The sequence below is a fragment of the Gorilla gorilla genome, chromosome 20 (assembly GCF_029281585.2).
Source record: "Gorilla gorilla gorilla isolate KB3781 chromosome 20, NHGRI_mGorGor1-v2.1_pri, whole genome shotgun sequence".
Lineage (NCBI taxonomy): Eukaryota > Metazoa > Chordata > Mammalia > Primates > Hominidae > Gorilla > Gorilla gorilla.
Window position 1 is genome coordinate 23,845,057 of NC_073244.2, and position 60,948 is coordinate 23,906,004.

At 51.1% G+C, this 60,948-nt stretch overlaps 4 protein-coding genes across 7 annotated transcripts; 1 reads left to right on the top strand and 3 right to left on the bottom strand.

Moving 5' to 3' along the window:
* Window positions 1-935: 935 nt before the first annotated feature.
* On the bottom strand, window positions 936-3,767 carry BST2 (bone marrow stromal cell antigen 2). 2 transcript variants are annotated; one of them, XM_019014326.3, is made up of 5 exons: window positions 3,307-3,767; window positions 2,387-2,453; window positions 2,146-2,206; window positions 1,693-1,837; window positions 936-1,323 (listed from the first exon to the last, which is right to left on the bottom strand). In XM_019014326.3, the coding sequence occupies exons 1-4, from the start codon at window positions 3,604-3,606 to the stop codon at window positions 1,708-1,710; spliced, it is 558 nt and encodes a 185-aa protein (XP_018869871.2). In that variant the 5' UTR covers window positions 3,607-3,767; the 3' UTR covers window positions 936-1,323; window positions 1,693-1,707.
* A 14,989-nt stretch (window positions 3,768-18,756) lies between these two features.
* On the top strand, window positions 18,757-33,380 carry MVB12A (multivesicular body subunit 12A). Of its 2 annotated transcripts, XM_019015088.4 has the most exons (9): window positions 18,757-19,038; window positions 19,126-19,224; window positions 19,352-19,448; window positions 21,156-21,282; window positions 22,317-22,436; window positions 22,512-22,618; window positions 22,825-22,886; window positions 23,443-23,499; window positions 23,730-24,104. In XM_019015088.4, exons 1-9 carry the CDS (start codon window positions 18,949-18,951, stop codon window positions 23,790-23,792), a joined length of 822 nt encoding a protein of 273 aa, XP_018870633.2. In that variant the 5' UTR covers window positions 18,757-18,948; the 3' UTR covers window positions 23,793-24,104. The 2 variants fall into 2 exon arrangements, with proteins under 2 accessions (XP_018870633.2, XP_055228075.1); XM_055372100.2 differs by lacking the exons at window positions 23,443-23,499; window positions 23,730-24,104 and adding an exon at window positions 33,246-33,380 and having other exon boundaries at window positions 18,837-19,038.
* Window positions 33,381-35,347: 1,967 nt separating this feature from the next.
* TMEM221 (transmembrane protein 221) lies at window positions 35,348-48,079 on the bottom strand. Of its 2 annotated transcripts, XM_055372101.2 has the most exons (4): window positions 47,526-48,079; window positions 44,627-44,712; window positions 36,535-36,765; window positions 35,378-35,880 (listed from the first exon to the last, which is right to left on the bottom strand). In XM_055372101.2, exons 1-4 carry the CDS (start codon window positions 47,843-47,845, stop codon window positions 35,819-35,821), a joined length of 699 nt encoding a protein of 232 aa, XP_055228076.1. In that variant the 5' UTR covers window positions 47,846-48,079; the 3' UTR covers window positions 35,378-35,818. The 2 variants fall into 2 exon arrangements, with proteins under 2 accessions (XP_030860173.1, XP_055228076.1); XM_031004313.3 differs by having other exon boundaries at window positions 35,348-36,765.
* A 6,744-nt stretch (window positions 48,080-54,823) lies between these two features.
* NXNL1 (nucleoredoxin like 1) lies at window positions 54,824-60,446 on the bottom strand. Its single transcript, XM_031004314.3, has 2 exons — window positions 59,935-60,446; window positions 54,824-55,358 (listed from the first exon to the last, which is right to left on the bottom strand). The coding sequence occupies exons 1-2, from the start codon at window positions 60,258-60,260 to the stop codon at window positions 55,046-55,048; spliced, it is 639 nt and encodes a 212-aa protein (XP_030860174.1). The 5' UTR covers window positions 60,261-60,446; the 3' UTR covers window positions 54,824-55,045.
* Between the last annotated feature and the right edge of the window lie 502 nt (window positions 60,447-60,948).

Sequence of the window (60,948 nt, forward strand, 5' to 3'; positions counted from 1 at the left end):
AAAAATACAAAAATTAGCCAGGTGTGGTGGTGTAGTACTGTAATCTCAGCTACTCGGGAGGCTGAGGCAGGAGAATCACTTGAACCTAGAAGGCAGAAGTTGCAGCGAGCCAAGATCGTGCCACTCTACTCCAGCCTGGGCGACAGAGCAAAACTCTGTCTCAAAAAAAAAAAAAAAAAAAAAAAAGAGCCGGGGGTGGTGGCTCATGCCTGTAATCCCAGCACTTTGGGAGGCCGAGGCAGGCAGATCACCTGGGGTCCGGAGTTCGAGACTAGCCTGACCAACATGGAGAAACCCCGTCTCTACCAACAATACAAAATTAGCCGGGCGTGGTGGCGCATGCCTGTAGTCCCAGCTGCTTGGGAGGCTGAGGCAGGAGAATCGCTTGAACCCGGGAGGCGGAGGTTGCGGTGAGCCGAGACTGCGCCATCGCACTCCAGCCTGGGAAACAAGAGCAAAACTCCGTCTCAAAAACAAAAAAAAAAAAAAAAAAAAAAGAGAGAGAGAGTCTGGGTGATGAAGGAGGGGGAAACATTCTGACAATGCATGGCCTGTGTGTGTGTACAGATCCCAGTTTAAATCCCAGCCCAGCATTTGCTGCAGGCGGGAAGGGAAGCAAGACAAGGTTACTCTCAGTTACAGCCTCAGTTTCCTCACTGGATCCCCAGGAATCAGGAGAGGCTCTAGGGAGGAGATGAGAATACAACACCTGGGAAACGGTGAGCCCTGATGAGGGTGCACGGTTCTTATGTTGATCCCAGCAGAGACAAGGGCTGGGAGGAACTGGGATGGTGCCTCCCCGAACTCCGTGGGCTCCTGAAAACGTCCTGGAGCAGGGAAGGGAGGTGTCATCGTCAACGGGGTGTCCACTCTCACCTGCAGGGGCGGCCCCAACGCTTGGGGACTAAAACAATGATACTCCAGGAACTCGAGAGTAAGGTGTGCTCTCCCTCAAAGGAAGTGTTTATTTTTTGGAGCTCAAAGACCCCAGAAAAAAGCACCCCCCCCGCAAAAAAAACCCCATAACAACAGGCAGCACATGCCCCACCCACCGCACCCCATGCCCAATCTCAGGGTGGGAGACAAGAAGGGGGACTCATTGTCTGGAGGGAGGCTCTGGAGGGAGACAGCCCTGGGTCAACCCGACTGTGTCCCCACACCCAGGACTGCCCCATGGCGCCTCCAGACATGCTCCAGAGGCCCTTCTCCGGCTATCCCGTGCTCTCCCCGCTAACCGTGTTGCCCCATGACCCGCTCAGAACTGATGAGATCAAGGGAATGTTCAAGCGAAAAGCTGAGCACGACGGACCTTCCAAGATGTGCCTAAAGGACCAGAAGAGGGACTCAGGGCAGACTGGAGGCAGCAGACACTGGCCCCGCTCCAAGCCCGGCCCCAAGCCCCGCCCCCATCGCTAGACCCGCCCCACCCATCCATAAGCCCCTCCCCTCCATCGATAGACCCGCCCCCAATGATAGCCCCGCCCCATACAGCTATCAGTCCGCCCCCGATCCGGGGCATCCTTCTCACTGGATTCTCCCTCCTTCCCCAAGGCCCCTCACCTCTGCGCCCAGTCCCTTCCCCTGCAGCCTCTCTCTCTAGACTTCGGAGCCGCTGCTTCCCCGCCTGCCTTCCCCAGCTTTCTTCTCCCTCCCGGGGCCGCCCCCTCCTGGGGCCGCCCCCTCCTCACTGACCAGCTTCCTGGGATCTCACTGCAGCAGAGCGCTGAGGCCCAGCAGCACAAACAGGAGCTGGGGCGCCGCAGCGGAGCTGGAGTCCTGGGAGCTGGGGTAGTACTTCGTGTCTGCGATTCTCACGCTTAAGACCTGGTTTTCTCTTCTGCAGTACAGATGGGGGCAAATCAGGCATCTGCTCGTCCTGCCTCCTGCCGCCCTCCCTGTAAGCCCATCGCCCCCGGGAGTTCCCCCCCGCACCGCCCCAATCCAAGTCACTGGGGAGGGAATGGACAGCGGCCACCCATGGCTCTGTGACCCTAGGGGCTAAGTTATCCTTTTGTGGGACTCAAACTTTATCCCTTGGGGCAATGGGGATTTTGGGAGCAAAGGAGATCCTGGGTCTTGGGCTAGGGATGTGGGGGTGAGAGGAGTGTGGCAGGTGGAGGGTAGCGGGGGAAGGCTATCTCTGACCTCAGTCGCTCCACCTCCGCAGACGCGTCCTGAAGCTTATGGTTTAATGTAGTGATCTCTCCTGGTGGGGTGGGAGGACAGAATCAGGGGCGGGTCAGCATGTGGCCATGCTGGGGCCCTGCTCCACTCTGGGACAGAACCTCCCCCTTACCCCAACCTCCAGCCCTGGTCTCCCTGCCCCCACCCCCTCTTCCATACCTGACTCACCCCTCCCCGGCCCTCTCCCTTCTCCCTTTCTCACCCTCAAGCTCCTCCACTTTCTTTTGTCCTTGGGCCTTCTCTGCATCCAGGGAAGCCATTAGGGCCATCTAAGAAGAGTTAGAATCTGGGGTTTTGGCCTGGGGAGTTTGGCTGCTGCCCCTGGGACCTGGGCCTCCTCCCTAGGTCCTGGGGACAGAGGGGCTTAAATGCAAACCCCTTTCAGGTTTTCTTCCAACCCTCTCTGCACCATGGTCTCCGACCTTAAAGAACAGCCACAACCACACACTCTCCCAGGGCCACCCATAAGCATGTGGGTCCTCAGAATGGGAGTTTTGAGGCCACCCCGCGTGGAAACTTGGAGGCTATCGATAACCAAAGTTTAGTAGACATTTCCAGACTGCCTGAGCAATGGCCCAAGAGAAGTTAGAGGGCCTTACCAAATCCAGAATGCAGTGGGATTTCCCCGCCCAAGTGACATGCCCAGTGAGAGTTTCAAGGTCCCCCATATCAGGACCCAGGTGAATATTTCAGTTTCTTAGGGATGAAGTGAAAATCTCAAAAGCCCCCTTTTTCAGGGTCTGGTGAGGTCCCCCTTCAACCCTGAATAGGGATTTCTACTCCCCCAGGACTGGTGCCCACGAGGAGTTTCAAGGCCCCCGACACCAGTGCCCTGGAAAGAATTTATAAATTCACCTAAGTCCCAGGGGGATACTGAGGTCCCCGATTTGGGGGATCTGGAGAGTTTTAACACCCTGCCCCTACACCAGTGCCCTGGACTGGGTTAGGGGCCCACAAACCCTGGTAGGGGAACCTAGGTCCCTTGATGTGGGGGCCCAGGAGCAGTTTCAGGCCCTCCCCTGCATCCCCCTGGAGACCCACCCTGGGTCAGATTTCTGGGGAGAGATTCTTGTCCCTCCCACCCGCTAGTACTAGGCCATCCAAAGGAGTTGAGGAGCTTACCACAGTGTGGTTGCAGGTGGCGGCCTGGGCCTCCACATCCTGAAAGCCCTTCTGGGCCTCGGTCAGCTCTTGTTGCAGGAGATGGGTGACATTGCGACACTCCATCACTGCCCGGAGGCCGTCCTGGCAGGCCTCGCTGTTGGCCTTGATGGTGAAGATAATCAAGGGCACCCCCAGAATCACGATGATCAGGAGCACCAGAATTCCTATCCCCAGCAGAAGCTTACAGCGCTTATCCCCGTCTTTCTTCAAAATGGCATCCATGGGCACTCTGCAATAGTCATACAAAGTAGATGCCATCCAGATCTCCCCTTTAGCTGAAAGGAGTCTGGCCTGGAGTTAGAGGAGGGTGCTGGAATCTTCTACGGGCCACCCCTTTATTAGCATAGGAAACGTCCTGACCAATAGCAAGTTCCAGGAAGTGCTCTGACCAGCAGCTCTTGCATGAGGCACCTACAGGCAGAGGATTAATTAGGCTTTCAGTTTCAGTTTCCCAGAAAGGAGGTGGGCTTTTTTTTTCACCCTGCTTTAAAAGCCCTTGGGCCCTTCCCAACTGGGTGCCAGCCAACTGTGGCTGCCTGGGACACTCCATCTTAAGTCCCTGTGCCTCTGCTGTGTGTTACTGAGTGCCTAGGCCGTGCCAGCCTGTATTCATCTATACTATGACCTGAAGAGGCAGAGGCCATCATTGTTGGTCCGGTCTCCACCTGGGGAAACTGAGGTTGCACAGTTGCGTGGTGGAGTGAGGGCAGGGCCTGGGTCTGGGTCTGGGTCTGGGGGCAGGGCCTGGGTCTGACCCCAGGGACTGGTTTTTGTGTTCAGGTGTCTCTGTGGTGACGAGCAGGGCTTCATCCAGTGCCTGTGTCCCCACCGAGGGGACTATGGGAGCCATGGAGGGTGTGTGAGCAACAGGTGAGACTGGAGCCAGCTGAAAACTGGGAGACCGACCCAGCCAACAAACAATGTCGGTCTCTGTCTTGGCACCTGCAGGAAACAAGCTCCTACTTCCAGAAAAAGTGCTCCTGGGACTCCAGGATACCAAGTAAACTCTCTGAGCCTGTTTCTTCATCTGCAAAGGGGAATAACAGGGCCAGCCTCTCCAGGAGAGGCCAGGGAGGAGATGCCAGTGAAGTGCTTTGGTATCCAGTAGGTGCTCAATGGATGCGCATGCCACCTGCCAGGCCTGTGGCTCAGGGCAGATGGATGGGAAGATAATGCTTGAACATGGACATACAGCGAGGATCTTTCTTTCTTTTTTTTCTTTTTCTTTTCTTTTCTTTTCTTTTTTTTTTTTGAGACAGGGTCTTGCTCTGTCGCCCAGGCTGGAGTGCAAAGTGCAGTAGCGCGATCTTGGCTCATTGCAGCCTCTACTTCCCAGATTCAACTGATTCGCCCACCTCAGCCTTGCCAGTAGCTGGGACTACAGGTGTGGGCCACCACGCCAGGCTAATTTTTTTTTTTTTTTTTTTGAGACCGAGTTTTGCTCTTGTTGCCCAGGCTGGAGTGCAGTGGCTCGATCTTGGCTCACCGCAACCTTTGCCTCCCGAGTTCAAGCGATTCTCCTGCCTCAGCCTTCCTGAATAGCTGGGATTACAGGCATGTGCCACCATGCCTAGCTAATTTTGTATTTTTAATAGAGAGGTTTAGGTTTCTCCATGTTGGTCAGGCTGGTCTCGGACTCCCGACCTCAGATGATCCACCCGCCTCGGCCTCCCAAAGTGCTGGGATTACAGGCGTGAGCCACCGCGCCCGGCCACGCGTGGCTGATTTTTTTGTATTTTTAGTAGAGACGGGGTTTTGCCATGTTAACCAGGCTAGTCTCGAACTCCTGACTTCAAGTGATCTGCCCGCCTCTTGCCTCCCAAAGTGCTGGGATTACAGGCGTGAGCCACCGTGCCTGGCCTAGCGGGGATTTTTCTTTGAAGAAAGGTAGTTGGCTCCCTTTGGGATGTGCTAAACCCCACAGTCCTGGGAGACATCCCTGGAAGAAGCCTGGGATGGGGTGGGTGCGGGGGATATTGGACACTGGGGTAGGGGGAGCACTTAGGCTGCACCCACCTGCTGTCCATGTGGCCAAGAGAGCCAGGGCTTCCTACAGGAAATCAGGCCCATTATCGGCACCCAACTGCTGGGCATGACCGCTGAAAGGGGACTGCGTGTTTTTCTTGTGGCTTCTTCAGCCACATCCTGACCACAGCCCAGATTCTGTTAGGTCTGCCATTTCCATGTTTTTTTTTCTTTTCAGCAGGGCCAGACAGTAGGCGAGGTCAAGTCCAGAGCCCAGGCCTCCCAGAAGGCCTGGGGAACTCCCCCCAGGCCCTGACTCCAACATTCCTCAGAAGGACCCCATTAAAGCCACTTAGAGCCAGGCATGGTGGTACATGCCTGTGGTCCCGGGCTGAGGCTGGGAGGCTGAGGCAGGAGGATCACTCGAGCCCAGGAGTTTGAGGCTGCAGCGAGCTACGATTGTGCCACTGCACTCAAGCCTGGGTGATAGAGTGGGATCCCATCTCTTAAACCAATAAACAAAAAAATCACTTAGAACCGAGAACCAATTAACAAACTGTGGGAGATGATCTTGCTGAAAATTCTGAGGGTGAACTTGTCCCAGGAGGAGGGACCTGCCAGCCTGGCCAGGACTCCAGGTGCAAAGACACGACCTTTGCTTGACTTATTTGACTAAGCTGACTTATTTGAGCAGCACTGTTCTGGCCTGCTAACTTTAGGGTTAGTTTGGGACCAGGTCGGAAATCACAGTTGCATGAATTGCACATTGGAGGCCAGGGTGGTGCGCCTCTGGGCAAATGAATTTCCTCTCTTAGCATTGATTTCCCCAGCTGTAAAATGTGGATAATAATAGATTGATGTCCTCTGTAAATTTTGCAGCTGTAAACAGTCCCAGCCCTGCAAACTGAAAGTTTGTTGCTCTTCCCTTTAAAATTACTGTAGGCACCAGCCCCACAGGGTCAGTGGGTCTCTCCCTGTGTGCCGCGACGAGAGAGTGTAGAAATAAAGACACAAGACAAAGAGATAAAAGAGAGCTGGGCCCGGGGGACCACTACCAGCAATGCGCGGAGACCGGTAGTGGCCCCGAATGTCTGGCTGTGCTGTTATTTATTGGATACAAAGCAAAAGGGGCAGGGTAAAGAGTGTGAGTCATCTCCAATGATAGGTAAGGTCATGTGGGTCACGTGTCCACTGGACAGGGGGCCCTTCCCTGCCTGGCAGCCGAGGCAGAGAGAGAGAGGGGACAAACAGAAAGACAGCTTATGCCATTATTTCTGCATATCAGAGACTTTTAGTACTTTCACTAACTGACTACTGCTATCTAGAAGGCAGAGCCAGGTGTACAGGATGGAACATGAAGGCGGACTAGGAGCGTGACCACTGAAGCACAGCATCACAGGGAGACGGTTAGGCCTCCGGATAACTGCGGGCCAGCCTAACTGATGTCAGGCCCTCCACAAGAGGTGGAGGAGCAGAGTCTTCTCTAAACTCCCCCAGGGAAAAGGAGACTCTCTTTCCCGGTCTGCTAAGTAGCGGCTGTTTTTCCTTGACACTTTTCGCTACCGCTAGACCACCGTCCGCTCGGCAACGGGCGTCTTCCCAGACGCTGGCGTCACCGCTAGACCAAGGAGCCCTTCTGCTGGCCCTGTCCGGGCATAACAGAACGCTCGCACTCTTGTCTTCTGGTCACGCCTCACTATGTCCCCTCAGCTCCTATCTCTGTATGGCCTGGTTTTTCCTAGGTTATGATTGTAGAGCGAGGATTATTATAATATTGGAATAAAGAGTAACTGCTACCAACTAATCATTAATGATATTCATATATAATCATATCTAAGATCTATATCTGGTATAACTATTCTTGTTTTATATTTTATTATACTGGAACAGCTCGTGTCCTCGGTCTCTTGCCTTGGCGCCTGGGTGGCTTGTCGCCCACAATTACAAATGGTGGGATGGGTGCAGTGGCTCATGCCTGCAATCCTAGTACTTTGGGAGGCTGAGATGGGAAGATTGCTTGAGGCCAGTAGTTCGAGACCAGCCTGGTCAACATAGCGAGATCCTATCTCTATTTAAAAAAAAAAAAAAAAAAAAATATATATATATATATACTTTAAGTACATATATTTATTTTATTTTGTTTTAATTAATTAATTAATTAATTTTTTTTTTTTTGAGATGGAGTCTCGCTCTTGTTGCCCAGGCTGGAGTGCAGTGGCACGATCTTGGCTCACTGCAACCTCTGCCTCCCGAGTTCAAGCGATTCCCCTGCCTCAGCCTCCTGAGTAGCTGGGATTACAGGCGCCCACCGCCATGCCTGGCTTATTTTTGTACTTTTAGTAGAGACAGCGTTTTGCCATGTTGGCCAGGCTGGTCTTGAACTCCTGACCTCAGGTGATCTGTCTGACTCGGCCTCCCAAAGTGCTGGGATTACAGGCGTGAGCCACTGCACCCGGCCTATATTTTATTTTATATTTTTAAATATATAATGTATTTTTATATATCGGTTGGTGCAAAAGTAATTGCGGTTTCTGCCATTACTTTTTTTTTTTTTTTTTTGAGAGGGAATCTCTCTCTGTCGCCCAGGCTAGAGTGCAGTGGTACGATCTCGATCACTACAACCTCTGCCTCCTGGGTTGAAGCGATTCTCCTGCCTCAGCCTCCTGAGTAGCTGGGACTACAGATGCCTGCCACCATGCCCGGCTACTTTTTGCATTTTTAGTAGAGATGGGGTTTCGCCATGTTGGCCAGGCTGGTCTCAAACTTCTGACCTCAGGTGATCCACCCAACTTGGACTCCCCAAGTACTGGGATTACAAGCGTGAGCCACCGTGCCCGGCCTATATTTTATTTTATATTTTTAAGTATATTCTCCCTTTGTCACCCAGGCTGGAGTGCAGTGGTGTAATCTCAGCTCACTGCAACCTCTGCCTCCTGGGTTGAAGTGATTCTCCTGCCTCAGCCTCCTGAGTAGCTGGGACTACAGATGCCTGCCACCATGCCCAGCTACTTTTTGTATTTTTAGGAGAGACGGGGTTTCAACATGTTGGCCAGGCTGGTCTCGAACTCCCGACCTCAAGGGATCCACCCGACTTGGCCTCCCAAAGTGCTGGGATTACAGGCATGAGCCACCACTCCCAGCCTCTGCCATTACTTTTTTTTTTTTTTTTTTGAGATGGAATTTCACTCTTGTTACCCAGGCTGGAGTGCAATGATGCAATCTTAGCTCACCACAACCTCCGCCTCCTGGGTTCAAACAATTCTCCTGCCTCAGCCTCCCCAGTAGCTGGGAGTACAGGCATGCGCCACCATGCCCGGCTAATTTTGTGTTTTTAGTAGAGAGGTTTAGGTTTCTCCGTGTCGGCCAGGCTGGTCTCAAACTCCCGACCTCGGGTGATCTGCCCGCCTCGGCCTCCCAAATTGCTGGGGTTACAGGCTTGAGCCACCGCACCCAGCCTTTTTTTGTTTTTTTCTTTGAGATGGAGTCTCGGTCTGTCTCTCAGGCTGGGGTGCATTGGCACGATCTCGTCTCACTGCAACCTCTGACCTCCGCCTCCTGGGTTCAAGCAATCCTGCTGCCTCAGTCTCCTGAGTAGCTGGGATTACAGGTACCCGCCACCACGCCCAGCTAATTTTTGTATTTTTAGTAGAGACAGGGTTTCACCATGTTAGCCAGGCTGGTCTTGAACTCCTGACCTCATGATCCGTCCATCTCGGCCTCCCAAAGTGCTGCGATTACAGCCATGAGCCACCACTCCCGGCCTTCCATTACTTTTAATGGCATTAATTAATTATGTTTACTAAAAGTAATGGCAGAAACCACAATTACTTTCGCAATAAAATTAGAAATGGAAACTGTTATGCTACCATTCTTTTTCTTTTTTTATTTTCTTTTGAGACAGAATCTTGTCCTGTTGCCCAGGCTGGAGCGCAGTGGTGCAATCATAGCTCACTGCAGCCTTGACCTCCTGGGCTCAAGCAATCCTCTCACCTCAGCCTCCGGCGTAGCTGGGACTATAGGTGTGCACCACCACGCCCAGCTAATTTTTTATTTTTTGTAGAGATGCGGGTCTCAGTATGTTTCCCAGGCTGGTCTCAAACTCCTAGGCTCCAAAGATCCTTCTGCCTCAGCCCCCGCAAAGCGTTGGAATTACAGGAGTAAGTCACTGCACCCAGCCGCTGGCATTCTTTTGGTTTTAGCTTTATATATATATATATATTTATTATTATTATTATTTTAGAGAAACATTTCAGTTGGGCGCAGTGGTTCATGCCTGTAATCCCAGCACTTTGGAGGCTGAGGCGGGTGGATGACCTGACGTCAGGAGTTCGAGACCAGCCTGGCCAACATGGTGAAACCCTGTCTCTACTAAAAATACAAAAACTAGCCAGGCGTAGTGGCAGGTGCCTGTAATCCCAGCTACTTGGAAGGCTGAGGCAGAAGAATCGCTTGAACCCAGAGGCAGAGGTTGCAGTGCACTGAGATCGCGCCACTGCACTTCAGCCTGGGCGACAGAGTGAGACTCTGTCTCAAAAAAAAAAAAAAAAGAAAAGAAACATTTTATTTTATTTTATTTTATTTATTTTTGAGACAGAGTCTCACTCTGTCACCTAGGCTGGAGTGCAGTGGTGCGATCTCCACTCACTGCAACCTCCAACTCCCTGATTCAAGCAATTCTCCTGCCTCAGCCTCCCAAGTAGCTGGGATTACAGGCATGCGCCACTACGCCCAGCTAATTTTTGTATTTTAGTAGAGACAGGGTTTCACCATGTTGGCCAGGATGGTCTCGATCTCCTGACCTCGTGATCTGCCCACCTCAGCCTCCCAAGTGCTGGGATTACAGGCGTGAGCCACCGTGCCCGGCCAACATTTTATTTTAGAATAGTTTTAGATTTGAAGAAAAAAAAAGTGAGGATAATAGAATTTCCCACATTCCCTACACCCAATTTCCCCTCTTCTATTTATTTATTAAAGACAGGTTCTTGTTCTGTCGCCCAGGCTGGAGTGCAGTGGTGTGATCATAGCTCACTGCAGCCTTGACCTCCTGGGCTCGAGCGATCCTCCCACCTGAGCCTCCCGAGTAGCTGGGACCACACACGCTCAGTACCACACCTGGCTAATTTTTTTATTTTTTTTTTGTAGAGATGGGGTCTCACTATGTTGACCAGGCTTGTCTCAAACTCCTGGGCTCAAGCGATCCTCCTGCCTCAGCCTCCTGAGTAGCTGGGACTACAGCCACTCACCACCATCACGCCCAGCTAAATTTTGTATTGTTTGTAGAGACGGGATCTCTGTATGTTGCCCAGGCTGGTCTCAAACTCCTGGGCTCATGTCATCCTCCTTCCTCAGCCTCCCAAGGTGCTGGGATTATAGGTGTGAACCACTGCACCTGGCTAAGAAAAAAAAAAATAGGAGCAAAGATCATCTGCAACCATCCCTCAGCTGTTTCATTTCTGTTTATTACACTACATGTATATTTCACTTACTTTGGGATACTGAGATGTGGCCCCAGATGGGCTTCTGAGGACAACACCATGCCTGTAGGAAGTCGCTGGCCCCAGGGCGCTCAGCTGGTGGGGGCGATTCTGCTCCAGGGGACATTTTTATTGTCACCGCAGGGACTGGGAGTGCCCCTGCCATCTAGGGATGTAGGCCAGGGACGCTGCTCAACACTACAGTATACAGGACGGCCCCCCACAGTAAATGATCAAGCCCCAAGTGTCAGAGGTGCCACCAGACGTGACAAGCCCTGCCCTGGGGAGAACTGAGTGCAGGTTTGGAGTCAGTCTTGGGCTCAAATTCCATCATGGCGAACCAGCTCCTTTCCCTCGGGCCTCTGCTTTTCTTTCTCTCTCTTTCGCTCTTTCTCTCTCTCTTTTTTGAGATGGAGTCTCACTCTGTTGCCCAGGCTGGAGTGCAGTAATGCAATCTTGGCTCTCTGCAACCTCTGCCTCCCTGGTTCAAGTGACTGTCCTCCTCAGCCTCCCGAGTAGGTGGGATGAAAGGTGTGTGCCACCATGCCCGGCTAATTTTTGTATTTTTAGTAGAGACGGGGTTTCACCATGTTGGCCAGGCTGGTCTCAAACTCCTGGCCTCAAGTGTTCCACCCGCCTCAGCCTCCCAAAGTGCTGGGATTACAGGTGTGCCACTGCCCCCAGCCAACCTCTGCTTTCTTATAGCAGGGGTGTGATAACAGCTGCTTCCCAGTCGATTGGAATGTCCACACAAATTAGAAACTGAAACAGTATCTCCATCAACTCAGAGAAAACAGTAAAAAGAAAATAGGCGGTGAGATTTCTCATCAGTTACATTATTCTGACTTTAATTAGTGCCCAGGGAAACTGAAACTATGACTACCTAAGATAAACATTTGAAGAAGGAGTAAAGGAAAGATTAATTTTGCAGCTGTCTCAGGGTGGTGGAGGGCTGATGGATGACATCCTGTCTTTGTTTTGCACCGGGGAAAGTAAGCTTGTAATCAGTGCTGTCAGGATGAAATTCAGCAGACTGGTTCCGTGGACAAGGGGTCACACAGAGCTTGCAAACCTAAGGTTACGTATCTTTGTTTATGGGAGGCTGGACATCTTGGAAAGATTTAGGAGTAAGCAAAGAATTTACGTATGAACAATTTGTGAGGGTGATCATCTGGAGATGTGTGAGGGCTTTTTTTTTTTTTCTTTTTGTAGGCATCTGGGTAAGGTACAATGCTTAACCACTTAACACAATCAGGAAGCAACAGCCATGCATTCGGGAAAGGAACTTCAGTGTTGTGTGGCTCAGTCTCCAGACCTAACTTCCCCTTTGGTACAGACGTGGTGGTACATGCCTGTAATCCCAACACTTAGGCAGGAGGATCACTCGAGCCCAGAAGATCAAGACTAGTGTGAGCAACAAAGTGAATTTCCCCCCACCCCCCACCTCAACAAAACATTTAAAAATTAGCTGGACATGGTGGCTGCGCCTGTGGTGGCTGGAGTGCAGTGGAGTGATCTCGGCTCACTGCAGCCTCTGCATTCAAACAATTCTCCTGCCTCAGCCTCCTGAGTAGCTGGGATTACAGGCACCTGCCACCACGCCTGGCTAATTTTTGTATTTTTAGTAGAGACCGGGTTTCACCATGTTGGCCAGGCTGGTCTCCAACTCCTGACCTCAGGTGATCTGCCACTCAGGAGGCTGGATAGGAGGGTCCCTTGAGCCCAAGAGATCGAGGATGCAGTGAGCCATGTTCGCATGACTGCACACCTGCCCGGACAACAGAATGAGACCATGTCTCAAAAACAAACAGACCAATACAAACAACAACAACAACTTTTCCTTTGGCAAACTGCCTTTGGAAGGTCCTCATATTTTTATTTTCTTTGACAGGAAAAAGCAATATATAGAAAGTGCTTAGCTTAGCACTTTGTACATTACAGTTCCCCATCATAGTTTGCCCTTGTCATTTGATAAGTTTTGGACTTGACTGCAGGCTTTCCTTAAACTGAACTCCCAGAAGTGGGGTTACTGGGTCCAAGGGGATGCCTATGTCCCAAGCTCTCACTTCCCATAAAGAAGAATTCAGAATTCGGCCAGGAGTGGTGGCTCACACCTGTAATCCCAGCACTTTGGGAGGCTGAGGTGGGTGGATCACCTGAGGTCAGGACTTCGAGACCAGCCTGGTCAAAATGGTGAAACCCTGTCTCTACTAAAAATACAAAAATTAGATGGGCATGGTGGTGGGCACCTGTAATCTCAGCTACTTGTAAGGCTGAGGCAGAATTGCTTGAACCCGGGAGGCAGAGGTCGCAGTGAGCCGAGATCGCACCATTGCACTCCAGTGTGGGCTACAGAACACGACTCTGTCTCAAAAGGAAAAAAAAAAGAATTCAGAATTCACCTGTCGCCTGCTGCTGCAGTGAACAGTGAGTGGCACTTCTCTCTCACACCTATCACAGGTATTCTTCTTTTCCTTCCAGATCCTTCCCTGGCACCGGTTCCAGGAGGACCTGGTTCTTAGGCAGCATCTGTGTCTCTGTTTTGTAAGACACACAGAGTATCCTTAACCCACTGCAGATATTTCCCTGGGTCCATGGTCAATCAACACCACCTTTCAGTCTCCAGCCTCTTAACCAGCCCAGGCCTGAGTGTTGTTCATAGTATTAATATGTTTCTGGCTGGGCTCAGTGGCTCATGCCTGTAATCCCGGCACTATGGGAGGCTGAGGCAGGCGGATCACTTGAGGTCAGGAGTTCAAGACCAGCCTGGCCAACATAGTAAAACCCCGTCTCTACTAAGAATACAAAAATGAGCCGGGTGTGGTGGCGCGTGTCTATAATCCCAGCTACTTGGGAGGCTGAGGCAGGAGAATTGCTTGAACCTGGGAGGTGGAGGCTACAGTGAGCTGAGATCATGCCACTGCACTCCAGCCTGGGCAAGAAAGTGAGACTCCATCTCAAAACAAAGAAACAAACAAAGTATTAATATGTTCCCCTTGATCAGTGGGGTGGTTCACCCTTGTAATCCCAGCACTTTGGGAGGCAGAGGCTGGCGGATCGCTTGAGTCCAGGAGTTCGAGACCAGCCTGGGTGAACTAGCAAAACCCTGCCTGTACTAAAAATACAAAAATTAACTGGGCATGGTGGTGCGAGCCTGTAATCCCAGTGGAGGCTGAGACAGGAGAATCCTTTTGTAATGCCTAACCTTGTTTTTTTACTAACCCTATTTTAACCTTGTTTTTACTAACCCTATTTTTAAATTTTCCCTTTTTGTCTCCTTAATTACCTAGCCTTGTTTCCCATATGAGTAGACTCTCCCTTAGCTGGGAAAGCCTGACGAACGCCATCTGGCCCCTTGATTTACAAGACATTAAGGGCTACTTACCCAACCCCCTTCCTCAAAGAGTTAACCTGTGTAAGCAGATCCTCAGCATTTCAAAGGAGCCCAGTTAGCTGATAAGGTACTGGAACAAACAATGTATGAAGTTCCCAGGATTTTGCTCAAAAACATAACAACATAAAGCCTTGAGTCTGTGTCTGGCATAGCATCCATATCTAACTCTTATGAAGGATTTAGAGCCCGGCACCTGGTTCCGTTGCTTTTTTTGTAACCATTTGTCTTTTAAATTGTTTATTTTTCTGTAACCATTTGTTTTTTCATTCTTGCATGTTTTTACTTCTGTAGAATTATTGCATTTGAGCTCTGCTCCCCTTCCGAACCAAGGTATAAAAGTAAATCAAGCCCCTTCCTCGGGGCCGAGAGAATTTTGGAGCATCAAGCCCTCTCTTGGCTGCCGGCTTAAATAAAGGACTCTTAATTCGTCTCGAAGTGTGGCGTTTTCTCTAACTTGCTTGGGTATAACACTTTGAGCCTGCGAGGCAGAGTTTGCAGTGAGCCGAGATCACGCCACTGCACTCCAGCCTCGGCAACAAGAGTGAAACTCCGTTTCAAAAAACAAAAACAAAACAAAACAAAAGAACCCTCACAATCTTGCTGCACCCAACTGATGAAATCACCATTGCAAAAGTTATATCAGTGAAAACATTAGAACAGTAAGCTAAGCTAACCCAAACCCCACCTTACTTTTCCCTTAATTATTCCTGGGCTACTGGGTCAAGCTAACTTTGGAAGACATTTAGGCTATGGTTTAAATCATAGGTCTTGCCAAAAACTCAACCACTTATTTTTTTGAGACGGAGTCTTGCTCTGTCGCCCAGGCCGGAGTGCAGTGGTGTGATCTGGGCTCACTGCAATCTCTGCCTCTGGGTTCAAGCAATTCTCCTGCCTCAACTTCCTGAGTAGCTGGGATTACAGGCGCATACCACCAAGCCTGGCTAATTTTTGTATTTTTAGTGGAGACAGGGTTTCACCATGTTGGCCAGGCTGGTCTTAAACTCCTGACCTTGTGATCCACCCACCTCAGCCTCCCAAAGTGCTGGGATTACAGGCTTGAGCCACCGTGCCCAGCCTGCTTTTTTTTTTTTTTTTTCTTGAGACAGAGTCTCATTCTGTCACCCAGGCTGGAGTGCAGAGGCACCACTTCTGCTCACTGAAACCTCCACTTCTGGGGCTCAAGCAATTCTCCTCTCTCAGCCTCAGGAGTAGCTGGGATTACAGGCACCTGCCACCAAGCCCGGCTAATTGTCTTGTATTTTTAGTAGAGATGGGGTTTCACCCATGTTGGCCAGGCTGGTCTCCAACTCCTGACCTCAAGTCATCTGTCCACCTTGGCCTCCCAAAGTGCCGGGGTGACACTGTGCCTGGTCTCAACCACCTTTTTTTTTTTTTCCTCTGTCACCCAGGCTGGAGTGCAGTGGCATGATCTTGGCTCACTGCAACCTCCGCCTCCTGAGTTCAAGCAATTCTCCTGCCTCAGTGTCCGGAGTAGCTGAGACGACAGGTGTGCACCACCACCCCCTGCTAATGTTTTGTATTTTTAGTAGAGATGGGGTTTCACCATGTTGGCCAGGCTGGTTTTGAACTCCTGACCTCCACCCGCCTTGGCCTCCCAAAGTGCTGGGATTACAGGAGTGAGCCATCACTCCTGGCATAGAAACGGTTTTTCTCATCCATTGTCCTCCTCCTCTTCTTTCTTCATCTTCCTCTTCCACTTTTTTCCAGGCAACTTTAGCAGGACCCTTTGCACCGTCAAACTTTCCTTTCAACTTACAGTCAGCAACCTCTTTCTCATATTTCTTCTTCAGCTTTGCCGCCTTAGTGACGTCAGCCTGCTTTTCACTGTCACTTCAGCTATTCCACATCTCACCCAGAGCTTTTTTTTTTTTTTTTTTTTTTTTTGCCACATCTCCAATAGAGATGCCAGGGTTTGCAGATTTGATCTTGGGGTGGAATTCTGAACAGAACATGAAGAATCCAGACAGTTGGTTGGGTGTGATGGCTCATGCTTGTAATCCCAGCACTTTGGGAAGCCAAGGCAGGTGGATCACCTGAGGTCAGGAGTTTGAGGCCAGCTTGGCCAACATGGTGAAACCCCATCTCTACTAAAAATACAAAAATTAGCCAGACGTGGTGGTACGCGCCTGTGGTCCCAGCTAATCTGGAGGCTGAGGCAGGAGAATCGCTTGAACCTGGGAGGCAGAGCTTGCAGTGAGCCGAGATTGCGCCACTGCACACCAATGGGCAACAGAGCGAGACTCCGTCTCAAAAAAATAAATAAATAAATTTTTAAAAATAAAATAAATAAATAAAATAAAACAAAAAATAAAAGAGTCCAGACGGTGGCCTTTTGGGGACATTAGGCTCTTTCTTCTTGCTTCCTCTTTAGCTGGTCTATAATCCTTCATTTCCCGATCCTAGTGTACTTTATCCGCCTTTGCCATTTCATCAAATTTGGACTTCTCTTTCACTGACACTGTCTTCCAACTCTCAGAATATTTCTTGGAAAATTCTGCAAAATTGACAGGGACCTCTGGGTTTTTTTTCTTCTTCTTCCTTTTTTTTTTTTGAGATGGAGTTTCACTCTGTCGCCCAGGCTGGAGTGCAGTGGCACGATCTCCGCTCACTGCAACTTCCTCCTCCCAGGTTCAAGCGATTCTCCTGCCTTAGGCTCCCGAGTAGCTGGGACTATTAGGCGCCTGCCACCATGCCCAGATAATTTTTGTATTTTTAGTAGAGACGGGGCCAGGATGGTCTCGATCTATTGACCTCATGATCCGCCTGCCTTGGCCTCCCAAAGTGCTGGGATTACAGGCGTGAGTCACTGTGCCAGGCCGGTTTTTCTTCTTATGTTCTTCTCTGTACATCTGCACAAAAAAACTGTAAGCAGACATTTTGCCCTTTGGTTTCTTGGGGTCACCATTAGCCATCCTGACTGTATTGTTTGCTAGTCTGGGCAGCGCAGGGCACTTGTTCGCTATTTTTCTAAACTTTTCCCCCAATGGGTGTAAAAAAGCATATTATTATTATTATTATTATTGAGATGAGTTTCGCTCTTGTTGCCTAAGCTGGAGCACAATGGCGCGATCTCAGCTCATTGCAACCTCCACCTCCCGGGTTCCAGTGATTCTCCTGCCTCAGCCTCCTTAGTAGCTGGGATTCCAGACGCGCACCACCACGCCTGGATAGTTTTTTGTACTTTTAGTAGAAACGGGGTTTCACCATGTTAGGCTGGTCTCAAACTCCTGACCTCAGATGATCTGCCCGCCTTGGCCTCCCAAAGTGCTCGGATTACAGGTGTGAACCACCGTGCCCGGCTTAAAAGCATATTATTATAGTAAATACTTTTTTTCCCTTTCTTTCTTTCATTTTAAATACTGGGGTCTCCTTATGTTGTCCAGGCTAGATTCAAACTCCTGGACTCAAGCGATCCTCCCACCTCAGCCTCCCTGTTACCCTGTTGCCATGACAGCCCTGATAAAATAACTGGGAAAGTTCTCTTATTGTTTTTTAAGTCCAAAAAAAAAAAAAAAAAAAAAAAGGCACAGCTGCTTAAAGATTGCAGACAGCCAGGGATGTCCCCAGAGCTTTTTGACCCCTGACCAGATACCAGAGGAAGATAAGATCCCTAAATCAGCACAAACTGGAACAGACGACCTCTAGTCGACTTTAGATCATCAATATATAATTATAATGCTAAAATTCCTTCTCTTAAAAGAAAATATCCATTTTGTGTAGATGGGTTTTATGAAGACAACCCATGAATTGAGGCTCATGAATTGAAACTGCGTGTCTGGAGTCCCACTCTGCACATGCTAGCATTCCTCTCCCTTCCTGTACCCAGGGGAAGAAACAATACAACGTTACGCTTTTTACTGTTGAGGGAGAAGGGGCAGTTAGAGTGAGAGCCTCTCCTTCTCCATTCCTGGCCAGTGAATAAAACCTGATTGCCTTTTCCGATTGGATGTTCCTTCTTTGCCACCTACATAAAGTGGGGAGGTAACTCGGTTTGCTGGTGGCATCCTCAGTAGCTGGGACTACAGGCAATAAATTCTTTTATACGTCGCTTTTTAAACGTATTGTGCCTGTGAATAAATCTTCAAGTTATACCCAAGATTTCAAAGCTCATGATGGTCCATAGTACTCGCTCTTTAAATCAATAGCTGCGTATCCCACCGATGATTTTCTTTGGGATGATTCCCCAGAACTGGAATTGCAGATTCTTCACAATGCATTTTTAGTAGAGAAGGGGTTTCACCACGTTGGCCAGGAGGGTCTCGATTTCTTGACCTCATGATCCGCCCGCCTCCGCCTCCCAAAGTGCTGGGATTACAGGCGTGAGCCACTGCGCGCGGCCACAAAGCTCCCAACTTTTCCGTTAAGCACCGAGCTTTTTTCTAGACTAGCAGCTGAGGCCGCAAGGAATTCTGGGGAACGTAGTGCAGATTTGCAGAGAACGAGTCTCTTGGTCCTGTGCCGTAGCATTTCCGGCGGAAGTTGCTGGGCGCGGAAAGCCGGCAAGACCTTTTTTTCCGCCATCATCGCTCACGCGCGCAACCCTGGCGACGCGTGGTGGCGTGGCTCCGCCTCCCCACGCCATTGGGCAGCAGCTCCTCGGGCACGCGTATACTGCGCTTCCGGGCAATCTCCGCCCCGCATGGCCTTCTGGGAGTTGTAGTTCGGTCGCGAGCGCTGCCGTCGGGAGGCTGCTCCGAGGTTCGAGGCTGTGCCCCGCGACCCCGCCTTCGGCGCTCGGCTCGCAGGATGGATCCCGTACCCGGGACAGACTCGGCGCCGCTGGCTGGCCTGGCCTGGTCGTCGGCCTCTGCACCCCCGCCGCGGGGGTTCAGCGCGGTGAGCGGCGTCGAGGGGCGGGGGTGGAATGGGGGAGGCAGTCGCTGTGGGGTGGGAGTCCGGCGCTGACCCGCGTCCTCCCGGTAGATCTCCTGCACCGTCGAGGGGGCACCCGCCAGCTTTGGCAAGAGCTTCGCGCAGAAATCTGGCTACTTCCTGTGCCTTAGTTCTCTGGGCAGCCTAGAGGTAAGAGGTGCCCACCTTCGGAACCACCAGGGTCTGCCCACCTCCCCTGCCCATTCACGGTGCCCTATGCCAGGTGCGCTGTCCCCGCTGCTAGGCCACCCTCGCCGTGTCCGCCTTCCACCCCCAGAACCCGCAGGAGAACGTGGTGGCCGATATCCAGATCGTGGTGGACAAGAGCCCCCTGCCGCTGGGCTTCTCCCCCGTCTGCGACCCCATGGATTCCAGTAAGGCCTGCTTCGGAGGCGAGAGTTGTCCGGGTCCCTTGCAGGGAGGAGCGGGGGAGGAGGGACGACGGGCGCGCGGTATCTGAGCCTCGGCTGCCCCCTGGCACACGGGGTGATGACAGGGTTGGCTGAGGACTCAGAGCCCTGCCCTAGGGTGGACCGACATTCCCTGTCCTGATTCAAAATGTGTGATGTGATTGGCACAGCCTGCATCCTCGAGTTAAGAGTTCAGTCCACGCCACCTGTTTCACTACTGTTGTGCTACTTGCGTCTTTTTACACCATAGCCAAGCAAAACCACTGCGCAGTTTTCTTTTTCATTTCCAGGCTTTGCACACGCCGCTTCCTCTGCCTGGGGCACTTTTTCTCTCCTTTTTGTAGCTCATTCTCCGTCCTCCGTCAGATGTCACCTTCACCCTTCCCTACCCCTCCTCTTCTGGGCCCACAACCCTAGTGCAGCCCTCCCAGCCCCACCTGAACTTTCCCACCCTTTCTTGTCATTTTTATTTGACTCAGGCTATATTCATTCATACTAGAGTTGGCAAACCTTTTTTTTTTTTTTTTTTCTTCAGACGGAGCTCTTGTTGCCCAGGCTGGAGTGCAATGGCGCGATCTCAGCTCACCACAACCTCCAACTCCCGGGTTCAAGCGATTCTCCTGCTTCATCCTCCAGAGTAGCTGGGGTTACAGGCATGCGCCACCACGCCTGGCTAATTTTGTATTTTTAGTAGAGACGGGGTTTCTCCATGTTTGTCAGGCTGGTTTCGAACTCGTGACCTCAGGTGATCCACCTGCCTGGGCCTCCCAAAGTGCTGGGATTACAGGCGTGAGCCACCGCACCCGGCCAAACTTTTTTTTTCTTTATTTTTTCTTAAGAGTTGGCAAACTTTTATGTAAAGGGCCTTATAGTAAATATTTTAGGCTTTACAGGGCAGATGATGTGTTTTGCGTATTCAATTTTTTTACAATTCCTTAAAAATGTAAAAATCACTCTTAACACATCAGCTGTATAAAACCAGGCCTTAGGCTTGGTGTGGTGGTTCACACCTGTAAGCCCAGCACTTTGGGAGCCTGAGGTGGGCAGATCACCTGAGGTCAGGAGTTCCAGAACAGCCTGGCCAACATGGTGAAACCCTGTCTCTACTAAAAATACAAAATTAGCTGGGCATGGTGGTGGGCGCCTGTAGTCCCAGCTACTTGGGAGGCTGAGGCAAGAGAATTGTTTGAACCTGGGAGGCGGAGGTTGCAGTGAGCTGAGATTGCGCCATTGCACTCCAGCCTGGGCGACAGAGTGAGACTCCGTCTCAAAAAAAAAAGAAAAGAAAAGAAAAGAAAACAGACCTTGAGCCAGATTTGGCTCATGGGTGCTAGTTGTCCAACCTCTATAGGATTAGAGAGCTCACGGAAAGTTAAGTTTTGAGGGCCAGGATGGGCACCCAGCTCTGTCTGATTCCACAGCTAGCCACCCCATGAATGCAGCTTCATATCACCAAAGATCAGCCTACTCCATCGGTTCCTAAAGGCTGCATGGAATCCCCTCCTTCATCTATACCATTCATGATTTAACCACTCCTCCCACCCCCATCCCCAATGTTGTCCATGTGGCTGCCTTAAACAGCACCCTGGCGAGCCTCATCCTAGAGTCATCTTTGGGCCTTCCCACCCCTGCCTGGCTTCCCTCTCTCACTCCCCTGCCCCCCACTCCCAGAGGCCTCTGTGTCCAAGAAGAAACGCATGTGTGTGAAGCTCTTGCCCCTGGGAGCTGCGGACATGGCTGTGTTTGATGTCCGGCTGAGTGGGAAGACCAAGACAGTGCCTGGATACCTTCGAATAGGGTAGGGCCACCTCCCAGTGTCTAGCCACCTTCCCTGCCCTCCCAACTCATGATCTCACCAATCTGACCCTCAAGGACACCCCTGAGGTCTCCTGTTCCTTCTTCTACCTTCTGAGCCTCAGATTCTGCATGTTAAAACCGGGACATATATATCATCTTGTAGGACTGTCATTAGGAGTCAGTGACTTGGTGTCTAAAGTAGACATAACAGGACTGGGCGCAGTGGCTCACGCCTGTAATCCCAGCACTTTGGGAGGCTGAGGCAGGCCGATCACAAGGTCAGGAGATCGAGACCATCCTGACTAACATGTTGAAACCCCATCTCTACTGAAAATACAAAAAATTAGCTGGGTATGGTGGCACACGCCTGTAGTCCCAGCTACTTGGGAGGCTGAGGCAGGAAAATCACTTGAACCTGGGAGGCGGAGGTTGCAATGAGTTGAGATTGCGCCACTGCACTCCAGTCTGGGGCGACAGAGCGAGACTCCATCTCAAAAATAAAATAAAATAAATAAAAATAAAGTAGACAGAACGGTGATTTGAACCCAGCAGTATTAGTTTGGTGTGGTGCTTAGGGTGTGGGTCAAGATGCTGAAACAAAAATCCCCCAAAAGGCTGGGCACGGTGGCTCACGCCTGTAATCCCAGCACTTTGGGAGGCCAAGGCGGGCGGATCACCTGAGGTCAGGAGTTCGAGACGAGCCTGGCCAAGATGGTGAAACTCCATTTCTACTAAAAAAAAAAAAAAAAAAAAAAATTAGCTGGGCCTGGTTGCCTGTAATCGCAGCTAATCCAGAGGCTGAGGCAGGAGAATCGTTTGAACCTAGGAGGTGGAGATTGCAGTGAGTCTAGATTGCGCCATTGCACTCCAGCCTGGGCAACATGAGCGAAACTCCGTCCCCAAAAAAAAAAAAAAAAATTCCCCCAAAAAACAGAGGTCACCTGGATGCCTGGGTCCCCCGCCTTCTCCAGGGGCTATCCTCAACCCTGGCCCCACACCGGGCCAGCATCCCTCCCACCTTCCCTCCCGGTCCAGGGACATGGGTGGCTTTGCCATCTGGTGCAAGAAGGCCAAGGCCCCGAGGCCAGTGCCCAAGCCCCGAGGTCTCAGCCGGGACATGCAGGGCCTCTCTCTGGATGCAGCCAGCCAGCCAAGGTGAGTCCTCAGGCACCGGAGTGGGGGTGGCCGTTGGGGGAGGATGAGGCTTAACCTGAGTCATCCCACCTGCAGTAAGGGCGGCCTCCTGGAGCGGACACCGTCAAGGCTGGGCTCTCGGGCATCCACTCTGCGGAGGAATGACTCCATCTACGAGGCCTCCAGCCTCTATGGCATCTCAGGTGAGCACAGAGTGGGGAAACTGAGGCATGGAAGTGGAGGGTGTGACTGTCTTGAGATTACACAACCAGGAAGGATCTTCCTACCTCCCTCTCCCAACTCTGGATTCTGTAAAGACTGAAGGAGCCAGGCTGTGCGGGTTGGGCCTCTGTGGGTGGGGTGGGCACTTCCTTACACCTCACCTCCTCCCCTCGCGTGTGTTTTTCAGCCATGGATGGGGTTCCCTTCACACTCCACCCACGATTTGAGGGCAAGAGCTGCAGCCCCCTGGTGAGTCGGGGTCTCAGGGAGCCTGGGTCTGCGCCTGCCATCACCATTCTGGGTGCCAGGACATCCCTGTGTCCAGTGCCCCAGCACAGAGGGCCACATCCTGGGTTGGGGCTGGAGTGTGTCACCTGCAGGTGGCAGCTGGAAGGTCTTCAGTCTCAGAATGGGGAGGGATCCATCCAGAGAAAGCAGCTGGACACCAGTAGCTAGAGGCTGTGACAAGAAGGGGGAGGGATGCCGGGCATGGTGGCTCACGCCTGTGATCCCAGCACTTTGGGAGACCAAGGCAGGTGGATCACTTGAGGCCAGGAGATCGAGACCAGCCTGGCCAACATGGTGAAACCTCGTCTCTATTGGAAATACAAAAATTAGCCAGGCGCGGGTTTAGAGACTTTGTCTCTAAAAACAAAACAAAACAAACAAGAAAAATAAGGGGGAGGGATGTCCGAGGGAATATTTGGGGAGTGTGGGGGTGGGGGGGGCAGGACCCCTTGAAGACGAAGGAAAGGGGGTTTCAGGTTGAGATCGGGCCCAAGGCTGACCCACCTCTGCCCGCCAGGCCTTCTCTGCTTTTGGGGACCTGACCATCAAGTCTCTGGCGGACATTGAGGAGGAGGTGGGTGCAGGGCTAGGGAGGAGGTGCCTGAGGGGCTGGGACCCGCCCCTCGTCCGCCCCAGGCTGTCCCAGTTTTCCCCATCCCCACTTTGCCCCAGACACACACCATCTCTCCAGGGCAGAAGACCACTCGAGTCCCTAAGTACCCCCTCTGCCATTCCTCAGTCACTCCCCCTTTGGCCCTCTCTTTACTCTGGGACCTGCTCACTCTCGCTCTCCCCGTCCCCCAGTATAACTACGGCTTCGTGGTGGAGAAGACCGCGGCTGCCCGCCTGCCCCCCAGCGTCTCATAGTCCCTCACCCGTCCGCGGAAAGAGCCCCCTTACTCCACCTCCCCGCCAGCCTGGGGCCACCCCCACTCACTGCATCCTGGGAACCTTCGCCCTGCAAGGCATTTGCTATCTTCAGCCACTGGGCGGAGCTGCAGCCCTGGAGGAGGGGGCGGGTCGAGGCTGCGTGGTGATGGGGTCTCCGCCCCCACGCCCTGCCGGGCAGGGCTGGAGCTGGACAGAAGCCAGTGCCTTTAAGTCATTCGTGTCAAAACCCTCTGGGGTCCGGAGGCTGTGCGGGTGTCCTCCTGTCAATAAACACTACCTGGTTCTTGCCCTCTGGAGTCCTGATCCTGCCGCCTGTCCACACTAGGCACTCTTGCACCGGGCAAGTGGGTGAAATCATGGCAGGGAGGCGGTGCTGCTGGGTCTCCCTTTTTTTGTTGTTGTTGTTGTTGTTTGTTTTTTTCTGAGACGGGGGTCTCCCTCTGTGGCCCAGGCTAGGGTACGGTGGCACGATCTCGGCTCACTGCAACCTCCGCCTCTGGGGTTCAAGCGATTCTCCTGCCTCAGCCTCCCAAGTGGTTGGGATTACAGGCGTCCGCCACTACGCCCGGCTAATTTTTTGTATTTTCTGTAGACGGGGGTTTCACTGTGTTGGCCAGGCTGGTCTTGAACTCTTGACCTCAGGTGATCCGCCCGCCTCGGCCTCCCAAAGTGCTGGGATTATAGGCGTGAACCATCGCGCCCGGCTTGGGTCTTCCATTCTACAGAGTGGGAAACAGGCTCAGGGAGTGAGTGAGTCTGGATTCTAGATCATAGAGAAGACCTTGTCCCGGCCCTTCATCATTGGGCATAATAATAAAACAAGTACTGTTTCTATTGCAGTGGCCACATCCCCAACACGCGATACACCATTATTACCTCATTCAGTCTCCCTACAACCCACTGGGAAGCTCAGGTTTTGTTGCCATTTTCCAGATAAAGAAACTGAGATGGGGATGCTAAGGCCACAACTGGGACTGAAACCCAGCAATTGCTGTCTTTTTTCTTTTCTTTTCTTTTCTTTTTTTTTTTTTTTGAGACGGAGTCTTGCTCTGTCGCCCAGGCTGGAGTGCAGTGGCGTGATCTCGGCTCACTGCAAGCTCCACCTCCCAGGTTCACGCCGTTCTCCGGCCTCAGCCTCCTGAGTAGCTGGGACTACAGGCGCCCACCACCATGCCCGGCTAATTTTTTGTATTTTTGGTAGAGACAGAGTTTCACCATGCTAGCCAGGATGGTCTCGATCTCCTGAGCTTGTGCTCCACCCTCCTTGGCCTCCCAAAGTGCTGGGATTACAGGTGTAAGCCACCGCGCCCAGGCCTTTTTTTTTTTTTTTTTTGAGACAGCGCCTCATGCTGTCACCCAGGCTGGGTGCAGTGGCATGATCTCAGCTCACTGCAACCTCTGCCTCCCAGATTCAAGTGATTCTCCTGCCTCAGCCGGCACCCCTTGCTGCCGAGTAGCTGGGACTACAGGCTCGGGCCACCATAACCAGCTAATTTATATTTTGTATTTTTAGTAGAGACAGCGTTTCACCTTGTTGGCCAGGCTGGTCTCAAAGTCCTGACCTCAAGTGATCCCCCGCCTCGGCCTCCCAAAGTGCTAGAATTACAGGTGTGAGCCACTGCGCCCGGCCCAGGCCACACCATTTTCATCCACCAATTCATACAACCTTGTTTTATGTACATTTGTTTAAAAACACCTTATTTAATATCTATGGTGGATTCATTTACATTGAACTCACAGCCAACGGCACCGAAACTCATGTCTGCATAAAGCTTCTCTATAATGGATTTTCTCCATGAGGTGCATCACAGACTTTTTTTTTTAAGTATTTTATTTTTGGCATGATCATAGCTCACTGCAGCCTTGACCTCCCGGGCTCAGGTGATCCTCCAATCTCAGCCTCCTGAGTAGCTGGGACTACAGGCTACACTGGGCTAATTTAAAATTTTTTTGTACTGATGGGGGTCTCACTATATTGCCCAGGCTGGTCTTGAACTCCTGGCCTTGGGCAGTCCTCCTGCCTCAGCTCCCAATGTGCTGGGATTACAGGCATGAGCCGCTGAGCCCAGCCATCGCAGCCTTTTGGTACTTAGGAAGCCTGGACAGCATTTCGGTGTCTGGGGGAATTTCAATGGCAAAATCACCAACAGAAACCACAAGAACATGGCCAGGCACAGTGGCTCATGCTTGTAATCCCAGCACTTTGGGAGGCCGAGGTGGGTGGATCACCTGAGGTCAGGAGTTCGAGACCAGCCTGGCCAACATAGTGAAACCCCATCTCTACCAAAAATACAGAATTAGCCAGGCTTGGTGGCAGGTGCCTGTTATCCCAGCTACTTGGGACGCCGAGGCAGCAGAATCACTTGAACCCTGGCGGGTGGAAGTTGCAGTGAGCTGAGATTGTGCCACTGCACTCCAGGCTGTGCAACAAGAGTGAAACTCCATTTCAAAAAAAAAAAAAAAAAGAGAGGAAATTCACCACCCTAAACTCACACCTTCCTTCTCCCATAAGTGCATGCCCATGGACGTGTACGATGGCTGCTATGCTGCTGTTTCTCCTCTGGGCTGTTGTAGTCTTGTGGTGGCCCACATTCTGCTGCAGTTGTAAACATCCCCAGATCTCTGTGGTTTAGAAAAGCTGGCCAGGCATGATGGCTGATACCTGTAATCCCAGCACTTTGGGAGGCCGAGGCAGACAGATCACCTGAGGTCAGGAGTTCGAGACCAGCCTGGCCAACATAGTGAAACCCTGTTTCTACTAAAAATATAAAAATTAGCTGCGTGTGGTGGCACACGCCTGTAATCCTAGCTGCTTGGGAGGCTGAGGCAGGAGAATTGCTTGAACCCGGGAGGTCAAGGTCGCAGTGAGCCAAGATTGCACCATTGCACTCCAGCTTTGGCAACAAGAGTGAAACTCCATCTCAAAAAGAAAAAGAAAAACTAAGGCTGTCATACTTGGAGTCTCACATCTGTAATCCCAGCACTTTTGGGGGCTGAGGCACGAGGATTGCTTGAGGCCAGGAGGTCGAGGCTGCAGTTTGCTATGATTGCGCCACTGCACTCCAGCCTGTGTGACAGAGTGAGACCCTGTCTCTAAATAAATAAATAAGTAAGGCAGGGCACAGTGTCTCACGCCTGTACTCCCAGCACTTTGGGAGGCCGAGGCAGACGGATCACCTGAGGTCGGGAGTTCAAGACCAGCCTGACCAACATGGAGAAACCCCCGTCTCTACTAAAAATGCAAAATTAGCGGGGCGTGGTGGCGCATGCCTGTAATCCCAGCTATTCGGGAGGCTGAGGCAGGAGAATTGCTTGAACCCGGGAGGCAGAGGTTGTGGTGAGCCAAGATCGCACCATTGCACTCCAGCCTTGGCAACAAGAGCGAAACTCTGTCTGCAAAAAAAAAAAAAAGTAAACAGCCTAGGTGCAGAGCAAAACCCTATCTCTAAGTAAATGAATAAATAAATAGCAAAGCTAAGGCTTATTTCTTAGCGGCAATAGACTTTGTTAGTTGTAGTGGTACAGAAACCAGCCTAATGGGAGGGTCATTTTCTCACAGTGAGGATGGTGTTGTCTAAAGAAACATCCAAGCTTTTAAATAAAGTTGGCCAGCCATGGTGGCTCATGCCTGTAATGCCAGCACTATCGGAGGCTGAGGCGAGAGGATCACTTGAGCCCCCGGGAGTTTGAGACCAGCCTGGGCAACACAGCAAGGCCCTGTCTGTACAAATTAAAAATTAGCCGGGCATAGTGATACCTGCCTGTAGTCCCTGCTACTCGAGAGGCTGAGGTGGGAGGATCGCCTGAGTCTGGGAGGTGAAGGCTGCAGTGAGCTATGATTGCATAACTGTACTCCTGGCTGCGTGACAGAGCAAGACCCTGTCTCAAAAAAAAAAAAAAAAAAAAAAAAAAAAAAAAATTTGGGACTGGGTGCAGCGGTGGCTCACACCTGTAATCCCAGCACTTTGGGAGGCCAAGCTGGGAGGATCTGTTGAGCTCAGGAGTTTAAGGGCAGCCTGGGCAGCAATGAAACACCATCTCTACGAAAAAAAACACACATGATCGGGCATGGTGGCTCACACCCGTAATCCCAGCACTTTGAGAGGCCAAGGTGGGCGGATCACGAGGTCAGGAGTTCAAGACCAGCCTGGCCAACATGGTGAAATCCCATCTCTACTAAATATACAAAAAAAAAAAAAAAAAAATTAGCCGGGCATGGTCGTGGGTGCCCGTAGTCCCAGCTACTCGGGAGGCTGAGGCAGGAGAATTGCTTGAACCTGGGAGGCGGAGGTTGCAGTAAGCTGAGATCACATCACTGCTCTCCAGCCTGGGCAACAGAGTGAGACTCCCTCTTAAAAAAAAAAAAGAAAAAAGAAAAATCCATACACATATATAATTCTGATGATTGTTAAAAGTAAACAAGGCTTTATTCAAGAGTACTGCATGGAAGATTGAGCTCAACTCGGAATCCACGAAGTTGTCAACAAGGGGGGATTTATAGCCACGGAGCAGGGCAAGGGGGGTCAGTGGATAGAAAATTATAAAGGCTTGGGGAGTCGCCTTAAACTCTCTTAATAGGATCCTTGCTGAAGCCAGGCCAGGGCGATCAGCTATCAAGAAACTGACTTAGCAGGATTCTTGCTAAAACTGGGCGACACAGATCAAAGACAGGATGGGAGCCAAGGTCACGGCCCAATGCAGAAGAGATTTCAGAGGACTCTGACTCAAGTTTGGCCAAGAAGAGAGTCTTTGTCGGGGCGGAGACCTGGCCTGGCCCTGGGAATCTGAGACGGGGGACAGTGCGTTCTCCTGGAAGGGGAGGTGAGCGGGGATGATGCAAAATGTACGCCCTTTCCCCAAACTCTTCAGCTGCCTTGGAAAAACTAGGTCTCTGGTGCTAAGGCACCTGCCTGCCTCTCCTGGCTCCCGGCACACGGATCATCTGCCAGGTCTCGCCCAGGCTCCTCTGGCGCCAGCCACAGAACCCGATCCAGCCAGAAAGCAAATGCCGTTTGTCCTCTCTGCCGTCCTCCTCAGCTGCCCCAAAAGCAGCCCCAGATCTCATTTCAGGGAGTCTGTGTGTGACCAGGGGCCTGAGGATGACCCATCCTGGCCTTGGGTCCAGCTAGACCAATTGTCACTGATGACAGGGCCACTCACCCTGCAAAATCCCAGCCCTCTGAGCCCAGGCAGGCCTGGGGACTGCATCACGCAAGGGTTAGAGGGGCCCGATGGAGCCTACCCCACCTGCTTCTGACTTGGGTATCATCAATCCTAACATTTCTGGGCTGAGCCTACATCATCTTGGGCTACCGAGGAAGGAGCTGAGGGCCCTGGGAACCACAGCACTAAGTCCAGGATCCGTGCCTATCCTTCTCTTCCTTTATTATTATTATTATTTTTTGAGACCGGGTCTCACTCTTGTGGCCCAGGCTGGAGTGCAGTGGTGCGATCTCGGCGGCTCACTGCAACCTCCACCTCCTGGGTTCAAGTGATTCTCCTGCCTCAGCCTCCCGAGTAGCTGGGATTACAAGCATGCACCACTACACCCAGCTAATTTTTGTAGTTTTTGGGTTTTTTTTTTTTTTTTTTTTTTGAGACGGAGTCTCGCTGTGTCACCAGGCTGGAGTGCAGTGGAGCCATGTCGGCCCACTGCAACCACCGTCTCCCAGGTTCAAGCAATTCTCGTGACTCAGCCTCCCGAGTAGCTGGGACTACAAGTGCCCACCACCACGCCCAGCTAAATTTTTTGTTTGTTTGTTTTTGAGATGGAGTTTCATTCTTGTTGCCCAGGCTGGAGTGCGATGGTGCAGTCTCAGCTCACTGCAACCTCTGCCTCCTGGGTTCAAGCGATTCTCCTGCCTCAGCCTCCCTAGTAGCTGGGATTACAGGTGCCCACCACCACGCTCGGCTAATTTTGTATTTTTGGTAGAGATGGGGTTTCACCATGTTGGTCAGGCTGGTCTCGAACTCCTGACCTCAAGTGATCCGCCCACCTCGGCCTCCCAAAGTGTTGGGATTACAGGCGTGAGCCACCGTGCCCGGTCCTTATTTCTGTATTTTTAGTAGAGATCGGGTTTCACCATGTTGGCCAGGCTGATCTTGAACTCCTGGCCTCAAGTGATCCACCCGCCTCGGTCTCCCAAAGTTCTGGGATTACAGGCATGAGCCAACGTGCTGGCCTAATTTTTGTATTTTTAGTAGATATGAGGTTTTACTGTGTTGGTCAGGCTGGTCTGGAACAGCTGACCTCAAGCGATCTGCTCACATTGACCTCCCAAAGTGCTGGGATTACAGGTGTGAGCCACCGTGCCTGGCCATTTCTCTTTTCTTGAGACAAGGTCTCACTCTGTTACCCAAGCTGGAGTGCGGTGGTGCAATCATGGCTCACCGCAGCCCTGACCTCCTGGGCACAAGCTATCCTCCCACCTCAGTCTCCCTAGTAGCTGGAACTATAGGTGTGTGCCACCACACTCGGCTACATTTTTACTTTTGTAGAGATGGGGTCTTGCTATGTTGCCCAGGTGGGTTTCTCTCCTATTGCTTACTCCCAGGCTCCACAGGGGCATGGGTACTGAGAGTGGCATTTCTGGATAGACATGATCCCAGCTCCTCTACTCAATAGCTGCTGACCTTGAGCTGCGGCTTAAACTTCTCTGTGCCTCAGTTTCTCCATCTTTACAATGGGAACCTCAACATTCCTCATCTCATGGGATACGTGTAAGGGAGAATGCATAGGACCCGTGTCTCTCAGCTGCCCCTGATGACTCTTGAAGAAACACCTCTTGACTCTGACAGGCCTTTGAAGCTGGAAGGTTTCTGCAGCCTGACATCCAGGCAGAATGGATGATGTGACTCCCCGTGAGTGGCCTCTGCTAGTGGCAAACCCTGTACTTCCTGTATTCAAAAGTTGCAGAGGGGCTGGGCTCTGTGGCTCAGCCCTGTAATCCCATCACTTTGGGAAGCTGAGGTGGGAGGATCACTTGAGTCCAGGAGTTTGAGGCCAGCCTGGGCAACATAGGGAGACCCCAGTCTCTATAGAATTTTTTTTTTTTTTCCAAGACAGAGTCTCCCTCTGTCACCCAGGCTGGAGTGCAGTGGTGTGATTGTGGTTCCCTGCAACTCCCATCTCTGGGGTTCAAGTGATTCTCCTGCCTCAGCCTCCTGAGTAGCTGGGACTACAGGCGCCCACCACCACCCCCGGCTAATTTCTTTTTCTTTTTTTTTTTTTTGATATGGAGTCTCGCTCTGTCGCCCAGGCTGGAGTGCAGTGGCGCAATCTTGGCTCACTGCAAGCTCCGCCTTTTGGGTTCATGCCATTCTCCTGCCTCAGCCTCTCAAGTAGCTGGGACTACAGGCGTCCGCCACCACGCCCAGCTAATTTGTGTGTGTGTGTGTTTCTAGTAGAGACGAGGTTTCACCGCATTAGCCAGGATGGTCTCAATCTCCTGACCTCGTGATCTGCCCACCTCAGCCTCCCAAAGTGCTGGGATTACAGGCGTGAGCCACCGAGCCCGGCCTAATTTCTTCCTTTCTTCCTTTCTTTCTTCCTTTCCTTTCTTTCATCTCTTTTTTCCTTTTCTTTCCTTTCTTTTCCTTTCTTTCCTTTCTTTCTTTTCTTTTCCTTTCTTTCCTTTCTTTCTTTTCTTTTCCTTCCTCCCTCCCTCCCTCTCTCTCTCTCTTTCTTTGTATTTTTAGTAGAGATGGTGTTTCACCTTGTTGGCCAGGCTGGTCTTGAACTCCTGACTTCAAGTGATCTGCCCGGTTCAGCCTCCCAAAGTGTTGGGATTACAGGTGTGAGCCACAGCGCCTGGCCATGACCAGCTAATTTTTGTATTTTTAGTAGAGATGGGGTTTTGCCATGTTGGCCAGGCTGGTCTTGAACTCCTAGCCTCAAGCAATCCGACTGCCTTGGCCTCCCAAAGTGCTGGGATTATAGGAGTGAGCCACTGTGCCCTGCCTACTTTTCTTTTAAACAGATGGGGTCTTGCTCTGTTGCCCAGGCTGGATCGTAGTGGTTCAATCACTGCTGATCTTCTTGCCTCAGCCTCCCAAGTAGCTGGGACCACAGGTGTGCACCACCACGCCTGGCTAATTTTTAATTTTTTTGTAGAGCTAGAGTCTCCCTATGTTGCCCAGGCTGGTCTTGAACTCCTGGCCTCAGGTGATCCTCTTGCAAGACAACATCTTTGACAGATACTGTCCACACCCTAGAACATACCAGAATGCTGACAGAGCTTGTGTTTACGAGGCCTGTGGAATTCTTTTTTTTTTTTTTTTTTTTTTTGAGAGAGCATCTGGCTCTGTCGCCCAGGCTGGAGTGCAATGGCGTGATCTCGGCTCACTGCAAACTCTGCCTCCTGGGTTCAAGTGATTCTCCTGCCTCAGCCTCCCAAGTAGCTGGGATTACAGGCAAGCACCACCACACCTGGCTAATTTTGTATTTTTAGTAGAGACAGATTTCACCATGTTGGCCAGGCTGGTCTCGAACTCCTGACCTCAAGTGATCCACCCGCCTCGGCCTCCCAAAGTACTGGGATACAGGCATGAGCCGCCACACCTGGCTATGTGTGGCTAATTTTTTTTTTTTTTTTTGCAATGGAGTCTCATTCTGTCACCCAGGCTGGAGTGCAGGGGCATGATCTCGGCTCACTGCAGTCACCGCCTCTGGAGTTCAAGCGATTCTCCTGCTTCAGCTTCCCAAGTAGCTGGGACTACAGACGCCCACCACCATGCCCAGCTAATTTTTGTATTTTTAGTAGAGACGGAGTTTCACCATGTTGGCCAGGCTGGTCTTGAACTCCTGACCTCGTGATCCACCCACTTTGGCCTCCCAAAGTGCCAGGGTTACAGGCGTGAGCCACCGTGGCCGGCCTAATTTTTATATTTTTAGTAGAGATGGGGTTTTGCCACGTTGGCCAGGCTGGTCTTGAACTCTGGGCCTCAAGCAATCCAACTGCCTTGGCCTACCAAAGTGCTGGGCTTACAGGAGTGAGCCACTGCACCCTGCCTGCTTTTCTTATAAACAGATGGTGTCTTGCTCTGTTGCTCAGGCTAGATTGCAGTTGGTTCAATCATTGCTGATCCTCCCGCCTCAGCTTCCCAAGTAGCTGGGACCACAGGTGTGCATCACCACACCTGGCTAATTTTTAATTTTTTCTAGAGATGGGGGTCTACCTATATTGCCCAGGCTGGTCTTGAACTCCTGGCCTCAGATGATCCTCTCATAAGACAACATCTTTGACAGATACTGTTCATACCCTAGAACATACCAGAATGCTGACAGAGCTTGTGTTTGCGAGGCCTGTGGAATTAATGGAGACATTTCTACCCTTTTCGACTGGGGCCTTGTGCCTATGGCTCGATGGGTAGGGGAGATCACCTCTGTTTGTAAAGAACGAAACTGAGTTTGCATTACTCTTCCTTAAGGCAGGTCTGCCCAGCTCCCGGAACACTCTGAAAGCCGCACGCCAAACCCATGTCAGGTGCCTGGAGTCTGGAGGTTTTGGCTGCAGCCCCAGGACCAGCCTTGCCCTGCGCCTCACCTGATTCTGGCTGAGGTAGGAAGATGCTCGGTAACTCAGCTCCCCTTCCAGGCAGTGCAGACGAAGGGGGCGGTTTTCAGCCGGGCCTCCCAAGTTGGAAACTTATCATTTCCAAGGTTCAAGTTCGAGGTATCAGGAGGAACAGCAGGGACCAGCCTAGGGTGAGGTTGCTGAGATGCCCAGGGTGCAATTTTTTATTTATTTTTATTTATTTATTTTTTGAGACGGAGTCTCGCTTTGTGCCCAGGCTGGAGAGGAGTGGTGCAGTCTTGGCTCACTGCAACCTCCGCCTCCCTGGCTTAAGCGATTCTCCTGCCTCAGTGTCCCGAGTAGCTGGGATTACAGGCACCCACCACCATGTCCAGCTAATTTTTTGTATTTTTTTCTTTTTGTGGGGGACGGAGTCTTGCTCTGTAGCCCAGACTGGAGGGCAGTGGCACAATCTCAGCTCACTGCAGCCTCCACCTCCTGGGTCCCGGTTCAAGTGATTCTCCTGCCTCAGCCTCCCGAGTAGCTGGGATTACTGGCATGCGTCACCATGCCCATCTAATTTTTGTATTTTTAGTAGAGACAGGGTTTCACCAAGTTGGCCAGGCTGGTCTTGAACTCCTGACCTCGTGATCTGCCCACCGCGGCCTCCCAAAGTGCTGGGATTACAGGCATGAGCCACTGTGCCGGCCTTGCTTTATTTTTGTGTGTGTGGGAGGGAGCATGGTGGCACACCCCTGTAATCCCAGCTACTGGGTGGCTGTGGTAGAATTGTTTGAGCCTGGGAGTTCGAGACCAGCCTGGGCAATATAGCAAAACACCATCTCTACAAAAATAAAAAATACAAAGATTAACCAGGTGTGGTGGTGCATGCCTGCAGTCCCAGCTACTCTGGATGCTGAGTCAGGAGGATCACTTGAGCCCAGGAGTTTGAGGCTACAATGAGCTATGATCACAACACTGCATTCTAGCCTGGGTGATAGAGCAAACCCCTCTCTTAAAAAAAAAAAAATTAAAAATGTGTTGAGGTGAAAAATCACATTAACATAAAATTAACCATTTAAAAGTATACAATTCAGGCCAGGCGTGGTGGCTCACGCCTGTAGCACTTTGAGGGGCCAAGGTGAATGGATCATTTGAGGTCAGGAGTTCGAGACCAGCTGGCCAACATGGTAAATCACCATCTCTACTAAAAATGTAAAACTATCCAGGCATGATGGCCCTTGCCTGTAGTCCCAGCTACTTGGGAGGCTGAGGCAGGAGAATCACTTAAAACAGGGAGGCGGAGGTTGCAGTGAGCCGAGATCGCGCCACTGCACTCCAGCCTAGGCGACAGAGTGAGACTCTGTCTCAAAAACAAACAAACAAAAAATGTAAAAACTAGCCGGGCATGGTGGCCCTTGCCTGTAGGCCCAGTTACTTGGGAGGCTGAGGCAGGAAAATCGCTTGAACCCGGGAGACAGAGGTGGCAATGAGCCGAGATTGGGCCATTGCACTGCAGCCTGGGCCACAAGAGCAAAACTCCATCTCAAAAAAATTTTAAAAAGGCCAGGAGCAGTGGCTCACACCTGTAATTTCAGCACTTTGGGAGGCCGAGGCAGGGGATCACTTGAGGTCAGGAGTTCGAGACCAGCCTGGCCAACATGGTGAAACCCGTCTCTACTAAAAATATAAAAATTAGCCAGGCATGGTGCTGGGTGCCTGTAATCCCAGCTACTCAGGAGGCTGAGGCAGGAGAATCACTTGAACCTGGGAGACGGAGGTTGCAGTGAGCCGAGATTGTGCCACTGCACTCCAGCCTGAGTGACAGAGTGAGACTCTGTGTCAAACCAAAACCAAAACCAAACAAAACTAACTGGTGGAGCATGCGTCCCAGCCTGGGGACTACAAGGGGCATGGCCTGGCTCTCACTTTTGCCCTTCCTTCCCCCGACCCAAGTCCCACCCATGGGCCTGGGCTTGGCCACGCAGCACAATTGAACATTGAGTAACACACAGATAGTGAATATCAGAGTTTACTTGTGGGTTGTGCAAGACAGGAGACCTTTGGAGACCCCTCTGTTATTTCCTTGAGCCCCAGAAACTACCCATGCCTATACCCCAAAAACAGCAGCAGCATGAGAACGATTAACACACATTGAGGACCTATTGTGTGGGGGTCCCCGGAATGCCTCACATGAAGTCATGTGTCTTGTCAGAGCCCTTGGAGACAGGGCCACTTCGTGTCCCCATATTACAGATGAGGAAACTGAGGCACAAAGCGGCTAAGCCCTCAGCCATGGGTCCACAGCCAGGAACCTGGGTCCAGCCCTCCAGCCGTGCCCCTGGCCCTGGGCTGCTCCAAGCTTGGCACACATGGATTTGAAATGTTCACAGCCCGAGGGGGTGCAGCGGATTTTGCAGAGTCTGAGACTTGCACATCAGCAGCATGGAGATTACGGGGTTCAGGTGAGAATCCTGGCTCTGGTGCTCAGTCCTGGCCGTGGGCCCCCTGGTGAGTCACTGCCTCTCTTGGGGCCTCGGTTTCCTCATCTGTAAAATGGATGGAGACACTTAGAGAATCACTGCCTAAGCCCCCCGCTCCCCTTCTGCCAGTAACAGAATCTCATCCATCTGGACAGCCGCATTTCCCTGCCTCCCCTGCAGCAAGGTATGGCCATTTCACTCTGTTCTGGCCAGTGAGATATAAAAAGAAGGGTTTGAGGCTTCCTGGGAAGACTTCCAGGAGACACCCAGCCAGCACTGGCCTCTGACTTTCCCTCAGAATGAGGAGGTGAAGGCTGGAGCTCTGGCAATTATTTTGTGCCACGAGGCAACCTTGAGGACAAAAGCCAAGGATGCAATAAAATGAGAGAAAAATCAAGTCCTACTGCTACTGCAGCTGAACCCGAACCTATCTCTATGGTATCCTTTTCTTACACCAGGTCTCTATTCCTCATCCCTGGGCTCACACCAGTGTGGAGTCCTTCCCTGTGCTCCCTGGTCTGTGGCCCAGCATTCGACGCATCTCGTGCGTAACCCCGTCCCAGTGCCCCAGGCCAGCCGACAGTGTCCGGTGCATTCTGGATGCAGGCAGGCTGCTCTCCCAGCCTCCCCCCAGGGCTGCAGGTGCTGTGGCAGTGGCCATGGACCCAAAGGGGTCCCCAGGCTCTGGACAGGTTGAATAGGGGGTCCGACAATGGATACCCTGCTGAGGCTGAGCTCTGGGGCTGGCCTTGGAGACTTCGGCAGGGCGGGCGAGGTCATCTTCAAAGGATGGTGGGGACAACTCGTGGAGCCCACGGCGGGCAGCCCGGGCAGCCCGGAGGAGAGTGTGGGTCAGCACAGCCACCAGAACCAGGGCGCCCGAGCCGAGGATGGAAGCAGCTGCTGCGCCTGTCTCGATCTCGAAAAGTAGCAAGGCATAGATGGACAGTGCTAGGGAAGGAAACGACTCTCATTTATTCAGTCAACAAACATTTGCCCTCCAAGCCCTCAGGGAGTTCTTGCACACAGGGAGAAATTACGAAAAGCCCTGCCACATGACAGGCACATAGAATAGGCATTTAATCCTCCCACATCCCACCCGTGCGTCATCATCACATCCATTTTACAGAGAAGAAAGCTGGGGCCCAGAGAGGTTAGCGGACTCCTCAAAGCCACACAGCCAGGAAGTGACAGAGGTGGGATTTTAACCCAGGCTGGTGGGCTCCAGAGTCTGTGCTCTGAAGCACAGTGCTGCCTCCGAAGGAGACAACAGAAAGAGACTAATTTCAGCAGCTGTGGGCCGGGGCTTCCCTGAGGAGGAGCTATTTGAGCTGAGACCCTGGGGAAGAAGCAGCAGTTTTTGGGAGAGCTGAGGAGGATTTCAGCTGCAGGGACATGGCAAGTGCAGAGGTCCTGAGGTGGAAACACCCAAGAGTGTCCGAGGCTCAGAAAAAAGCAAAACGGGTTCTGGCCGGGCTCAGTGGCTCACGCCTATAATCCTAACACTTTGGGAGGCTGAGGCGGGTGGATCACTTGAGGTCAGGAGTTTGAAACCAGCCTGTGCAACATGGTAAAACCCTGTCTCTACAAAAAATACAAAAATTAGCTGGGCATCGTGGCGGGCGCCTGTATTCCCAGCTCCTCAGGAGGCTGAAGCAGGAGAATTGCTTGAGCCTGGGAGATGGAGGCTGCAGTGAGCCGAGATCGCACCACTACACTCCAGCCTGGGTGACAGAGTGAGACTCAGTCTGAACAAAAAGAAAAGAAAAGAAAAGAAAAAAGAAAGAAAAATGGGTTGTGTAGCTGGAGCAGAAAGGTGGAGAGTTGGGGGAGAGATGGAGGAGTTAAGGAAGGAGTGGATGTTGGGGACCAGATGAGGGTGGGGGCCACAGAAAGGGGTGTGGGTCTTCTCCTTCTTTCTTCTTCTTTTTCTTCTTCTTCTTCTTCTTGTTCTCCTTTTTTTTTTTTTTTTTGAGACAGGGTCTCGCTCTGTCACCCAGGTTGGAAGGCAGTGGCTCGGCTACGGCTCACTGCTGCCTCAACCTCCCCAGGCTCAGGTGATTCTCCCACCTCAGCCTCCTGAGTAGGTGGGACTACAGGTGCATGCCACCATGCCTGGCTATTTTTTTTTTTTTTTTTTGAGACAGAATCTTGCTCTGTCACCCAGGCTGGAGCGCAGTGGTGCGACCTCTGCTCACTGCAACCTCTGCTTCCCGGGTTCAAGCGATTCTCATGCCTCAGCCTCCCAAGTAGCTGGGATTATAGACACCCACCACCACACCGGCTAATTTTTGTATTTTTAGTAGAGACAGGGTTTCACCATGTTGGTCAGGCTGGTCTCGAACTCCTGACCTCAGGTGATCCACCTGCCTCGGCCTCCCGAAGTGCTGGGATTACAGGCATGAGCCACTGCACCCGACCACCTGCTCTATCTCTTAAGAACCCTCCCTGGCCGGGCACGGTGGCTCACGCCTGTAATCCCAGCACTTTGGGAGGCCAAGGCGGGCGGATCACAAGGTCAGGAGATCGAGACCATCCTGGCTAACATGGTGAAACCCCATCTCTACTAAAAATACAAAAAATTAGCCGATCGTGGTGGCGGGCGCCTGCAGTCCCAGCTACTCGGGAGGCTGAGGCAGGAGAATGGCGTGAACCTGGGAGGCGGAGCTTGCAGTGAGCCGAGATCACGCCACTGCACTCCAGCCTGGGCGACAGAGCAAGACTCCATCTCAAAAAAAAAAAAAAAAAAAAAAAGCCTCCCTGTTGGTGGAATACCCATATGAGGGAATATGATGCAGCATGTAAGGAATGAGGCACCGCTCCATTCTACAATGTGGATGAACCAGGAAAACATCATTCTGAGTGAGAGAAGCCAGATGCAAATAGCCACAGAGTGTGAGGTGTCATTGATCTGAAATGTCCAGAACAGGCAAATCCTGGCCGGGCACAGTGGCTCATGCTTGTAATCCCAGCACTTTGGGAGGCCGAGGTGGGTGGATCACCTGAAGTCAGGTGTTGGAGACCAGCCTGGCCAACATGGTGAAACCCTGTCTCTACTAAAAATATAAAAAGTAGCCAGGTGTGGTGGCACGTGCCTGTAATCCCAGCTACTTGGGAGGCTGAGGCAGGAGAATCGCTTGAATCTGGGAGGTGGAGATTGCAGTGAGCCGAGATTGCGCCGCTACACTCTACCCTGGGCAACAGAGCAAGACGCTGTCTCGAGAAAAAAGAAAAAAAAAATACAAGCAAATCCATAGAGACAGACAGTAGATTAGTGGCTGCCAGGGATGAGGAAGGGGGAATGGGGAGTGATTGCTAATGGAGACAGGGTTTCCTGTTGGGTGATGAAAATATTCTGGAACCAGATAGTAGCGATCGTTGCCTAAGACCATGAATGTGCTAAATCCCACTGAACTGTACACTTTAAAGTGGGTAAAGGCTGGGCGAGGTGGGTCACACCTGTAATCCCAGCACTTTTGGAAGCCGAGGTGAGAGGTTGCTTGAGGCCAGGAGTTCGACGCCAGCTCAGGTGACATAGGGAGACCAGTCCCTACAAAAAATAAGAAACTATTGAGGAATGGCAGTGCTTGCCTATAGTCCCAGCTAGCTGCGGGGCGGAGGCAGAAGAATTGCTTGAGCCTAGGACATGGAGGCTGCAGTGAGCTGTGATCACACCACTGCACTCCAGCCTGGGTGACACAGCAAGACCCTGTCTCAAAAAAATGGAAATAAAATACACTGGTTAAAATGGTATTTTTTTTTTTTTTTTTTTGAGATGGAATCTCGCTCTGTCACCCAGGCTGGAGTGCAGTGGCGCAATCTCGGCTCACTGCAAGCTCTGCCTCCTGGGTTCATGCCATTCTCCTGCCTCAGCCTCCCGAGTAGCTGGGACTACAGCCGCCTGCCACCACACCCGGCTAATTTTTGTATTTTTAGTAGAGATGGGGTTTCACCTTGTTAGCCAGGATGGTCTCGATCTCCTGACCTCGTGATCTGCCCGCCTCGGTCTCCCAAAGTGCTGGGATTACAGGCGTGAGCCACCGCGCCCAGCCTAAAATGGTAATGTTTTTGTTATGTGTACTTTGCCACAGTGAAACTGCAACTTAACTGGGTATGGTGGTGCACACCTGTAGTTCCAGCTACTTGGATTGGGAGACTGAGGCAGGAGGATTGCTTGAGCCAGGAGTTCAAGTCCAGCCTGGGCTACATAGCAAGACCCTGTCTCTAAACAAACAAAACCAGAAACACCCCCAGCAACTCAGCTCTCAGGGTCCTGCATCTCTGTCTGTCTCTGCCTGGGGTGGGGGTGAGGGTCAAGGTGGAGGAGCCAGCCTCTGCTCTCTACTCTCTGGTGCCCACAGGTTTGCCACGCCCCAGGCTTGGGGGGCATTGAGAGATTCACAACCCCTCTCTGGCCTCAGTTAGCCAATGTGAATAAGAAGGGACCTTGAGGGACCGGGCGTGGTGGCTCACGCCAGTAACCCCAGCACTTTGGGAGGCCGAAGTGGGCGGATCACTTGAGGCCAGGAGTTTGAGACCAGCCTGGCCAACATGATGAAACCCCGTCTCTGCTAAAAATACAAAAATTAGCCGGGCGTGCTGGTGGGCTCCTGTAATCCCAGGTACTTGGGAGGCTGAGGGAGGAGAATCGCTTGAATCTGGGAGGTGGTGGTTGCAGTGAGCTGGGATCACTCTACTGCACTCCAGCCTGGGCAACAGAGCAAGACTCCATCTCAGAGAAAAAAAAAAAAAAAAAAAAAAAAAGGACTTTGAGGACCTGAGCTAGCTAGCCCTCCATCAGCCTCTCCAGCATACAGTTGGCACCATTCTTAGTGGTGGTGCATCGTAGGACGTTTAGCAGCTTTTACCCACTAGATGTCAGTAGCATCCCACCCTCAACTCTGTGGCGACCACCAAAAATGTCTCTAGGCAGTGACAAAAGTTCCTCTGAGGCCAGAATCAGTCTCAGTGGAGAATCCCTAGTCTGGTCCCTATCTCTACACTGCAGAGTGGATTTGGGATCACTAAGCGACTTTGGCATCAATGATGTCCTCATTGGACCAAGCTCAGCCAATCAGAGCATTAATTGCTTCCCCTGATGTTAGTGATTGGTGGAGGAATATTACATGGCCCAAGCTCAGCCTATCAGAGTCAGCCCTGAGACTTTAGCCTGGGCTACTGGGACAGATAGATTTTCCTGCAGTGTCTCGGGTATTGGTAGGAGAGGGGCCCAGAATACATGGGGGACTTTTTTTTTGGCACTTTCCAGGCTGTTTATACGCGTTCTCTGGCTCTGTCATTGCTTTGGAAGATATCACACTGCATGATGTCCCACATGTGAAAGCAAGGCCAAGGACTTTTTTTTTTTTTTTTTGCTGGAAACATTTTGAAAGGGATTTTGTAATTATTCTTTTAGTTCTAGCTAGCAATGAATGGATGATTGGTTGGATGTGCTTGGGAATTCTTGCTGAATGAGGTCACCTAGCCTCAAAAACAGTCTAAATGGGAGGTGAATGAATTCTCAATTTTACGCTTAGTGAGGCTGACATAATGTTACCTTTTTTTTCCTTTTGTAATTGTTCTTGTATTTTAGAATGAGGATATCTTATTCCCTAGGTCTTTAATATTTCTGTTGGCCTGTGCAAAGACTCAAGGCTCCAGGCATCGTGTCAAAAGTGCTTACAGATAGAGGCATCTTTCTCAGAGAGAAGCCCATTCAGGGAACAGCAGATGAAGAGGTGAAGTGACAAGCATTTCTGTTTCTTTTTTCTATTATTATTATTATTATTATTATTATTATTATTATTATTATTATCATCATCATCATCGTTTTTGAGACAGAGTCTCGCTCTGTCACCCAGGCTGTGCAGTGGCACAATCTCGGCTCACTGCAACCTCCGCCCCCTGGGTTCAAGCGATTGTCCTGCCTTCAGCCTCCTGAGTAGCTGGGACTACAGGCATGAACCACCATGCCTGGCTAATTTCTTTCTTTTCTTTCTTTTTTTTTTTTTTTAGATGGCATCTCACTCTGTCGCCCAGGCTGGAGTGCAGTGGCATGATCTTGGCTCAGTGCAACCTCTGCCTCCCAGGTTCAAACAATTCTCCTGCCTCAGCCTCTGGAGTAGCTGGGATTACAGGGGTATGCCACAATGCTTGGCTAATTTTTGTATACTTAGTAGAGATGGCGTTTCACCATGTTGCCCAGGCTGGTCTCAAACTCCACCTCAAGTGATCCACTTGCCTCGGCCTCCCAAAGTGCTGGGATTACAGGTGTGAGCGACCACACTCGGCTGAGAGGCATTTCTGATAACCTAATTTGAGTGCCTGGATCCAGCCACACCTGAAGCCAACTTCCCCTGATAATTTCAGATGCACAAGTCATCCATCCCTTCTCCTTTTTTTTTAAAAAAAACTACTTCTGGAGCATTTCATTAAGTCAAACAACAAAAGTTATGCAGTGTTCCGTGCACTTCACATATACAAATTCCCACAGTGAGCCTTAGCCTCACATCTCATTAAAAATATTTTAAGGGCCCGGCGTGGTGGCTCAGGGCTGGGCGCGGTGGCTCACGCCTGTAATCCCGGCACTTTGGGAGGCCGAGGTTGGTGGATCGCCTGAGGTCAGGAGATCGAGACCATCCTGGCTAACACGGTGAAACCCCGTCTCTACTAAAAATACAAAAAATTAGCCGGGCGTGGTGGTGGGCACCTGTAGTCCCAGCTACTTGGGAGGCTGAGGAAGAAGAGTGGCATGAACCCAGGAGGCGGAGCTTGCAGTGAGCCGAGATCGCACCACTGCACTCCAGCCTGGGTGACAGAGCGAGACTCTGCATCAAAAAAAAATTTTTTTTAATATATCTTTTTAAACATTTATTTATTTATTTATTTATTTATTTATTTATTTATTTATTGAGATGAAGTTTCACTCTGTCGCCCAGGCTGGAGTGCAGTGGCGCGATCTCGGCTCTCTGAAACCTCCACCTCTCAGGTTCAAGTGATTCTCCCACCTCAGCCTCCCGAGTAGCTGGGATTACAGGCAGCTGCCACCAGGCCCAGCTAATTTTTTTAAATTTTTAATGGTGGGGTGGGGGGGCGGTTTCAGCATATTGGCCAGGCTGGTCTTGAACTCCTACCCTCAAGTGATTCACCCACTTTGGCCTCCCAAAGTGCTGGGATTATAGGCGTGAGCCACCGCGCCCGGCCTAAATATCTTTTTAAATTTCTATTTTCTGTGGTGGGACTATGAAAAAAAAAAACAGTAATAGCAAATCCTGCTTTTCATTCAGTAGGATATTTTTTCTTCCTGTAAAACAGATTGTTTACAGGGCTGGCAGGGACTTATATATGATTCAGCATTGAGTCTGCAGCATCATCAACACATTTGTTTCAAGATTAAAACCAAATATAAGGCATTAGGAGTCTCTTGAAAGACACTTAATGATTTGGTTCCTTTACCAGCCTGGATGGATGAAAGAAAGTTGATTGAAGAAAAGTTATTACAAATCAGGAAGGAAGGACAGTGTGGTGTGTTCCAGCATCTGGGGTATCCATTTTTTTTCTTTTTTTCTTAAGCCATTTTTGAGCTGGAGATTGATATTTGTAACCAAAACAGCTTTCACTCATTCCAACCTGTAAAATGCTATCTTTTTTTTTTTCTTTTTTTTTTGAGACGGGGTTTTGCCCTTGTTGCCCAGGCTGGAGTGCAGTGGCACGATCTTGGCTCACTGCAAACTCTGCCCCCTGGTTCAAGTGATTCCCCTGCCTCAGCCTCCTGAGTGGCTGATATTATAGGCGCCCACCACCATGCCCGGCTAATTTTTTTGTATTTTTAGTAGAGACAGGGTTTCACCATGTTGGCCAGGCTGGTATCAAACTCCTGACCTCAGGTGATCCACCAGCCTCAGCCCCTCAAAGTGTTGGGATTACAGGCGTGAGCCACTGCGCCTGGCCAAAATGCTATCTTTAGACACCACGCAGGCCATGAAAATTTTTGTTCAAACAAATTATGAAACTGATGAATCAGAAGTGTTCTGATGACAGCTAGCATTTGTGGAGTCCCTGCTGGAGTCAGATGCCATCCACGGGCTTTTTTTTTTTTTTTTTTTTTTAATGAGATAGGGTCTCGCTGTATCACCCAGGCTGGAGTGCAGTGCAGTGGTGTGATCATGGCTCACTGCAGTCTCAACCTTCAGGCTCAAGTGATCCTCCCACCTTAGCCTCCCGAGTAGCTGGGACTACAGGTGTGTACCACCACACCAAGTGTATATATATATATATATATATTTATATAATATATATATTTAATATATAAATATAAATATATTATATAAATACATATTTAATATATATAAATATAAATATATTATATAAATATATATTTAATATATATAAATATAAATATATATTAATATAAACATATATAAATATAAATTTTTTTTTGTAGAGATGGGGTTTTGTTATGTTGCCCAGGCTGGTCTCAAACTCCTGGCCTCAAGCAATCCTCCTACCTCAGTCTCCCATATTGCTGGGATTACAGATGTGAGCTACTATGCCTGGTCCTATGGGCTTTCATGAGGATTAAATCTCAGAATCTCCTCAAGTGATTCTGTGAGGTAATGACAGTTATTCCCATTGTACTGATGAGGAAATCAAGGCACAGAGAGACTTTGCCCAAGGCACCAAAGCAAGGAATTGTCAGAGCCTGGAGTTGAACTCAAGGAGGCTGTCTGCAGAGTTGATCCCAGTTAGGGGACCATTGCTGCTCTCTACCCAACCCAGGGTCCCATGCCCCATGTTCTATTCCAGCACACACCTGCTAAATAGACGGAGATCCCACAGCAGAAAAGGCCAAGGGCCACGTGTCTGAGGAGGCGGCAGTCGTAGAGAAACCAGTCAGACCTGGAATGAAGGGGAGCAGGAAGATAAAGGGTTCAGGAAGTGAAGCTGGTGGGGGGAGGTCAGTGAGGACAGGGAGGGAGAGCCGCTTAAATGAGACAAGGACCCAGCTTTCAGGGACCCAAAATCTATGTGAGTACCTAACCATCATCCATCTACTCGCCCACCCATTTACATCCATTTACTTATCCACTCTCCATCTATCCATCCATTCATCCATCAGCTCGTATCCATCAGCCCATCCATCCATCTATCCACCCATTTATCCATTCATCCATTCATCCACCCATTCACCCATTTTTCCACTCATCCATCCATCCACCCATCCATCCATATGCCCATTCACCCATCCATCCACTTATCCATCCATCCATCCATCCATTTATCCATTCATCCATTTATCCACCCATTCATCCATCTGTCCACTTATCCATCCATCAAACCAGTCATCCATCCACTCATTCATTCATCCACCCACTTATCAATTCATTCATCCATCCACTTATCTATCCATCCATCGGCCCCATCCATTCATCCGCCCATACAATCATTTAGATATCCACCATCCACCTATCTGATACCTATCCATTTATCTATGCTCCATCCATCCAGCCATCCATTTTTCCAAGTCAGTGTCCACCATCCATTTACCATTCATATTCATTGATTATTTGACCAGCACTCATATACAGCCTTCCATCCATTTAACCATGTGCTATTAATCCATCCATCCATTCATTTAAACACCCTCTGCTATCCTATCTATCCATCCCTCACCCACCCATCCACTGGTCATCCATCTTCCATTCACTATCCATCCACCCCTCCTCCATCCATCCATCCATCCATCCATCCATCCATCCATCCATCCATCCATCCTTCCTTCCTTCCATCCGTCCACCATCCATTCTCTTTCCCCTATAATCCATCTATATGCATGAGTCCACTCAAACACTCAACACTCAGGATGCAGCTACTATGTGCAGATACTTGCCACACACCTGGCTTCCATTATTTTACAGACTACAAGCTTCTTTGAGAGATGAGGAAACTGAGTTTCACGTGCTGTTATTGATGGTACAAACCGCGACCCCAAGAGGTGAGACTGATTGAGGAGGAAGTGGAGGCTATGAGAGCTTCCATCCTCACTCAGCTCCCACCAGTATAATGAAAGTGGACGCCTTCCCCGTCTTCCTGTCGCCTTCCCTCCTGTCCCCTTTTCAGCACAGTGGCTAGAGATGGTCATTCAAAACCTAAATCAGATCACCTTCCTCCTCACTCACAACCCTCCTTAGCAGAAGAAATCCCAAAGTCCTATCTCCTCTCTATCCCATCTCTCTGTTTCCTTTCCTTCTCAGCACTCATTACCATCTGCTATTATTATTATTATTATTAGAGATGAGGTCTCACTATGTTGCCCAAAGTAGAGTGCAGTGGTTATTCATAAGCATGATCATGGCTCACTGCAGCCTTGACCTCCTGGGCTCAAGGGATCCTCTTGCCTCAGCCTCTTAAGTGTATGGGACTACAGGCATGCACCACCACACCTAGCTAATTATTATTTTTTTCTTTTTATAGAGGCAAGGTCTTGCTATATTACCCAGGCTGGTCTCAAATTCCTGGCCTCCCAGCACTTTGGGAGGCCAAGGTGGGTGGGTCATTTGAGGTCAGGAGTTCAAGACCAGCCTGGCCAACATGGTGAAACCCCGCCTCTACTAAACATACAAAAATTAGCTGGGTATGGTGGTGGGCACCTGTAATCCCAGCTACTCGGGAGGCTAAGGTGGGAGAATCGCTTGAACCCAAGAGGTGGAGGCTGCAGTGAACTGAGATAGCGCCACTGTACTCCAGCCTGGGTGACAGAGCAAGACTCTGTCTCAAAAAAAAAAAACAAAAAAAAAAAAAAAAGAAAAAAAAATTCCTAGCCTCAAATGATCCTCCTGCCTCTGCCTCCCAAAGGGCTGGGATTGCAGGTGTGAACCACCATGCCTTGTCCTTGTTATGTTTCCTTATTTTCTGTGACTCCATGAGAGCAGGTCTGGGTCCACTTGGTCCCCGCTGTCTCTGATGCCCTGAGCCAGATCCATTCCCCTGCAGGCAGGCACCCAACACATGTTTGCTGACCCGTGGGACCCATGCATTTCATTGTCCCTTGGGTGGAAGGTGCGTGGTCTGGATAGGATCTACCTCAATGGTGGGAGTTCTCATCTGCTCAATTTCACAGAATTCTGGACTAGAATTTGGGCTCCTCTCCCCCGACATTCTGGAGAGAAACACTACCATGTGGGACAGCGGAGTCCTCAGCTCAAGGAGGGTTCCTCCTTCCACAACCACTGCCCCTGATAGAGGTCCCTCAATGACCACATCCCTGACTGAGTTCAGGTCCCTGAGGAAGGAACTCAATTTCAGGCCAGGACACAGGCTCTGGCTGGCTCTACCCAGAACCAAGTTCAAGTCCAGCACTGTCCCGCCTCCCACCCACTTCCAAGCCAGACAGCTTGAGAGCTTAGCCTCCTCTGTTTGAGATCCAGGCAAGCTGATCCTGGACCCTCTTTGAGCCTCAGTTTCCTCATCTGCAAAATGCGAGACACGGCAGTGGTTGCACCTGCTGCAAAATTGAACAAATATAGAATGGAGGGAGTGAAGGAGGGAGGAAGAGAGGAAAGGAGGGAGGCAGAGAGACATGGAGTGGTGGGGAGAGGGAAGTGGGGAGGGAAGCTGTCCCCCCAGCCTGAGGCCAAAAGAGGGGAAGAGGGTCATCCAGGCTCACCCAGCCCCCAGCCGGGCCTCTGAGGCAGTGAGGCCAGTCCTCCTACCTCCTGGGGCCAGGCCCCCGCGCCAGCTCGGCGCCCAGGTGGCCACAGAGCGCGGCGAGCAGCAAGCAGGTGAACCCCAGCACGAGCACCAGCGCGGCCAGCGCGGCGGCCAGCGGCAGCAGCGCCCCGGCCGCGTCCTCGGGCAGCCCGGGGCCGGCGCCCAGCTCCTGGCCCAGCCCCTCGGCGCGCAGCCCCCGCAGCTCGGCGCGGCCCGCCTGCAGCTGGAACAGCAGCTGCGCGCCCAGCGCCGCCAGCACGGCCGCCGCGATGCCCAGCAGGGTCATTGCAGCCAGCACCCGGCCGCCGTAAGAGCGGGCCATGGCGGGGGTTCCTGCGGGCCGGGGGAACAGTTGAGGAATTGAAGTGGTTTTAGAGGGCAGGGGAGTTGGGGGGAGTCCGAGGGTCCTCAGGGGGTCCCCGAGGGGGCGGGGCAGCAGGGAGTGTCTGAAAGTTCGGGGACTGGGCTGGGGGTCGCCAGACGGACGGGGGCTCCGGGGTGCTGGTCGCAGCCGGGACGCCGAATCTCCGCGAAAACTTGGGACAAAGTCTTTTCTCCTCCCTCCCGGGGCCTCGCGGGCGCCCCCTCTTGGTCCACTGGGCCTGGCGGGGCGGGGCCTGGCACCGGGCGCAGGGCGGGGAGGCCCCACGAGGGACTGGATCGCGGGAACCCCACAGCTCGCTAAGTTCAGAAAAGGGCACCACCCCGCCCCCTGCCGCCCTAAACATCGATTGTATTGTGGTTTAAAACAAGAAAAAGGAGGCCGGGCGCGGTGGCTCTCGCCTGTAATCCCAGCACCTTGGGAGGCCGAGGCGGGCGGATCACAAGGTCAAGAGTTCCAGACCAGCCTGGCCAATATGGTGAAACCCCGTCTCTACTAAAAATACAAAAATTAGCCGGGCGTGGTGGCCGGAGCCTGTAATCCCAGCTATTCGGGAGGCTGAGGCAGGAGAATTGCTTGAACCCAGGAGGTGGAGGTTTCAGTGAGCTGAGATTACGCCATTGCACTGCAGCCTGGGCAACAGAGCGAGACTCCGTCTCAAAATTAATTAATTAATTAATTAATTTAAAAAAATAAAAAATAAAGAGAAAGGAGTCCGGGCGCGGTGGCTCTCGCCTGTAATCTCAGCACTTTAGGAGTCCGAGGTGGGCGGATCACTTGAGGTCAGGAGTTCAAGACCAGCCTGGCCAACATGGTGAAACCCCCGTCTCTACTAAAAAAAAAAAAAAAAAAAAAAAAAAAAATTAGCCGGGCGTAGTGGTGCATGGCCTGTAATCCTAGCTACTCGGGAGGCTGAGGTGGGAGGAATGCTTGAATCAGGGAGGCGGAGGTTGCAGTAAGCCGAGATTGCACCACTGCACACTCCAGCCTGGATGACAGAGTAAGACTCCATCCAAAAAAAAAAAGAGAGAGAGAGAAAGGGCTGGGTGAGGTGGTTCACAACTGTAATCCCAGCACTTTGGGAGGCTGAGGCAGGAGGATGAGACCAGCCTGGGCAACATAGCCAGACCCCATCTCTGCAAAAAATAAGGAAGTCAGCCTGGTGTGGTGGTGCACGCCTGTGGACCCAGCTACTTTCGGGACTGAGACAGGAGGATCGCTTGAGCCCAGGAGGTCGAGGCTGCAGTGAACTGAGATCACGCCACTGCACTCCAGCCTGAGCGACAGAGCGAGGCTGTGTCTCAAAAAAGAAATAACAAAATTTAAAAATTCACTTTTCATTTGATCTCAACCCAGGGACTCTGTCATTGGCTGCGATTTCCCCTCTGCTTACCTCCTTCAAGGCTTTGGGTAAACGTTGCTTCCTCTAGGAGGCTAGGGAGAATCCTGGATCCCTTCCCCAACTGGTCCCCCAAATTATTCCCACAGCACTTTAAAAAAATCGAGATGAAACTTACATAACATAAAATTAACCATTTTATTCAGTGGCATTTAGTGTTGTACAACCATTACCTCTGTCTAGCTCCAGAAGATTTTCATCCCCCCAAAAGGAGACCCCGTCCCCATTACCAGCCACTCCCCATTCCCCCCCCTCAAGTGGCTCACAACCATTAATCTACTTCCTGTCTCTGTGGATTTGCCTGTTCTGGACATTTCATATCAATGGAGTCATACAAGAGGTGGCATTCTGGCTTCTCTCACTCTGCATGATGTACTCAAGGTTCATCGAGGTTGTAGCATGGATCAGTGCCTCATTCCTTTTTATTGCTGCGTAATATTCCATAGCGTGTCTGGAACACATTGTGTTCATCTGTTCATCCATTAATGGGTATTTGTGTTGTTGCTTCCTTTTGGTGAAGGTGACTAATGCTGCTATAAACATGTGTGCACAGGTATCTTCTTGAGTCACTGCTGTCAATCCTTGTGGGGTGTGGACTCCTAGGAGTGGAGTTGCTGAGTCACAGAGTTACTTTATTTTAACTCTTTGTGGAACCCTCAAACTTTTCCACAGCAGCTGCACCGTTTTCCATTTCCACCAGCAATGTCTGAGGTTTTTAAAAATAATTTTCTGCACATCCTCCCCAATACGTGTTTCCTCCTGCCCTCCTCCTCCTCCTCTTCCTTCTCCTCCTCCTCCTTTCCTCCTCCTCCTCATCTCCTCTTCCTTCTTCTTCTTCTTCTTTTTTTTTTTATCAGGCCCTTGCTCTGTCACCCAGGCTGGATTGCAGTGGTGTGATCATAGCTCATTACAGCCTTGACCTCCTGCTCAAGTGATCTTTCTGCCTCAGCCTCTCCCCAAGCAGCTGGGACCACAGGCAAGCATCAGCATGCCTGGCTAATTTTTAAGTTTTTGTTTGTTTGTTTCGTAGAGATGGGGTCTTGTTATGTTGGTCTGGTCTCAAACTCTTTATACCCAAGTGATTCTCTCACCTCAGCGCCCCCTAAGTGCTGGCATTACAGGAGTGAGCCACCACACCCAGCCTCCTCCTTCCTCATAATAGCCCTTTTTTTTTTTTTTTTTTTTTTTGAGATGAACTCTCACTCTGTTGCCCAGACTGGAGTGCAGTGGTGAGATCTCGGCTCGCTGCAACCTCCACCTCCCGGGTTCAAGTGATTCTTGCACCTCAGCCTCCCAAGTAGCTGGGATTACAGGTGCCTACCACCACACTCAGCTAATTTTTGTATTTTTAGTAGAAACAGGGTTTCACCATGTTGGCCAGGCTGGTCTCAAACTCCTGCCTCAAGTGATCCTCCCACCTCGGCCTCCCAGAGTGTTGGAATTACAGGTGTGAGCCACCATACCCAGCCAATTTTTAAAATTTTTTTGTAGAGATGGGGTCTTGCTATGTTGGTCTTGTCTCAGACTTCTTATGCCCAAGTGATCCTCTCACCTCAGCCTCCTGAAGAGCTGGGGGATTACAGGGTGAGCCACCACACCCAGCCTCCTCCTCCCTGATAATAGTCATTCTGATGCTTATAAAGTAATATCTCATTGTGGTTTTTATTTGCATTTCCCTAATAACTAATGATGTTAAGCATCTTTTCGTGGGCTTTTTGGCTGTTCATATATCTTCTTTGGAGAAATGTCTATTCAAGTCCTTTCTCTATTTTAAATTAATTAATTAATTTTTTTGTAGCGATGGGGTCTTACTATGTTATCCAGGCTCATCTGGAACTCTTAAGCTCAACTGATCCACCCACTGGGACTCCCAAAGTGCTGGGATTACAGGCATGAGCCACTGCGCCTGGACTGGAATCAAGTTTTTTTTTCAGGTTTGAAAATTCTGGGGCCCCTTGAAAAGAGTTTGTGGGCCCTGTGCCCTCAGCCTCGTAGGTAAAATGGCCCCAAGGAAGAGTATGGGGTGAGGGTGACCCTTCACTTCCAGGTGGCCTCCTTCTTTGCTGTGTGACTTTGGGCACATCCCTTAACCTCTCTGGGCCTCTTCATATGTAGCAAGAACCTGTTCCTTCTTTCAATTGATTGATCGATTGACTGATTCATTCACTCATTCATCAGGCCTCAGCCCAACACTCATTCTTTCATCATCACCAGTGTTAGGGTGAATTTTCCATGTTTTCCAGGTAAGGAAAAGTCTCACGTTGAGGGCTCAGCAATTCATTTGGATCAGGGCTACAGTTTGCTCTGGGTGGTGGGAATACAGAGATACAAGATATTTTCATGTATTCATTCGACGAACATCAGTGGAGAGCCCATCTACGTGCTGGGCTCTGAGGACCCAGGGGTGACCAAGACAGGCCCAGGTCTCCCTTTTGGTGCTCACAGCCTGGTGGGGGAGGTGGAAACATACATGAAACCCCACAATAAGGGGACACTTACCTAAATGGCCAACATTCATTGCAGTGCTGGCTTAGGTTTTGCCATTATTTGTTGGGGTTGGGAGAACAGAGATACCAAGGTCTGGTCCTGCTGTTTGTATGTGGGGTGATTCTCTAGTTTGGGGGTGTCTGGCTTCAACTTGGAAAGTTAAGCCTGCAAGCAGGCCCCACACTGCTCTTGGTAGATGGTGAGCTCATCTACCTTGGCCTTTTGCTAAGCTGCCCTTCTCATTCCAGCTCAGACAGGTGGGGAGTGGGGAGGTGGGGATGGGGGGTGAGGCTTGGAGAGTTCCACCATACAGTCCAAGGCACACAGCCTGACAGGGACAGAGAGTGGACTCCCTCAACCTCACTGCCCGGATAGGGATGGCTGGTCACTGCATGTTGGCTGGAATAATAGTAACAATGTTGACAGGTTACATCGCCTGTGATTTGTTGGAAAAGGGCAACCTGGTATGATTTACAGATAATTTAAGTGATTTTTTTTTTTTTTTTGAGACAGAGTCTCCCTGTGTCGCCCAGGCTGGAGTGCAGGGGTGCAATCTTGGCAGACTGCAACCTCCGCCTCCCAGGTTCAAGTGATTCTCATGCCTCAGCCTCCTGAGTAGCTGGGACTACAGGCGCGTGCCACCACGCCAGCTAATATATATATATATATATATATATATATATATATATATATATATATATATATTTTTTTTTTTTTTTTTTTTTTTTTTTTTTTTAGTAGAGACGGGGTTTCATCACATTGGCCAGGCTGGTCTTGAACTCCTGACCTCAGGTGATCCACTTGCCTCAGCCTCCCAAAGTGTTGGGATTACAGGAGTGAGCCACCACGCCCAGACTCAATGCACCCATTTCACAGATGCGCCACAGCAGTCCAGAGAGGGCTGCTGGAACATGAAGCATCAGGCAGCACCAGGGTCCTGAGCTGGGTCAATTTTCCAACCTGGAGGTTGGAAGTAGAGGTGAGCATGAAATGAGGTGGTCATCCAGTATTCAGGACCCTCTGGCCTCCCAGGCCCCCATCCTCCTTCTTCCTGTCAGCCAGATTCCTGTGCACCGCAGTCACTCTTGCTAGTTTCCATGGACACGCGTGGACTCCTAGGAAACCTTTTCCGGAGACTGGGCACGAGAGGAGTGATTTGCATCTCATTTGAATGCTAGGCCCTGCCCCGAAAGTGTGCCATCTCGTCCTGCCGCGAGGGGGCGCCAGAGGCCAAACCAAGCAGTTCGTGAGCCGAGTGAGCACCTGCTCCTCCTTCTTCACTGACCTGCCTGGGAGAACCTGGCTTTAATTCTAATTTTTCAGAGGAAGGGATTAGGGTTTAGAGAAGGGAGTTGATCTCACAGTCACAAAGCCAGGAGATGGTTCTAGATCGGAGTTTTTGATTTCTGTATTCTGCCGTGTTCCCTGGTAATGCCCCAGTCCATGAGCAACAGAGGGAGACCTGGGAGACTCTTGGCTCCTGCTGGCAGCCCGGGACCCCCAGCCCACGTGGTATCAAATATTGAAATGCATCCGTGTAACATATAAATCTGTTGTTAAAGGATTGTTGTGATTTTGCGCATGAAATATGTGGGCAACTCGGCCGGACGCGATGGCTCACGCCTGTAATCCCAGCACTTTGGGAGGCCGAGGCAGGCAGATCACCTGAGGTCGGGAGTTCGAGACCAGCCTGACCAACATGAAGAAACTCCGTCTCTACTAAAAATACAAAAATTAGTCAGGTGTGGTGGTATGCCTGTAATCCCAGCTACTTGGGAGGCTGAGGCAGGAGAATCGCTTCAACCCGGGAGGCAGAGGTTGCGGTGAGCCGAGATCGTGCCATTGCACTCCAGCCTGAGCAACAAGAGCCAAACTCCGTCTCAAAAAAAAAAAAAAAAGGGGGGGGGCAACTCATTTAATGTAGGATGGGCTTGGCGTTTTCAGCACGTTTGTTCTATTTTAGTTTAGATTTTCTCATTTTTGGAGCCATTAATTACTCCCCCTCAGCCAGGTCTCAGAAATATTTATAGAGATCTTTGAAAAGCTCTCCCTACTTTATCTCCTGGCCGGGGAGGCTCAGATGCGCACCTGGAAGACCAGAACAGATCCCTGGGTGTGAGGGGATGTCTCAGAACAGAGAATCCCCTGCCACTGGCTCCATCCTAGCTCCCACCCTTCCCTGCATGGGGATCAGAACAGACTCCCCAGGTCCTGTCCTGCTTCTCCCTGTGGATCTTATTACACTCCCTCTGCCCTGACTCCTCCTGGGGATGGGCTCAAAACAGACATCACCCCTACCCACCCATCCCCACTTCGCCTCCACCCCTCTTCATCATGGGAGCTCAGAACAGCCCCCCAGCCCCGCCTGCCCCCAGAGGAGTGCTCGGAACCCAGACAGTCCCCTACCTCATGCTCCCACAGTGAGCCCCGTCCCGCCCTACTCCTGCGCAGATTTCTGACAATCCCCTCCCCCTCCCCTCTCCTCGGCTTCCAAGAGGCTCATTACAGATTCCCCTCCCGCGGCCTGCCCACCTGGGGCAGAGGAGGACTCAGAACAGCCTTCCGACTTCCACCCAGCCCTCTCTCTCCGCAGTGGGGGGCAGGCTTTTCATAGACCCGTCACCCCTCCACCAGTCTTCCCCAACTATGGAGTCAGAACAGCCCCCCTCGGCCCCACCCTCCGCCTTGGCAACCCCCCCCACCCTCCGCCGGGGCACCCCCACCCCACATCCCTCCCCCACTCCCTCCCAGCTCTCCACCTCCGGAGTGGAGGGGTTCATCACCAAACCCCAACTCCTCCACCCTAGGGGGTCATAACATCCGCCCTCGGCCCTGCCCTCCGCCCTGGCACCCCCACCCCCCCCCATCCCGCTCTCTTACGGGGGCGGGGCGGGGAAGGAGGGTTTCCTTTTGTGTTTTTGGGGACAGGGTCTCCCTCTGTCGCTCAGGTTGGAGTGCAGTGTGCAAGTGGTGCGATCACGGTTCACTGCAGCCTTGACCTCCCGGACTCAATCCATCCTCCCACCTCAGCCTTCAGGGTAGCTAAGCCACAGGTGCGCGCCACCACACCGGGCTAACTTTTAATTTTCGTAGAGTCAGGTTCTCACTCTGTTGCCCAGGTTGATCTCGAACTTCTGGGCTCAAGCGATCCTCCCGCCTTGGCCTCCCCAAGTGCTGGGATTACAGGCGTGCGGGGGTGGGGTGGGGGTGGAGGTTCATCAACAAACCCCACTCCTCTCCTCCACACTGGGGGGTCAGAACAGCCCCCCGGCCCCGCCCTCCTCCCCACCCCCTCCCCCGGGGTCGCGCCCGCCTCGCGCCGCCTTTTCCACGCGGTACTTGTGGCGGCGCAGGCACTCGGTGAGGCTCCGTGGCTCCTGGTCCTCCAGGTCCTCTGGCAGCTGGAAGTTGCGGTCCAGCACCTCGGCCGCCTCCTGCCAGTTGGCGAAGCAGGCGGTGCCCAGGCGCTGGATCTCGTCGGCGCCGTCGCGAGTGAGCACGTCCCCGTCCGGCTTGAGCACCACGACCGCCGGCAGGCGCTCCACTGAGAACTGGCGCCCGAGGTCCCTGCGGAGCGGGCAGGTCAGTCTGGACGGATCCACATCCCTGATGCTGAACCAGAGAGCCCCACATCCCTCCTCCCAGTACTTAGGCAGCGCCTTCTGTGTGCACTGTCTCTTGCCGGGCACTGGGTAGGTGCACACGAGGACCGGGACAGGGCCAGACACTTTGGTCCCCGCGCTTTGTCTCCAGCACCCCAGGCATGCTCCAACCTCGGGGCATTTGTGCTGGCTGTGCCCTGCGTCTGGAGCGCTCTCGTCAGACATTTGCAGGCTAAGACCCTGTAGTATGGAGACCTCACATCTCAAGACACAAGGACAACGTAGTAAGACCCTGTCTCTACAAATAAATAAATACATAAATAAATACATAAATACATAAAGCAGGGTGTGGTGGTGCGCTCCTGTAGTCTCAGGTACTCAGGAGGCCGAGGTACCTGGGACTACCCTTGAGAAGTATCCCTTGAGCCCAGGATTTCGAGGCTGCAGTGAGCTATGATTGCACCACTACACTCCAGCCTGGGTGACACAGCCAGATCCTGTCTCGAAAATAGAATAAATAACATTCCAAGGCAGTGTTTTTCTCCAAAGTGCCTTTCAGCACCCAACATCATGTATGGTTTTTAAAATTTCTCCTGCTTGGCTGGTGCGGTGGCTCATGCCTGTACTCTCAGCACTTTGGGAGGCTGAGATAGGCGGATCACCGGAGGCCAGGAGTTCGAGACCAGCCTAGCCAACATGGTTAACAGTTCTTAATTTCAGCCTGCTGCATTCTTCCGTGGCCCTTTTCCAGGCTGCCACAAAGAAAACCCATGATACTTACAAAATCCCATGAGTAGATTGCCAGGTTTAGCAATTAAAAATATAAGATACTCACAGGAGATCGAGACCATCCTGGCTAACACGGTGAAACCCCGTCTCTACTAAAAAATACAAAAAATTAGCCGGGTGTGGTGGCAGGCGCCTGTAGTCCCAGCTACTCAGAGAGGCTGAAGCAGGAGAATGGCGTGAACCCGGAAGGCGGAGCTTGCAGTGAGCCGAGATCATGCCACTGCACTCCAGCCTGGGCGACAGAGACTCCATCTCAACAACAACAACAACAACAACAACAACAAACAACATATATATATGACACTCCCTCTCTTAAAAAAAAATAAAAATTTGAGGCTGGGTACAGTGGCTCACCCCTGTAATCCCAGCACTTTGGGAGGCCGAGGTGGGAGGATTGCTTGAGCCCAAGGGTTTGAGACCAGCTTCAGCAACATAAGGATACCCCATCTCTCTCTATTCTATATATAAATACACACACCAGTTAAATTTGAATTTCAGATAAACAATGAATAATCTTTTAGTGTAAGTATAGCCAAATGCATGGGACATACTTATACTAAAAGAAAGATTATTCATTGTTTATCTCAATTTTTTTTCTTTTCTTTTTTTTTTTAGAGACAGAGCCTCCATCTGTCACCCAGGCTAGAGTGCAGTGGCGGGAACATAGATTGTGGTAACTTCAAACTCCTGGGCTCCAGTGATCCTATAGCATCAGCCTCCTAAGTAGCTGGGACTACAGGCTCATACCACCACACCCAATTTTTTTTTTAAGTTTTTGTAAAGATATGGTCTTGCTATGTTGCCCAGGCTGGTTTTGAACTCCTGGCCTCAACTGATCCTTCCATCTCTGCCTCCCAAAGCACTGAGATTACAGGCATGAGCCACCGCACCCAGCCTGAAATTTCATTTAACTGGACATCCCATCTACGGGGGATGTGGAATGGGAACTGCCCAGATAACATACTAGTCTGGGTGAATGTTTTGTTGAGAGGACCCTGTCTCAGACAAGGTCAGCATTTGTCTGCAGCTGGTGTCTCTGCCCCAGGGAAGGAAGTGTTGCTAGCATCAGGGAGGAATCTCCTCAGCTGCCGAGGGCAGTGGGCAGGATTCAGTGTCCAAACTCTGATGATGTCCAAATTCTGATGATGACCAGAAACTTCCAACTTGTTGAGTAACAAAAGGCATGACATTGGGAAATGTCATGAAGTCTGCAACTCACTTTCAAATAATTTAGCACAAACTATACACGTATGCATATACGTGTATATAGACACGTATTTTTATTGTAGACAAAGTGTATACGTGTCTACAGACACGTATTTGTATTGTAGACAAAGTGAATATGGCAAAATGTTAACAATTGCGATGGGTTTCATTGTACACTTCTTTCAACTTTTTGCTATGTTTGAACACTTTTTTTTCTTTCTTTCTTTTTTTTTTTTTTTTTTTTGTGACGTAGTCTCGCTCTGTCGCCCAGGCTGGAGTGCAGTGGCACGATCTCGGGTCACTGCAAGCTCCGCCTCCCGGGTTCACGCCATTCTCTTGCCTCAGCCTCTCTGAGTAGCTGGGACTACAGGCGCCCGCCACCACGCCCGGCTAATTTTTTGTATTTTTAGTAGAGACGGGGTTTCACCCTGGTTTCGATCTCCTGACCTCGTGATCCGCCCGCCTCGGCCTCTCAAAGTGCTAGGATTACAAGCACGAGCCACTGCACCCAGCCTGAACATTTTTTTCATAATAAAAAGTCAAGCTATAATACTGTTTCATTGGGCAGCTCCTTTTGTAAATTTTTTAAAAGGATCTTTTTAATTTTTTTTTTTTTTTTTTTTGAGACAGAGTCTCGCTCTGTGCTCAGCCTGGAGTGCAGTGGTGCGATCTTGGCTCACTGCACCCTCCGCCTCCCGGGTTCAAGCGATTCTCGTGCTTCAGCCTCCTGAGTAGCTGGGACTACAGGTACCCAACACCACGTCTGGCTAATTTTTGTATTTTTAGTAGAGACGTGGTTTCACCATGCTGGCCAGGTTGGTCTTGAACTCCTGACCTCACGTGATCCACCCACCTCGGCCTCCCAAAGTGTGCTGGGATTACAGGCATAAGCCACCGCGCCAAGCCACCTTTCATAATTTTTCTTTTTTATAACTTTAGAGATGGGAGTGGTGGTGTCTTGCTGTGTTGCCCAAGCTGGTCTTCAACTCGCAGCCTCAAGCAATCCTCCTGCCTCAGCCTCCAAAAGTGCTGGGATTGCAGGTGTCAGCCACCATGCCTGGCTGGACATCTCCTTATAAAGCTTGAATCCGACTACCTCTCCCTGTGTTCTAACGTCCACCACGGCTCCCTGCTACCCTGAGGATCATGTCTATACTTGTTAAGGTGGCTCTGCACCACAGACCTGTCACACCTAAAGAAGATTATGACAAATGCGTGGGCAGTAACAATAACACTGTAAATTTGATCCTCTCCGGAGTTACCTACAGTCTCCCTGAACTGGTTGTTCTTTCTCTGACAGCCTCCAAGCCTTTCTGCTGTGCCCTCTGCCTGGAACCCCTTCCCTTTCCTCACTCTCCATCCTCCTATCTTTCTTCTCATTGGAGTCTCCCTGTATTTTATTTATTTATTACATTTTTCATTTTTTATTTTTATTTTTGAGACAGAGTCTCACTCTGTTGCCCAGGCTGGAGTGCAGTGGCACCATCTCGGATCACTGCAACTTTCGCCTCCTGGATTCAAGCAATTCTCCTGCCTCAGCCTCCCAAGTAGCTGGGACCACAGGTGTGCGCCACCAGGCCTGGCTAATTTTTGTATTTTTAGTAGAGACGGGGTTTTGCCATATCGGTCAGGCTAGTCTCGAACTCCTGACCTCAGGTGATCTGCTCACCTTGGCCTCCCAAAGTGCTAGATTTACAGGTGTGAGCCACCGTACCTGGCCTTATTTTTTTAAGAGACAGGGTCTACCTGTATTGCCCTGGCTGGAGTGCAGTGGTGCGATCATAGCTCACTGCAGCCTCAAACTCTAGGCTCCAGTTATCCTCTTACCATAGCCTCCCAGGCGGCTAGGACTACAGGCATGAGCCACCGTGCCCAGCTAGGGGTCTCTCTTTAAAGCCACTTTTTTGGGGAAGCATCCTCTGACCCCAGAACCTCACCAAGGTTTCCCTCATTGTATTTCCACTTTGTGGCCTAGCTTTGTCCTCTGAGCACTACTGCAGTTCACTATTATATATTTGTTTTTTGATTTTTTAGACAGAGTCTCCCTCTGTCACCCAGGCTGGAGGGCAGTGGCGCGATCTTACCTCACTGCAGCATCTGCCTCCCAGTTTCAAATGATTCTCCTGCCTCAGCCTCCCAAGCAGCTGGGATTACAGGTGCCCACCACCACACCTGGATAATTTTTGTATTTTTAGTAGAGACAGGGTTTCACTATGTTGACCAGGCTGGTCTCAAACTCCCGACCTCAGGTGATCTGCCCACCTCGGCCTGCCAAAGTCCTGGGATTACAGGGTTAAGCCACCACGCCCGGCCTTGCTATTACATAGTTGAGTCTGTCTTTTGCATCTGTTCCTCTCACTCGGCTCTAAGCTCCCTGGGGTGGCATGGAAGCCGGCATGTGGAAGTGGGCACCCCTGTCTGTACCCCCTAGTTCCCAGTATATGGACTAGCACACAGGGGCTGCTCATTCACTCTAGTTAGAATGGATGCTTCACTTTCAGCGAACATGCCCCCTCCTCCAGGAAGCCCTCCCTGCCCCTCCTCACCTCCTCAGATCATCCTCAAAGGGCAGGAAAAGCCACTTCTTTGGCATGTCCTTGAGGAACAGGTCCTGCTGCTCCTCTGTGGAGTCCTGGGACACGTACACCAGGGCCAGCTGAGCCGCCCGCAGTACATAGAACTCATCTGTGAGCCGCACGAAGAAGTCCTTGAGGATGGGCACGAAGGCCTGGCACTGTGGACAAGCCCCGGCACCAAAGAACAGCAGCACCAGCCGGTTCTCCAGCCTGCGACTGACCTCAGCCTCCGTATCCAGCTCGTCCTGGTCACTATTGTTGCAGATCAGGATGCGGCCAGAGAACAGGGAGGCCATGGTAACCTGGGTTGGGTGCTGGGGACAGCGCGGCGTGTGGTCCGCGGTCTGCTGACTGGCTCCTCTCCCAGAAATAGAAATCTTTAGGAAACCAGCTTAGGACTTCACTAATCTGCCTAAACCTTGACCTGAGGGGCCTCTAAGGGCAGGGGGCAGGGCTCTCTGTGTGGCCCTTCTCAGGAGAGAGCCGCAAACTCATTAAGAAAACACGTTAACAGATGGGCACGGTGGCTCATGCCTGTGATCCCAGCACTTTGAGAGGCAGAGGTGGGAGGATCATCTGAGGTCAGGAGTTTGAGACCAGCCTGGCCAACATGGTGAAACCCTGTCTGTACTAAAAAATACAAAAATTAGCCAGGCGTGGTGGTGGGCACCTGTAATCCCGGCTACTTGGGCAGCTGAGGCAGGAGAATAGCTTGAAGCCAGGAGGCGGAGGTTGCAGTGAGCTGAGATTGTGCCACTGCACTCCAGCCTGGGCGACAGAGCGAGACTCCATCTCAGAAAAAAAAAGAAAGAAAGAAAGAAAAAAAACCCAAAAAAACGTGTAGCAGACAGTGACTCACTCCTGTAATCTCAGCACTTTGGGAGGCTGAGGCAGGAGGATCACCTGAGACCAGGAGTTTGAGAGCAGCTTGGGCAACAGCGCGAGACCCCATCTCTATGAAAAAATTAAAAACTTAGCTGGGCA

Coding starts and splice junctions, on each gene's coding strand:
- BST2 (XM_019014326.3), bottom strand. CDS start 3,606: ATGGCATCTACTTTGTATGACTATTGCAGAGTGCCCATGGATGCCATT. Junction 2,454..3,306: donor CCACCTGCAACCACACTGTG/GTAAGCTCCTCA, acceptor AACTCTTCTTAG/ATGGCCCTAATGGCTTCCCT. Junction 1,838..2,145: donor GCGGAGGTGGAGCGACTGAG/GTCAGAGATAGC, acceptor TCTGTACTGCAG/AAGAGAAAACCAGGTCTTAA.
- MVB12A (XM_019015088.4), top strand. CDS start 18,949: ATGGATCCCGTACCCGGGACAGACTCGGCGCCGCTGGCTGGCCTGGCC. Junction 19,039..19,125: donor CGCCGCGGGGGTTCAGCGCG/GTGAGCGGCGTC, acceptor TCCTCCCGGTAG/ATCTCCTGCACCGTCGAGGG. Junction 19,449..21,155: donor CTGCGACCCCATGGATTCCA/GTAAGGCCTGCT, acceptor CCCCACTCCCAG/AGGCCTCTGTGTCCAAGAAG.
- TMEM221 (XM_031004313.3), bottom strand. CDS start 47,845: ATGGCCCGCTCTTACGGCGGCCGGGTGCTGGCTGCAATGACCCTGCTG. Junction 44,713..47,525: donor CGGGGGCCTGGCCCCAGGAG/GTAGGAGGACTG, acceptor CCTTCATTCCAG/GTCTGACTGGTTTCTCTACG. Junction 36,766..44,626: donor GATCTCCGTCTATTTAGCAG/GTGTGTGCTGGA, acceptor TTCCTTCCCTAG/CACTGTCCATCTATGCCTTG.
- NXNL1 (XM_031004314.3), bottom strand. CDS start 60,260: ATGGCCTCCCTGTTCTCTGGCCGCATCCTGATCTGCAACAATAGTGAC. Junction 55,359..59,934: donor TTTGAGGATGATCTGAGGAG/GTGAGGAGGGGC, acceptor CCCGCTCCGCAG/GGACCTCGGGCGCCAGTTCT.